We start from the raw sequence: 72,089 nt of genomic DNA, 5'->3' as shown, positions 1-72,089 counted from the left end.
TTTGTGCATAGCAATGCCTGTGTTATATTCTATGTATTTTCCCTTTTGAAACAGACATATTATAGAAATGTTATATTAAATTCAAGGGACTAATTCCTCCAAACAGCTCTTGATGTCAACTATCTGAAAAGATCTTGCAACAAGCTTTGAGAACACCCAAGCAGTGTGTTTCTCAATCTTGATACAAAGAGCACATTTATGTAGATTTGCAGTGCTGTGTGTTAAACCAGATTCAAAAAGAGTCAATCTAAAAAAAAATTAAGGAAATTCATATTTAAGGATAAAACTGTCCTAAATTCATCCTGTGACATGTAACAATTGTGGCACATACAATATAAAAAAATCAAATTATTCTGAACCTCCTGTAGACTATGCAACACATACATGTATAACTGAGAGACAATCTCTTTATTATACCAATTCAGGTGTAATTTTATGTTTGAAAAAAAGGAGAGATCTCGGAACACAATTATCAAACATATTTAGCTTCCCCCCCAACTCCATTTATAGGAATAATACGTAATTAGTTATTTTAGAGACATTTATAACAAGCGGTAAAGAAATTCAGACAGAAGTGTGAATTTGTTTCCCTTTAAGATTCCAGCTTCAAATAATTATTAGTACTACAGCCGTGTTTCATTTTACTACTCTTATCATATGGATCTTTCTGTTCTAGACAATCTTTCATATAAAAAGTATTAACGTAGAACTTTTAGGTGCACAATTTACATATTATTTGGCTATATGAACTCAATGCCCAACAGTTTTCCAGGCTGTCCAGAAGCCATATACTTGAAGAGATATTATATCTTGCAAGGTTCAAGTGCTGAACTGGTATTTCCCTGCACTTCTTACTAAAACTCAAGCATACAGATCATAGCTTACTTTTTTGTGAACAAATGTACCTTTTTCTCCCTCATGCAATCTGCTTGGGCTGTTTCCAGACGGGCTTTGAAGTGTTCACAATCCATTCTTACCTGCTCTAGTTCTTGCTCTCTTTTCTCCATGTCTGCAAAAAATAATTTTAAAAAATTAAACAATAAGAAGTTACAAGCAGCTACCTTATACTAAGCATGAAGATTCTGCCAAATGCAATTTGAAGAGTCTGCTTTAATATTTGGTTGTGTCAGGCCTCCTCCTTGTGGCCAACTGGGACTATAACCATGTGTCACATTATTAAACAACTATTACAAAAAAATCTATTAAATGAACATGAAGTTTTAGATTTAAACCAGGAAATACATGAGAATTCACGGTGAAGGATCAAATCTCTCTTACTTGACCACAACAGGGTACAGTAAGCTATGTTGAAACTGAGCTCCCTTTTGCCTAGAATATTAACTTTATATTTAATGTCGTTCATTTTCTATTTTTTATTAGTTTTCATAATCTGCAGATTATCTGGAGTCTTTGCCCTCAACTTTAGTGGCAAAGATGAGGAAAATACCAATACCAACTAGAAGTAAATGTTGATTTAATCTATGGGGATGAAGTATGTGAACAATTAAAAAATGTAGTACAAGCACTCCAAATGTATTAATGTTTGTGGAACACTAGATAAATGCTACGCATATCTTTATAGAGCTGGCTAAAACTGATCCATGATTGCTTTAAAGAAAAAAGAAAAACAGTTAAATAAGAGAAACTGATCTCCAAATTTATTAGAAATATGATTTTATTTAAAGTGCTTTGCTGTAATAAATAGAAATCAAGTGCAAATTATTATTGTGACGTTGCACCCCATAAGGCTTCATGGAAATATCCTTATGAATGTATATATGATATAACTGGAATGTTTTATGCTACATATGCTATGTAACATATCTATGTAAAGGTTATGCTCTACTGAATATATTCATCCTATTTGTATGCATGTGTCATTGTTGTGTTCGAAGTTATAAATATTGGCTGTGTACTTGCTTGATTTCTAAGTGGCCTTAGTAAAGCATTTGGTCAGCTTCTTGAGAAAGGAATGTGCAAATTAAGTGCCCAATCAAGAAACACTTAAAGGACAATGAATCTTGGAAGCCTCCAATCCACATAAGAAGTCTACCTGAGAACATTCAGGGTAACATGTACACAATGGCGGCTGCCTGTAAAAACTGAGTCATGCATGGACATGTGACTTGCCCATGTGACTCCAAAACTCCATCTTGGAGCTGGACTTTGCATAGGAGAGAGGAGGGGGTCTCCACCCACAAGAGAAAGTCTATTTAAACCCCTCCATTTGGTCTTCAGTTGGCTAAAGAGATAGCCTCTCCACCCCCAAGAATACCTGAAAGAAACTGGAACAAAGGAGAGTAACTACAGGGGGTGTGAGTGATTGCTGGACCCAGACTAGAAGGAGACTAGTCTGTAAAAGGAAGCTTACTGGAATTCCTCTGAGGGTGAGGTTTTTATCTGTATTCAGTTTTCTTACTGTATTAGACATAGACTTGCGTGTTCTATTTTATTTTGCTTGGTAATTCACTTTGTTCTGTCTGCTATTACTTGGAACCACTTAAATCCTACTTTCTATATTTAATACAATCACTTTTTACTTACTAATTAACCCTGAGTATGTATTAATACCGGGGGAGGGGGGGGGAGAGCAAACAGCTGTGCATATCTCTCTATCAGTGTTATAGAGGGGGAACAATTTATGAGATAAACCCTGTTTAAGCTTTATATGGGCATCTGAGTGTTAAAGACAAGAACACTTCTTAAATTGCTTTCAGTTAAGTCTGCAGCTTTGGGGCACGTGGTTCAGACCCTGGGTCTGTGTTGGCGCAAACTGGCGTGTCTGGCTCAACAAGACAGGGTGCTGGAGTCCCAAGCGGGCAGGGAAAGCAGGGGCAGAAGTAGTCTTGGCACATCAGCTGGCAGCCCCAAGGGGGTTTCTGTGATCCAACCCATCACAATTATAATGCTAACAAATCAAGAGATTAGCCCCATGCCACTTCAAACTAGCCTGCATCACTAGGTGGGCTGTCTTCATAGGACAGTCTCACCCACTGCAATCTGCAGAATGAGAGACCAGGACCAGGTCTCCTCTCTGAACATAGAGTACCACTTAGTTAACTGAATAATCACTTTAAATATTAATTTCTCTCATATTTGAATAACGAACTGTGAAATTCTGAAGGGAAAAATTTAATTTTAAAAACTTCCTCCAGTGCCGTCTCACAATTCCCCCCATGTGCTCAGAAGGACAGACTAGTTCTCCCACAATTCACTGGGAAAGAACGAAGTGGCTCCAGAGGTGACCCCAGCAATTACAGGCCGGCAAACTGGTTGAAACTATAGTAAAGAACTAAACTGTCAGACACAGAGATGAACATAATTGGTTGGGGAATAGTCAACATGGTTTTTGTAAAGGGAAATCATGCCTCACCAATCTACTAGAATTCTTTGAGGGGGTCAACAAGCATGTGGACAAGGGGGAATCCAATTGATATAGTGTATTTAGATTTTCAGAAAGCCTTTGACAAGGTTCCTCACCAAGGGCTCTTAAGCAAAGTAAGCAGTCATGGGATAAGAGGGAAAGTCATCTCATGGATTGGTAACTGGTTAAAAGATAGGAAACAAATGATAGGAATAAATGGTCCATTTTCAGAATGGAGAGAGGTAAATAGTGGTGTCCCCCAGGGGTCTGTTCTGGGACCAGTCCTATTTAACATATTCATAAATGATCTGGAAAAAGGGGTAAACAATGAGGTAACAAAATTTGCAGATGATATAAAACTACTCAAGATAGTGAAGTCCCACGCAGACTGCAAAGAGCCACAAAAGGATCTCTCAAAACTGGGTGACTGGGCAACAAAATGGCAGATGACATTCAATGTTGATAAATGCAAAGTAATGCACATTGGAAAACATAATCCCAACTATACATATAAAATGATGGGGTCTAAATTAGCTGTTACCACTCAAGAAAGAGATCTTGGAGTCATTATGGATAATTCTCTGGAAACATCCACTCAATGTGCAGCGGCAGTCAAAAAAGCAAACAGAATGTTGGGCATCATTAAGAAAGGAATAGATAATAAGATAGAAAATATCATACTGCCTCTATATAAATCCATGGTTTGCCCACATCTTGAATACTACGTAAGGATGTGGTTGCCTCATCTCAAAAAATATATATTGGAATTGGAAAAGATTCAGAAAAGGGCAACAAAAATGATTGTGGTATGAAACGGCTGCCGTATGAGGAGAGATTAATAAGACTGGGACTTTTCAGCTTGGAAAAGAGACGACTAAGGGGGGGGGATATAGTAGAGGCCTATAAAATCATGACTGGTGTGGAGAAAGTAAATAAGGAAGTGTTATTTACTCCTTCTCATAACACAAGAACTAGGTGCCACCAAAAGAAATTAACAGAGAGCAGGTTTAAAACAAACAAAAGGAAGTATTTTTTCACACAACACACAGTCAACCAGTGGAACTCTTTGCCAGAGGATGTTGTGAAGGCCAAGACTATAACAGGGTTCAAAAAAGAACTAGATAAATTCATGGAGGATAGGTCCATCAATGGCTATTAGCCAGGATGGGCAGAGGTGGTGTCCCTAGCCTCTGTTTGCCAGAAGCTGGGAATGGACGACAGGGAATGGATCACTTGATGATTACCTGTTCTGTTCATTCCCTCTGGGGCACCCGGCATTGGCCACTGTCGAAAGACAGGATGCTAGGCTAGATGGACCTTCGGTCTGACCAGTATGGCCGTTCTTATGTTCTTAAAGTGGCTCTATTTACTGCCACACAAAGAAAGAATTACTTACTTACCCTACGGTAACTGTGATTCTTCGAAATGTTGCAGTCAGTGTGGATCCTATTGTAAGTGCACATGCCCCACCTGCGCACAAGCTCGGAATGTTTTCTGAACAGCAGTGATTGTCAGGGCTACAGATGCACCTTGTGCCTCCTTATGCTCCTGCACGAGGGCATAAAGGGCAGACTGGGTGCAATCCTCCCTCAGTTCCCTTGCAACTCAAACCTGTGCTGCTGAGGACTCTGACAAGCAGGGAAGGAGCATCATCTCACGAAATCACAGTTACTGTAGGGTAAATATCTATTCTTTCTTCTTCAAGTATGTGCCAGCGTGGATCCTACTGTACGTGACTCGCAAACAGTATCTTCTCCAGATGGTATGAATGAGGAGTATCAGCTGTGTCAATCAAATCAAAATTGGAGTACTGCTCTCCCAAATTTGGAATAATGCTTGAGAAATATAAGGCAATTGCAGAAGATGTTGTTTGCGTTCTGATGGAGTGAGCCTTAATATTTGGTGGGGGAGGTACACCAGCCAACTGGTAACATGTCAAGACACTTTGTGTTATCCAGTTTGACAAACTTTCCGATGAAACAACCAGCTGTAGCCAAAACTGATTAAAGGACATTTTGAAAAATGTATTCCTGTCAGTATAATTTCAAAGAGCTCTGGATACATCCAGACTGTGTAGTTTCTTCTTCCTTTGTCTTGAGTGTTGTTTTGTGAGGTAAGTTAATGAATTGACTTAACTGGAACTCAGAAACCATTTTGGGTATGAATCTTCATAAGATCCCAGTACCACATTGTCTGTGTGAAACAATGTGTATGGGGGTTCAGTCATGTGCGCCTGAAGCTCACGCATTCTGCTGGCTGGTGGCCACCAAAAAATATTGTTTTGAGAGATGGAGGATGGAGCACAGTAGGAGACAGGCTCAAAAGCGGGAGGTGTGCTCCATAAGTTTTAGGAGAATAACACTGAGGTCCCATGCTGACATAAGTTCTCTGGCCAGTAAGTATACATTAGGCCAGTGGTGGGCAATCTGCAGCCCATGGGCCACATGCGGCCCATCAGGGTAATCTGCTTGCGGGCCGCGAGACATTTTGCTGACGTTGTCCGTCTGCAGGCACGGCTCCCCACAGCTCACAATGGCCGTGGTTTGCCGTTCCCAGCCAATGGGAGCTGGGGAGGCGGCGAGCCACAGGGACATTTCCCGGAAGTACAGCTGGGAAAACGGACAGAGGATTTAACTGAAACTTGTCAATGTCTCTTGTCGTGAGCTGCCTCCAATTAACTCATCATCTGGCCATGAATAGATATGGATGACCTTCTTTCTCAGGTGCACTGCTGCCATCACCACAGTTAGGCATTTTGTGAAGTCTCTTGGTGATGTGAAGAGCCGGAATAACAATACCTTGTTCTGTTAGTGAGTAGGCCCCACTGTAAATCTCAGGTACTTCCTGTGGGCCAGGCGGATGGTGGCTATGTGGAAGTCTATCTTGTGAGTTGAGAGCCACGAACCGATCTTGACCCTGAAGAGATGAAATAATCCTGAATCTGAGGTAGTGTACATATTTGTTTGGTCTCCTCGGGTGTAGGATAGGACGAAAACCCCATTTTCTTCTTCATAATAAGGAAGAATTAAAAGTACATGCCTCTACCCCCATACTCTTGCAGCACCTTCTCTGTGGCTTCCGAGAGGCCACTTCTTTCTGTAACAGGCACTCGCAAGAAGGGTCCCTGAAGAGGGACAGTAGAAGGTGGTATGTAAGGTGCAAAAAATGAAAGAGGATGGGGTAGCAGTGAGCAATGATGTTTAACACCCGTTTGTCAGCAGTGATCTCTGGCCACACCCCCAGGAAGGGAGTAAAGCATTTTCTGATGATCAACTCCAGATTGCTCTTGATGAGGCTCCCAACACTCCCATCAAACCTGCTGCCTCTGAAAGGGATTCGGGTGCACGATGGAAGATGACGGGTCTCTTCTGGAATAATAAGCTGTTTCCTGGATGGTTATTCTGCTTGGCAGTTATGGGGGTAGGATAACATTCTTTGTCGTGTAGGAGCTGGTATTAGAACAGCTTATAGTATGGTACTGGAGAATAGTTTACTACTGACCTCAGCAGAGCTCTTGAATCTTTGAAGGAATGGAGCACTTCATCCATCTGGTTACTGAAGTACTTCATCTCCTTGAAGGACAAGTCTTTTATAGAAGTTTGTACTTCTTTCGGAATACCACATGTCTGCAACCAAGAGCCATGTAGGTGTAATGGCCATGACCATGGATCTGGCAACCATGTACGATGCATCAACAGCCACTGGCAGCACCATCTTTACTACTATTTGGCCCTCTTTGATGGTCTCCCTCAGTTCTTCTCCACAGCTGTTGAGCTTGGATAGGAAAGGGGTTACCCTCTGCCATCTCAAAAAACCTGTATTTTGCTGGGGGGGGAGGAGCCTAGTAGTTTGTGATATAAAGTTGAAGGGAAGCAGATAGATATGCCTTATGTTCAAAAAGGTCGAATTTCTTTGGAGCCTCATCTGCCGTTGCACTTCTCTCATGATTTTCAGTGCAGAATGAGTTTCTTCTGTCCCAATCTCTCTTCCTTTCTGTCTTTTGATAGGAAAATGGTAGCTTGCGTGAATCAATAAAGGTTTTGTCTTCAGTTAACTAATTTTAAAAGATTTTAAAAAAATTTAATTGATTGACATATGTCTAGCTAATTCTGAAATTTTAAAAAACACCAGGGTTATCCTTTAACAAAATATTTAAGCAAAATGTGTCAACAAAAATCTATAGCCATCTGTACAAACTGGGCTGTGTTTGTTCTAAACAGTGTTGGAAGTATTTATGATTCCTGCTAATGTGGTGCAACTTACTTGTTTCAATAACATCCAATTTCTGGAAGCTCTCCAAGACATCTCCATTCAGTATTCTAGGTAGGAAGTCTCGTAACTGCATCACTTCAGTTGTCAATCTCTCCAAATCTCTCTTTCTGACTTTAACAAATTCCTCTTTGGTCTCAGCCTTCTGAAACATGGAACAGACCACAGATATCTTTGTTACTCTGCAATATTCTCTCATTTGTATTCTAGTTACACATCCTTCCTTCACTCCCACAAATGCATCTCCCTCCGTTCAATATCTGTTCAGAAATACAGAATTTTATTTTGAAAGGAAATGTTATCTAGTGGTCTTTTAAAGCATGGGACTTTGAAAATAGCAAGTGTCATACACATGCTGAACTACTGTATTTAGAATGTCCTAAGGCTTATGCTGTACCTTTCATATTTTTAAATGAACTCAGAAGTTTTCTGAACCACCCCCCAACCATGTTGCTATAATAGTTGTTCTACTGGAAATATTTCTATTCACCACAAAAGATCAATTAAATAAAAAAAAATTAAATTAACATTCATGATGAACCAAAAACACACACAAGCAAATTCTGAGTTTAGACCAGTAACAGTCATGCAATTCCTCTTCTTGTACCTAACTATTACTATAGCATCCATTTCTACTCTGCAGCCTGAGAAAATTAGCTGTTTTAAAAAAAAAACCCATGATTTAAAAAAAAAAATCTCAGTTCCAAAATAAACTGAGGACTGAACTCTAATCTCAGCGGTGAAGGTGCACATTGCACTGTCTTGAAAACTCTGCTGTACATTCAAGAGTTATCACTAAGAGATTCAGTTTTCTTTGTCTGGAATATCTGTTCTCCAACATGCTTTCAAAAGGCAGGATTGCAAAATTTCAGAGTGATATTTTGCTTATTTCAACCACCAATCCAATTATAATATTTATGTTACATCCAAGGACTAGACTGGGTGCTAAAAAAAACCCACAAATTTTTTCTCCCTAGAATGAAGCAACATATTTCTTACTCTCTTCTACTCTGATCATTTTGTATTATATGTGTCTAATTTTTTACTTACAATCCCGTCCATTTCCACAAGTCTCTCTTGTTGTCTCTCTCTCCCCTCTTGTTTCCCCTTTTTATTTAAATTCTGCTCTTTTAGGGGGGACAGGAGGGAACATCCTTCCAGGAACCTTAATTTCCCCCCTTCTCCCTCTCCAAGAACCTTGCATTATGGGGACTACCTCACCTACCAAAAAGGACACAAAACTAGAGATATGTTGAAATCCCCCAATCTTTATTTGATGTGTACTAGTCAGTGATGTTCAGATAGTAACCCTGAAAAATTTGCAAATAGATAGGCAACTGACTATCACCTCTTGCCTTGCAAATCCACCTGCCCTAACAAACAGCTGCATGCCCACACTGGTCAGTTAATGTTTAAAATAAGCCAGCAACTACCATGTTGGCAAGAAACCTCTAGTGAAAACAGTTCCCCCTCAAACCTGTCAAACTTCCTTCTGAAGAAGAGCTCTGTTTAAGCTCAAAAACGTGTCTCTATCACCAACAGAAGTTGGCGCAATAAAATATATTACCTCACCCACCTTGTCTCTAATATCCTGGGACCAGCATGACTACAACACTGCATACAAACTTCCTTCAGTCAGCCACAAGGGGTTGCTAAAGAACTATACATGTAGCCTTTTCCCTAAAGTGCTAAGCTGTCTCTGCAACATTCCCACCTCCAGCTGGATGAGGGAGTGAGGGTCATTCCAAGTATGCATTGCCACTAAACTATCAGGACAACACCTATGGCATTTGTATGTCTCCCACACCTTTTCTATTATTTCCTCTCCCTTCTTGGTTGCTTGCTTCCTCCTCTTTCTCTTCTCTCTTTTTCTATGCTTCCCTTACTTCTCATTTTGATTGTTTCTTTTGCAGTTCCCCCCAACCACCACCCCCACTTCAAAAACACACCCGTGCTGTCTTGCATTTAACAAAATCCCAGTTGTTCTGGTTCAGGCAACAGAGTGAAAATGAAAATATTAAAGTAACATTCTTTACATAGACTGTAAGCTTTTCAGGGCAGAGAGCATCTCTTTGTCATATGTTTGTACAGTGCCCATCAACAACATTGGGGTCTCTAAGTGCTACCATATTACAAATAATAAATATTAAAATGAATTAAATCTCAAGGGACTCAGAGGGAGGGGAAGATAAATGGGGCAGCAAGACTTTAGATCAGGGGTAGGCAACCTATGGCACGCGTGCAGAAGGCGGCACATGAGCTGATTTTCAGTGGCACTCACACTGCCCGGGTCCTGGCCACCAGTCCGGGGGGCTCTGCATTTTAATTTAATTTTAAATGAAGCTTCTTAAACATTTTAAAAACCTTCTTTACTTTACATACAACAATAATTTAGTTATATATTATAGACTTATAGAAAGAGACCTTCTAAAAACGTTAAAATGTATGACTGGCATGCGAAACCTTAAATCAGAGTGAATAAATGAAGACTCGGCACACCACTTCTGAAAGGTTGCCGACCCCTGCTTTAGATGAACAGTGGGACCAATCAGTGGACTGGGTAGATAAGTGATCAAACAAGGATGAAACAGCAAATCAGTAGTTTTAAGAAAAATGGAAAGCAATTTGGAATTGGCATCAAAGATGGATATATTCAGTATTGAACACTAAATTTAAAAAAGCCTGTTATTGGAACATTTGGATTGAGACGTTAAATTGAGAAAATTCTAATTTACGGTTCTCTCAGTGAATATAGTTCATCTCATGCAACATGAGAGTTACAGCAGCCAAGTTTAATTTTCTTTCCTCCACTCAGAAATGAGTATTTTCAAACCTCCCACATGTTGGAATATTTTTTAAAAAGAAAGTAACTAGATACAAACTATTTTGCAGAGGAAAGAAGGATGGTTTTGTGATTAAGGCCCCAGTCTAGACTCAGAAGACCTGTTGAGATCAATTCCTGACACTGCCACAAACTTCCCTGTGGAATAGTGGGCAGATCATTTAACTGTGTGTCTCAGTTCCCCATCTGTAAAACGTGGTTACTATTTCGCTAATGCACAAAGGTACCGTGTGGTGCTCAGCTGCTATGTGGCAATGGCTGCTTCATAAGTAACTAGGGACACAAGGTGGGTGAGGTAATCTCTTTTAATGGGCCAACTTCTTTTGGTGAGAGAGACACGTTTTCGAGCTTATAGCTCTTTTTCAGGTCTGTGTAAGATCAAAAACTCCCACGTGCAAGAACCGCCCTGCAACATTTCTCTCCACACTTTAAAGTCACCTCCATCCCCTAGGCAGTCAGGCCACCCCTCCCTGGGCAGATTGTTTCTCCAGCGTTTCTCTCAGCGCCCCTGGGCCTCCCTGCACTGCACAGCCTGGGTCAGGGCGCTGCTCCCCCGCCACCACCTGGGGACACGCCCCGCCCCCCACTTTGTGGGCGGGAGGCCTAGGCCGGGCCCCTCGCTGCCGCCTCCCCGGGGTTTGCGCGGCGGGGGAGCGGGGGCCGCGCGGGAAGGCGGGTGGCGCCGCCCGCTCTACCTGCCCGTCCCCTGCGGGGCGCGCGCTCCGCTTCATAGTGCCGGCCTCGCCCCTCTGCCGCGCGGCGCGAGGAGCTCGGCGGCGCCGCCACCAGCCACGCGTCTCCGCGCCACGTGACTCCCCTGAACGCCCCGCCCTCCCAGTCCCACATCGGCGAGGGGCGGAGTCTGGCGGGTTCCGGGCTTGGTTGGAACCGCTGCCCGCGGCCGCGTGGGCGTCGGGCCCGCTGGGGGAGGGGCAGCCTCTCCGTTGTTAAGGGGCGGGGCACCCCCTACCCTGAGCTGCGCCTAAGCGGGTGGGCCCCGCCCCCATGGGTGCCTGGGCCAGCTCGGTAGCTGCGGGGGGGCGAGCGCGTGTTTGAGGAGCAGACGGTGGGCAAGGCTGGCCAATCAAGGGGGAGCGTTTGAAGGGGTTGGTATAAGGACCTGCCCTATTGCTAGTGCCCGTTGTGCCTGGGCTGGGCGCTGGGTACAGACGCTGCCGCTGTGTGGGTAGGGATGGCTGGTGCTGGGGGCTGTTTTTTGGTTTTTAGGTGGCTACTGATACCTATGGAGGTTTCAGCTCCAAAGGAACAAACAGGCGAGCGGGAGTGTAGCTAGTAACAATAAGTAAAGTCAATAGGAAGAGGAATGAAATCAGGCAATTTGGATTTTCTACAAAGTGCAGCTGTTTGATGTGTGGTTTCAGAGGGGTAGCCTTGTTAGTCTGTATCAACAAAAACAATGAGGAGTACCTGTGGCACCTTAGATACTAACAAATTAATTTGGCCGTAAGCTTCTGTGGGCTAAAACCCACTTCATCAGATGCATGGAGGGGAAAATACAGTAGGCAGGTATATATACACAGTTCATGAAAAGATGGGAGTTGCCTTACCAAGTGAGGGGTCAGTGCTAGCGAGACCATTCAATTAAAGTGGAAGTGGGATATTCTCAACAGTTGAATACCAAGGGAGGAAAAATCACTTTTGTAGTGGTAATGAGGCCAATGTAACATAGGGAGTGCCAGTGCCATACTGAATCAGGTCTCTGGCCCTACTAGTCCAGTATCGTCTCTGACACTGGACAGCACAAGATGCTTCAGAGCAAAGTGTAAGAGCGCTTGCAGTAGGCAGATGTGGGATAACCTGCCCTGTCCCACATTAGTGCTCATCCTAGTTTCTAGTAGCTAAAAAATTGGTTTAAGCCTTGAAACATCAACTTTAATATTATTTTCAAAATGTTTACCATATTCTTGATATAATTGTCCATCAATTTTTTTTTTTTAATTTTACTAAGTTCTTGAAGCCAAAGGCTTCATTGTGCTGTTCATAGTGATGCCCAGGTCCTTGTCCTGGGTTGAGAGAGTTAATCTAGACTCTATACAATGTATAAGATAATTTTCCCCTTCAGTATATATTACTTGCATTTATCAATACTGAATTTTATTCACCATTTTGTTGCCTATTTGCCTAGCTTGTTGATGTCTCTCTGAAGTTCATCATAGTCCTCTCTGTTCCTGACTAACCTAAATAACTTTGTCATTGCAACTTTTACACCTCACTTCTCACCACTATTTCCAGACCATTGTTTAATACTACAGGGCCTACTCTGGAATTTTGAGGCACCCTGTTAACTTTTTACCCTAAGGAAAACCAACTAATCCTACTCTTTGCTTACTTTCTCCTAGCCAGTTTTTGATCCATAACAATGCTTTACCTCTTACCCCGTGACTGCTTAGCTTCTTATAGTCTTTTGTGTGGGACTTTGTTAAAGACCTGTTTGGACATCTAAATAAATTGTCATCTGGTTCTCCTTTATCCACTGCTTTACCGATGTGTTCAAAGAACTGTAAGGGATTAGTGAGACATTATTTTCCTGTGTGGAAACCATGCTGGTTAGACCCTATCATCATACCATGACCTTCCAGGTGTTTTGTTTGGTTTTTTTAATCATTGTTTCAAATAATTTGCCGGGTATAGATGTAAGTCTTACTGGTCTGTAATTCCCCAGATCACCATTACAGCCTTTTTAAAATATAATTAATTACAACACTGGGCTTAATGGAGGAATCACAGAAATTGTTAAAATGTTTTAAGCTTAAAGCTTAAGCACGAGAGAGGTTACAAAGACACTGCCAATTTGCAATATAGTCAGTTTTAATTAAACATTTAATTTTTTATACACTTACCCCTGAATACTGCCTCTACTCTTTGTGATTTTACTATCATGGTTTCCTATCCCTTAAAAATACTTTTCTCTTTCCTGTTGTTTGTGAAAAATGTACACAGACATCAGGGAAACAAGATTCTCATCCTCTTTGTATTTTACATAGCTGGCCTCTTGTGCCTGCATGGTGTTCCACTGGTCTCTATGGGAACGACATGGGCACAGGGATCTGACCCGGTGGAACAGCTTGTAGGATGGAGCCTTACGTGTTGTCAAATGCACAAAGTAAGCAAGCTGAAAAAAAATGTTTATTCCTCTGTCATTTCTAGTCATCTTAGATATTACTTGTAACTATAGTAGATATAAACAGTTTCAAACAGAAGTGTGAATTTAAAATTGATTGTGTGCCTTAAAGTAGAAAGTAGTCACAAGGTCTGGGTAAAAGTCAGAATTCAATCTTTTGTTACAAACATTTAGGGCTACAACTTTAGCTGGGCCCCAAACCTGTAGCTAGGTCCAGCCACACAGAATTTATTGCAGGATGAAGTCCCTGAATGAATAAATAAATAAACTCATTATTGGCTTTCACTTGGCAAGAGTCATTTTTGAGCAGAGTAACTTCCAAAACTGATCTATCTCCCCCACATAAATTAACTACTTAAGGTAAATATTCAAAGCATTTTGCAGACATTTTCTTTTTCATGTACTTGCATAAGGTGTATGACATGATATCTGGAAGATTAGAAAAAATACATAGTCTGAAAGAAAAAATCAGAGGTATGTGCTGTTGAAAGAATGTAGAAAAATTAGCGTGTCAAGTGTGCTGTCTCTGTTTTTGCAGGCAAAAGTCTCCATTGTAATCCTCAGAGGTATTTAGGTGCCTAACTCCCATTGAGCCTGGGCCTGTGTGTTTTGGATTCTGTGGACTGACAATTTTGGCCTGGTCTACACTATGAGTTTAATTCAAATTTAGCAGTGTTAAATCGAATTAACCCTGCACCCGTACACACAACGAAGCCATTTATTTCGAAATAAAGGGCTCTTAAAATCGATTTCTGTACTCCTCCCCGATGAGCGGAGTAGCGCCGAAATCGACATTGCCATTTCGAATTAGGGTTAGTGTGGCCGCAATTCGATGGTATTGACCTCCGGGAGCTATCCCACAGTGCACCATTGGGACCGCTCTGGACAGCAATCTGAACTCGGATGCACTGGCCAGGTAGACAGGAAAAGCCCCGCGAACATTTGAATTTTATTTCCTGTTTGCCCAGCGTGGAGAGGACAGGTGACCACAGAGAGCTCATCAGCACAGGTAACCATGCAGGCCGATAATCGAAAAAGAGCACCAGCATGGACCGTACGGGAGGTACTGGATCTGATCGCTATATGGGGAGAGGATTCAGTGCTAGCAGAACTTCGTTCGAAAAGACGAAATACCAAAACTTTTGAAAAAATCTCCAAGGGCATGATGGAGAGAGGCCACAATAGGGACTCAGATCAGTGCCGCGTGAAAGTCAAGGAGCTCAGACAAGCCTATCAAAAAACAAAGGAGGCAAACGGTCGCTCCGGGTCAGAGCTGTGGACATGCCGCTTCTACGCCGAGCTGCGTGCAATTCTAGGGGGGGCCGCCACCACTACCCCACCTCTGACCGTGGATTCCGAGGCGTGGGTGATCTCATCAGCCACACCTGAGGATTCTGTGGACGGGGAAGAGGAGGAGGACGAGCTTGCGGAGAGCACACAGCACTCCGTTCTCCCCAACAGCCGGGATCTTTATCTCAGCCTGACTGAAGTATCCTCCCAAGCCAGTATCCAAGCCCATGACCCCATGGAAGGGACCTCAGGTGAGTTTACCTTTTAAAATATAAAACTTGTTTTAAAAGCAAGCGTTTTTTAATGATTACTTTGCCCTGAGAACTTGGGATGCATTCGCGGCCAGTACAGCTACTGGAAAAGTCTGTTAACGTGTCTGGGGATGGAGCGGAAATCCTCCAGGGACATCTCCATGAAACTCTCCTGGAGGTACTCCAAAAGCCTTTCCAGAAGGTTTCTGGGCAGTGCAGCCTTATTCCATCCTCCATGGTAGGACACTTGACCACGCCATGCTAGTAGCAAGTAATTTGGTATCATTGCATGACAAAGCCTGGCAGCGTATGGTCCCGGTGTTTGCTGGCATTCAAGCAACATCCGTTCTTTATCTTGCTGTGTAATCCTCAGGAGAGTGATATCGCTCATGGTAACCTGGTTGAAATACGGGAATTTAATTAAGGGGACAGAGGTGGTCGTTCCTACTGGGCTGTTTGCCTGTGGCTGAAAAGAAATCCTTCCCTGCAGTTAGCCAAGTGTGTGTGGGGGGGGAATTGGCCCTGAGCTTTTCGCGTTTGGCTAGCAGGGATCTTCCCTGATACCAGCCACGCGGTGGGGGGAGGGATAAAGCGATCAGAGAATTGGATGGGGGGGGGTTAGTTTGTTTGCTGCTGCTGAAAGTTAACAGGAAAACTGCAGCACTCAACAGGCTTTGCTTGGTATGTGGGAAAGGAGGGCGCAGAAGCCGAAAGACAATGGCTTACCATGGCCGCATGCAAGCCGAATTCTGTTGCCCAGACCTGCGTCTGTGATCTCTAGCAGCAAAGCCACAGGCACTCAATATTAAGAGGCAAAATGCGACCTTGCACAGAAATCACATGTGCTATGTAATGTGAATAGTGTTTTTTACCGTGAAAGAGTATAAGCATTGTTCTGTAAAATGTATCTTTTTAAAAAATTCTCTCCTTTTTCCCCTCCCTCCAGCAGCTGCAAATTTTTCAAGCCTCCCTCCTCCGTCCCGAAGGCTATCTCAGATAAGGCGCCGGAAAAAGAGGATGCGAGACGAGATGTTCACGGAAATCATGGAATCCACCCGCAGTGAAAGAGCTCATCTGAATGAGTGGAAGGACACGGTTTCAAAGTATAGGAAAGATGCCAGTGAACGTGAGGACAGGAGGGACCAACGTGAGGAGAGGAGAGACGCTCGAGATGAGAGGTGGCGGCAGGAAGATCAGAGGAGGCAGGATGCAATGCTGGGGCTGCTGCGTGAGCAAACAGACATGCTCCGGCGTCTGGTGGAGCTTCAGGAACGGCAGCAGGATCACAGACTGGCACTACAGCCCCTGTATAACCCCCTCCCCCCTCCCCATGTTCCATAGCCTCCTCACCCAGATGTGTAAGAACGCGGGGGGGAGGCTCCGTGCACCCTCCCATTCCACCCCAGTGGACAGCCCAAGCAAAAGGCTGTCATTTTTTTAACCTTTTTTTAGTGGCCTTTTCCTTCCCGCCGATCCTCCTCCCAAACCCCACCCGGGTTCTCTCCCTCTTTTTATAATCAATTAATAAAGAATAAATGATTTTTAAACAATAGTGACTTTATTTCCCTTGAAAGCAAGCTGTGATCGAAGGGGGAGGGTGGGTTCCTTACAGAGAATGAGTCAATAAAGGGGGCGCGTTTTCATCAAGGAGAAACAAACAGAAATTTCACACTGTCGCCTGGCCAGTCATGAAACTGGTTTTCAAAGCTTCTCTGATGCGCAGCGCTTCCTGGTGTGCTCTTCTAATCGCCCTGGTGTCTGGCTGCGCGTAATCAGCAGCCAGGCGATTTGCCTCAGCCTCCCACCCCGCCATAAAGGTCTCCCCCTTACTTTCACAGAGATTGTGGAGCACACAGCAAGCAGCAATAACAATGGGGATATTGGTTTGGCTGAGGTCTGAGCGAGTCAGTAACGAGCGCCAGCAACCTTTTAAATGTCCAAATGCACATTCTACCACCATTCTGCACTTGCTCAGCCTGTAGTTGAACAGCTCCTGACTCCTGTCCAGGCTGCTTGTGTATGGCTTCATGAGCCATGGCATTAAGGGGTAGGCTGGGTCCCCAAGGATAACTATTGGCATTTCAACATCCCCAACGGTTATTTTCTGGTCCGGGAAGTAAGTCCCTTGCTGCAGCTGTTTAAACAGAGTAGTGTTCCTGAAGACGTGAGCATCATGAACCCTTCCCGGCCAGCCCACGTTGATGTTGGTGAAACGTCCCTTGTGATCCACCAGTGCTTGCAGCACCATTGAAAAGTACCCCTTGCGGTTTATGTACTGGGTACCCTGGTGCTCCGGTGCCAAGATACGGATATGGGTTCCATCTATCGCCCAACCACAGTTAGGGAATCCCATTGCAGTAAAGCCATCCACTATGACCTGCACATTTCCCAGAGTCACTACCTTTCGTAGCAGCAGCTCAGTGATTGCTTTGGCTACTTGCATGACAGCAGCCCCCACAGTAGATTTGCCCACTCCAAATTGATTCCCGACTGACCGGTAGCTGTCTGGCATTGCAAGCTTCCACAGGGCTATCGCCACTCGCTTCTCAACTGTGAGGGCTGCTCTCATCTTGGTATTCTCGTGCTTTAGGGCAGGGGACAGCAAGTCACAAAGTTCCATGAAAGTACCCTTACGCATGCGAAAGTTTCGCAGCCACTGGGAATCGTCCCACACCTGCAACACTATGCGGTCCCACCAGTCTGTGCTTGTTTCCCGGGCCTAGAATCGGCGTTCCACGGATAGAACCTGCCCCATTAACAACATGATCTCCAAAGCACTGGGGCCCATGGTTTGAGAGAATTCTGTGTCCGTGTCCATGTCCTCATCACTCTCGTCGCTGCGCTGCCGTTGCCGCCTCCTCCTCGCCTCGTTTTTCTGGTCCTGGTTCAGCATAAACTGCACAAGAATGCGCGAGGTGTTTACAATGTTCATGACTGCTGTCTTGAGCTGAGCGGGCTCCATGCTTGCCATGGTATGGCGTCTGCAGTGTTCACCCAGGAAAAAAGGCGCGAAACGGTTGTCTGCCGTTGCTTTCATGGAGGGAGGGGTGAGGCTGTACCCAGAACCACCTGCGACAATGTTTTTTGCCCCATCAGGCACTGGGATCTCAACCCAGAATTCCAATGGGCGGGGGAGACTGTGGGAACTATGGGATAGCTATGGGATAAGTATCCACAGTGCAACGCCCTGGAAATCGACGCTAGCTCCGATACATGGACGCACACCGCCGAATTAATGTGCTTAGTGTGGCCGCATACATTCGACTTTATACAATCTGTTTCCAAAATTCGAATTCTGTAAATTCGGATTAATCCCGTAGTGTAGACATACCCTATATTGCAGTATTTTATGAGAATAGAAGAACAGATCTAGGCAGTCTCTCCTTGATTTGGCATTATAACTGCACATACAGACTCTGTTTTCCATATAACGTTTTGAAGTTAAAAAAAACTGTGTAATTGCAAAGTAGGAAGCACGGTCTGGTGATTAAGGCACTGCACTGGCGTTTAGGGGATCTAAATTCAGCTTGAGTCCCTACAAGAGACTTCTTACTTGACTTTCCATAACTCAAGGCCCTCCTGACCATGAAAATTTCTCTGTGTGGGTGATGCCCACACCAATAGTTGGAGACAGGAAGGCATGACTCACCTGTATATATCCATTTGTAGCAATGGCCTACGTTGTTTGCTGTCTCACATCCCCATTTGTAAAATGGAAATAATAATACTTGTGTACCTTAATGGGAGTTGGCAGTGCTGGTCAGAGCAGTTGATACAAAGCAAAGAGATGACTAGTATATTTAAAATAAACATTAGAATTGTAGGGGAACGCTTTTTGTTGAAGAGGGTGTAGTGGCACAAACTGCAACCGGCACATTTTCCCAGCAGGAGGAAGGACCTTTTCAAGTGACTACTAGCCCTTTAAGAGCAGAACCCTCCCCGGAGAGACCTGGAACTTTTGCGACAGAGAGCGATTGTGACGCAATCAGCGGGCGTTCGATGGAACGCGTCAGCCGGTTCCAGCGGGTCGGCGGGAGGGACGCCTTCTACCCAGCAGAGGGAGGGGGAGCGAAGGGGGATGGTGGAGCAGGGACCATGGCTCCTGCCGCCGCCGCCGCCGTGCAGCCGCCCGAGATCCAGTTCGCGCAGAGATTGGCTGCCAACGAGAAGCGCAGCCGGGACCGGGCGGTGAAGAAGCTGCGGGGCTACATCAGCCTCAGGACCCAGAGCCCGGCGGGTAAAGACTGGGAGAGGCGCGTGGTGCTGGGCGGTGGTGGTGGGACAGGCACGTGGTGCTGGGGCAGGCAGCCCCAGGGTGGGTAGGGGAGACGAGTAGTGGGGGCAGTGGCAACTTTGCGGAGACGCGGTGGGCGTAGGAGACGCACATGACTGGGATAAGGGTCAGAGCGGCTGAGGCAAGCACATGGTACTATGGGAGGCATCGGCATTAGAGAATGAGGGTAGGTAGGGCAGGCATATGGGATTGGCAACGGCACTGGCAGCAGACTGCTGAGGGCCAGTGGGGTTAGGAAAAGGAAGTGGAGTCATAGAATGTGTGAGAGAGGCACGTGGAGTTGTTGGGAGCCTCTGAGAATGGAGATGTGGGGTTGACACGTGGTGTGTGGTACAGCAGGGCCAAATTAGGAGAGAGTAAGCGATGCTGCTGCTCAGATGGGAGTGGGATGTCTTGCACACTCCCATCTTTTCTAGGGAGGATTAGTATGCCCAATGTCCTTATTTTATATTATTTTTAATTGACTTTTACCACAGGAAGCATTTTTCCTGAAATATAGTTCTACAAGTGTGGAGGGGATGATTAGCAGCTCTTAAGAGCACAGAGACTTCAAGTACTATAACATGGACAATCACATTTCCTCAGTGGACCATATGTACAGTGGGTGCACTTAAGTTTCTTGCAGCTTTAGAAATATTACAGGTTTCAGAGAGATTCTGTGTTCAAAATGGGGAGTATCACTAGAACCAGAATGAATTTTTTAAGCTTGTTCATTGAATTTATGTTTTGAAACTGCATGTAACCCAGTTATGGTTGCCAGATGGATACAAGCATTTGAGCTCGCAAATGAAGCACCCTAGTTGGATGACTGAGGAAACGTTAAGTGACAACATGCTTTAGAGTTGACAACAGACTGAGGCCTAATCTACGCTTAAAAATTAGATCGACCTAGCTATGTCAGCTCTGTAAAACTTTGCATCCTGAATGCTATAGGTATGCTGACCTAATCCCCACTGTAAATGCGGCTAGGTGAGCAAAAGAATTCCTCTGTCTACCTGGCTACTGCCTTGCGGAGAGATGGATTAACTACATCAACAGAAAAACTCATTCCATCAATGTCAGAAGTATCTACATTATGGCACTACAGCAGCACAGGTGCAGCTCCATAGCTGAACCATTGCAGTATAGACCTACCCTGAGATGAATGGGTGTAATTCATAGCTGTTACATGTTTTCTGCCTGACAATTCAATAGGGTCTACACTTCAATTGTACATGGGAGCACCCATTTACAATATGACTGTGTACCAAACTTGTTAGAAAATGTCTTGGTATAGCTAGTATGGGCAGAATTCAGTCCCATCAATGTTAGCAATATTAGACCATATTATAACAAGATTGGTGCACAACCATATTGCATGCCTTAATATTCGGCTGCAATTATAGTGGAAAGAGGGATTGTAGGTCCTCTTTCCACCTCACTACGCATGTTGTGGCCTGTTTTGACCTCTTAGCCCTGTTCTACACTGGGGGGGGGGGAATCGATCTAAGTTACGCAACTTCAGCTACGTCAATAACGTAGCTGAAGTCGACGTACTTAGATCGACTTACCGTGGTGTCTTCACCGCAGTGAGTCAACTGCTGCCGCTCCCCTGTCAATTCTGTTTGCACCTCTCGCGGCGCTGTAGTACAGGAGTTTACGGGAGAGCGCTCGGGGGTCAATTTATCGCGTCTAGACTAGACACGATAAATTGATCCCCACTGGATCGATCGGCGGGTAGAGAAGACATACCCTTAGTGTAGACTAAGCATGTTTTTACTCTGTCCAGGACTTCGCCACAATCCAAGGAGAGGGTTATGGGCCTGCATACACGTCATTCTGTCTACACTGCAGGTGTGCAGATACCCCAGGGCAACATCCCCCCACATTGTAGAAGGGCCATTTCTGAGCTGTAGCTAACAATCTATTTGTACCCGCACTGACTGAAACACTGCCCCTTTACGACAAGATGCCTATAACTTAATGACAGGTTTCAGAGTAGCAGCCGTGTTAGTCTGTATCCGCGAAAAGAACAGGAGTACTTGTGGCACCTTAGAGACTAACAAATTTATTAGAGCATAAGCTTTCATGGGCTACAGCCCACTTCTTTGGTTGCATCCGAAGAAGTGGGCTGTAGCCCACAAAAGCTTAGGCTCTAATAAATTTGTTAGTCTCTAAGGTGCCACAAGTACTCCTGTTCTATAACTTAATGCAAGCCTCATCTTATGCACACTATGATCACTAATATAGGGGGTTCAGTTTTAACATACACATGAAGTGATGATATTTTAATAATCCACCTGTGGGAAAAGCATGAGGAATTGATAGTGTTGCATTCTAAATGTTACCCTTGTGAAATAAAAATGTTTTAAAAGTCTGTCTCCTTACCCATGGAAAAGTTCCCCTTGACCTTTTCAAAATGTAACAACTGGCATAATCTGTGACAGGCCTTATTATGGAGGCAGCAGTCATGACTCTATAATGAAGGTTGAACATACACTCAGACCTTCTTTCTGTTACATTATTGTAAATTATTGACCGTAGTGTACTTAAAATGGTGTAAAGCAGCAGACCCAGGTTCAGTATCCATATGAAAAAACATCTTTCAAGTAGCAAAGCCTGTGTTTCACAGAAGCTGCCAAAACCCCGAAACTATTATTTTGTAATCCACACATAACCTATAACAGGATATCTATGTAAAACTCCAAATAACAATTCTTAATTTATATATGGCCATTTTTTATCTTCAGAAGGTTGGTCTAGCTTGAATCCTGCTGAAGATGCATTGGCTTGATAGTCACATCTCATTTACAGTTGCTAGGGAGCTGTTTAATTTTGTCGAGATTTTGGAGGAGCAGATCCTACTGAGATATTCCCATAACTTGCTCATGTAGCTATATACCAGCTAAAAGGCAATCTTATTGTCACAAAACACCATCTTTTCTGAACATTTGCTTGGATGGCTGAAGCTGGCACAGCTTTAAAATGTTGATGTTGAGTATAAGTCTCCTTTGATTACAACTTAGATCTGAGCCTGATGGTTTTTCAAGGCTCACATGTAGCACTTTGTATGTTTCCCTCACCCACTTCTATTTCCTGTATTTGGAAATGTTGGTGGATCAGGCTGAAATGTGTGTTTGATATGGTACAGTAGTGATAGGGACACTCAACTAGCACTCAAGTCTTGTGGTGATAAATCCTATCTTAAACCTTAGTATCACTCTGCTATAATTAAAAGGCTCTGAGCACTATTTTTAGCATCACTAATAATAGAGAACCTAAAATATGTAGGTGTTCAACTGGCTCCACTGATTCTAGTTACTTTTCTTAGAAGTCCACATGCCATATCTTGGAATTGAGTGTAAGACAACTGCACAAATTCTAGTCAAAATTAGAGACTCTTGAATTTTTAGTACTATCAGAAAGACTCTGAACAATTAAAATAAAGAGGTAGTAATGTACCTCAAGTTTAATTTGTGACTAAAATATTTTCATTATATTTGTTTGTGCAGCTTGATTTAATAAAAAAGGGAATATGCCATATTTTGCTGATAACTAAAGACTCACATATAGGTGCCCTTTAAGAGGTATCTCTTGACTTGTGCTACATATAAAGTGAAACTTTTATTAAAAACATGGTCAAGGGAAATTTAGCAATATGTGTAAATAGAAGTGGTAAGATACAGTGGGAAGGAGAAAGAATGAACAGTCCATGTTGATGTAGGAGATTACGAAACAGAAAGGGAATGCTACTTCAGTGTATCAAATTAAAAGGAAAACACAGTGGAGAGTGTGTTTTTAAACCAGAAAAAAAGGAGCTGTGCAAGCTCAGGAAAAGAAACACTTTGTTCTAATATAAACATAACTTTTGCAGTGCGGTGCATGGGGTTTCTATTGGTAAGAGTTCAACTCTCACTACAATCAAAATAACTTAATTACTCTCTATGTTTAGGTTTCAGAGTGGTAGCCATGTTAGTCTATATCAGCAAAAATAATGAGGAGTCCTTGTGGCACCTTAGAGACTAACAAATTTATTTGGGCATAAGCTTTTGTGGGCTAAAACCCCTTCATCTGATGAAGTGGGTTTTAGCCCACGAACGCTTATGCCCAAATAAATTTGTTAGTCTCCAAGTGGGTTGTAGCCCACGAAAGCTTATGCCCAAATAAATTTGTTAGCCTCTAAGGTGCCACAAGGACTCCTCGTTATCTATGTTTAGGACTGAGTCATGCTCAAAAATATTAAATGTGATTCAGTGATCTGCGTTCTAACATCGTTTTATCCCATCCACGACTGCTGACCACTGAGAAATCAGTTCAATGTTTGAACCACGTTAAAATAAGATTCCAAAATACAGACCCATTTTGAATGTATAGATTGGGCGTTCATGTTTCTTAGTGCAGAGAAAGTCACTTACTCTCCCTGGTTGGTTCTTAGTCTTTCTCTTCCCCTCTCATCTTTCCATGCAATATTAAATATGATGCCCTCACTTAAAAATAACACTGGGACTTTGTTCCCTATAGTATGTTTTCTTTTAGTGCAATGCTGTGCTGGCAGGGGGATGGATCAGAATGAACTAATAGGTTTTTCCCATCTGACTTCTTCAAAACCCTTGTTAATGTACTATATACTTTATATGAGACAAATTGGAGGCTTAAAGGCACTGTATCACTGCATTAACCACATTTTTCCATATGCAAAACCGTCATATTAGCTTCAGTTCCATTCAAAATAGGAGAAAAAAATGTTTGCCCAAAAGGAATTTAAAAGGGTGGAAGAGGGTGAGGGGAAAATGAGAAATCTGCTTGTAAGCGTTTGGTGGAAGTTTCTTTTTTTTCTTATGCATATTTTTTTTTTTTTTTTTTGCACTCTAGGTTGCTTCAGCCAAGAAGAATTATTAAAAATATGGAAAGGACTATTTTACTGTATGTGGATGCAGGATAAACCTCTGCTACAGGTGTGTCATCCAGTGGGTTTTTGTGTATATAATGGATATCCTTCTGAAATGCACCATGAAGATGTAGTCCCCTTTCATTTTGGGTAGCAACACTGACCCAATTTAACACTCTTGCCACATTTCATTCATAAGGATAAGTTGGAATTAAGCGCATGTGGGAGAGTTAATTGCAACTGGCAGTCCTTCACTAAAAGGAGGCACCTGTAGATTTACTTGAATGGGAGTGTAATTGGACTTGGAATTTTCAGCAGCCTGTTCCAGGGAAATGTAAAACCTTTTCCTTCAAATAAGTTTATTTTGTATATGTACCCCCTGGAATTGTATTGGTTTGCGTATGCCCTACCACAGTTGCCTCTGTAAACAAAGTAGGAATCCTTTAACTACAGCATATCCTGGCCTCTGATTTAACCCAGTTTGAAAGTTTTGCTTGCCTTTTTTTTCATGTCAGGCTACAGAAGAGAACCCTTTTCTTTGTCACGAGGGATTCAGACAATCTTTCTTTCGCTTGCCATTTGGCTTCAACGATAATTTTCTGCAATTTCAGTCAGTATTGGTACAGTTTCTGTCCTGGGGGAGCAGGGAACTTTACAGTTTGTCATCCACATTTGGAATTTTGGAAGACTCTAGCGTAGCGCCTCGTCTTTTTTTTTTTTTTTTTTTTTTTTTTTAAATTTAAGGTGGTTGGGGATGGAGAGGAAACTAAAGGTTAATAATTCTATTGAGGTAACTAGTTTTTTAGTGCAACAACTTTGGCCAGGAAGTTTGGATAACTTTCTCCTTTACCATCAGTTCTAAGTGGGCTGTGTGGTACTCCATCCAGTGCCAGCTTTCTTCCCTTATATTGTCTGCAGATTCTTTGAAACTTGAGTGCTGCTTTGTGCTCAACACTATGCAAGCATAGAGGAAGATGTTGATTCCTGACCTTAAAATCACTCCTAATCCTAGTAACTTCATTCCTTGCAACAGTTTAAATCTCCATTTGTATAGCCAATATTCATTTTGTAAAGAATACAGTGTGTGCTGCATATAATTGAGGACTACATATTATAAGTGCCCATAAGGTTTTATACAGATGTGTAAACTCAAAGGTGTGCATTTATTCTCCTGATAATCCAGCTTTCCAGCAGCAGACAAAACTATTCTTTTGTAGACTTGTCAAGATGAGCAGATCCTTGGTATCCTTGAGTCTTCTCTTATATGTAATCCATACTAACAGAAGTGCAGCCACAGCATGACAATGTAGGTTAAAAAAACATTTTCAAGCTCGGCAATGCTTTGTCATATCCACAACTACATGAGATTCTGTGTGTGGAAACATGGACTCAGATACTTGCTAACTCAACATTTTTTTAGTATAAAGTTAATTTAAAAGTTTAGATTAACCAATGTTGTTTTGCTGCAGATCAGGAGGAGGCTAAACCCTGAAACAAGATGCTAACTTTATTTTATTTTATATTTTTAAGGAGGAACTAGCAAGTACTATCTCCCAACTTATCCATGTCGTTCAGAATATAGAGGCTCGTAAGTTTACTATTTCATTTTGTTTTCTCTAATTTTTCTCCAAAGTACCTTTATAGTTCGGGACTTTTAGTCAGTTGTCACAGAGTCCAGAACAGAGACAGGTAGGATTGTTGTTTATTTTGTTGTCATTGTTCTTTTCCAGCTGTCATCCAAGATTTGTTTGTGATTGCAATATATGAGGCAGCTCTCTGTCACATGTTCAGAATCCAATCAGTTCTTATTTGTATCTAGATTTGTCTTGATAAAGTTTGTTTGCAGTATGGTAACGTGTGCTTATTACCAGTCTGACATAAAAAGTGCTCATATTACAATGATGGGTAACAACACAAAACCCTAAGATTGCCTTTCTACTTCACTCTTATTCAGCTGCTGATTTGTTTTTATGTCTTGGTTTTTGAACTGTAGGGCCTTAATTCAGTATTAAAAATGTGTGTAACTGCTTTGCTGAATCAGGGCCTAAATGGGTATAGGTACAACTTAGTGCAAAATCAACGCTTTCTTCTCCCTTGCGTAGATGTGCATTTTGCATTTAATATTTTACAAAGATCAGTCACTGTAACTGTTTGCCACACCTATCTATGTAAAGTACTTGTTTGCTCCCTATTACTGTAGTATCTGAGCACCTTACAGTCTGTATTGTATCTATCCTCACAACAATCTTGAGTATGTATTTCTAGGCTGGTGCTGAAACTGCTGGACCAGTATGTAGAGAAGCGTGAAAAAAAAATTAAGTTGGAAAAATAGTCTCTCTAGGCTGCTTTCAGTAACATAAAATAGTATTGGTGTTGAACATGCACATTCACTATTTTTGTTCTGTTGCAGAGCACCTGTTCATTCAGACCTTTTGGCAAACCATGAACCGTGAATGGAATGGGATAGACAGATTGCGCCTTGATAAATACTACATGGTAATATTAATTTTTTTCAGGTGGTGGGATTGGGGTTTTTTTTTTCCTTTTCTTTTTGGTATATATATTTTGAACGGACAAAGCACGATGCTGCTGTACTGGAGAGTTGCCATCTCTTCTTATGTCTTTGCATATGTTATAGCGAAAGGATTTTGCTAGTTTCAGGATACACAATGCAAAGCATATTTGTTTATAGGCCTTTAATTGGTGCCCTGGCAGGTCTAGAAGTCATGACACTATTTTTATTTAAGTGTCTGATCCTGCACAGGCTTATACATTTGCTTAGCTTCACACCACATGGGTATTCCTCATTGACTTCAGTAGGACTACTCCTGCGGATAAAGTTAAGCACATGCATAAGTGTTTGCAATGATATCCAGAGGGCATGTTAATGGCTACCTCATCAAAATTAATACTTAAATAAAAGTAAGGCTACTTTGAGATTTTTCTGGAGGTGCCATTTAAAAACAAAAAAAGTTACCATCTACAGTAGTTAAACTTACCACAGTGTACTAGATTCCTACATATAGGAAATATATTAGATTGAAGTATTGAAGTGAGGTAAATTAATTTTTAAAGGCATATTCTAAGCATAAAATATTTATTAATTGAAATACACAGTAAAATCAGATTAGTATTTTGTCTTCCAATTTTTATGTTTATTTCCTTAAAAAAAGGAAGCTAAATTCAAAAACTTGCATGATTGTAGTGTTATGGTTGAGAAGTTAACTACTCCAAATTGAGAACATCAAAAATGTACGGTTCCTAGAGGTTAATTTATTATGGCTGTTACATGTGTAGTGTTCCTGTCTCTTAATTAATGTATATACAACAGGACAAACTAACGTAAGTATGAAGTTGTTAACATTTTTAATTGGTTTGAATTTATTAAATTGGAATTTCTGTAAATGGTTAAGTGGAGGAATGCACCTTAACTGCTTTGGAGGATTTTGGGGGTGGGGGAGCAGCATAGAACGGTGCGGGTGGGGGGGATGTACCATGGTCACTGTATTTTGTTTGGCTTGCAGTGTAATGACCGCAAATAGTGATGCTGTTGGAACTTCAGATCACACGCTGCCTATACCCCATCTCCCAGTAGTGGAGAGACTTCTCATGTACTCATGAAAGAACCTTTCCAGCAAACTTTGTAGGCCATCAAAAGCTCAACTAAAGAGTCTGCCTATGTGACTGTCAGAGTAGCTATTTTATTGACTCAAATAGTTAGAAAACTGTAGTGTCATATAACAAATCTTCTGCTTTGTAGCTAATCCGCATGGTTTTGAGGCAATCTTTCGAGGTACTGAAAAGAAATGGATGGGATGAAAGGTAAATAAACTGCTAGATGTAATTGTATAATAAAGAAGTTGCACGGTTTGCCCATATCAAAAATATTTTAATTTAATGTGCCTTCTTCCTCTCTAGATGGCTCTTCTTAGTCATTGGCTTTCTTTGTTCTGTTTAAGCCTTTTATGTATCACATCATTTGTGCTATCTAGTTAATACATAGATTAAAGTCTACATTTTTTATTAAGTTAAACATTTGTTGTAATTGATAACACTCAAGTTTGCCTAGGCAATTAGTCTAAACGTGCATTCCACAGTAAGGCTTTTGTGAAAAAGCTATATGGGTATTGTGACAAAGTTCCTCCTCTACCTTGGTGGGTCCTGTGCTTAGTGGCGGATTTGCTCGCTTCACAGATTCACCTGTGGGTCAGGAAACAGTCCAGAGACCTTCCCCTCTGGTAGAAGCTATAGTCCAGGTCAATTCCTCCTGTGTTTGATCAGGAGTTGGGAGGTATGGGGGGAACCCGGGCCCGCCCTCTACTCCGGGTTTCAGCCCAGGGCCCTGTGGACTGCAGCTGTTTAGAGTGTCTCCTGGTACAGTTGCACGACACCTACAACTCCCTGGGCTACTTCCCCATGGCCTCCTCCCAACACCTTCTTTGTCCTCACCACCGGACCTTCCTCCTGATGTCTGATAACGCTTGTACTTCTCCGTCCTCCAGCAGTACGCCTACTCACTCTCAGCTTCTTGCACACCTCTTGCTCCCAGTTCCTCACACACACTTCCTCTCCTCTGGCTCCCCCTTGCTTGACTGGAGTGAGGCCTTTTATAGCATCAGAGGGGCCTTAATTAGAGTCAGGTGCTTAACTGCCTCACCTGACTCTTAGCAGGTTAATTGGAGTCAGGTGGTCTATTAGCCTGGAGCAGCCCCTGCTCTGGTCACTCAGGGAACAGAAAACTACTTATCCAGTGGCCAGTATATCTCCCTTCTGCTACTCTGCTGTTCCCAACTGGTCTGGGTCTATCACAGTATATGTACACATACTGAATATAAGGGCTTTTAGCATGATGGCATAACAGGTCTTGCATTCAGTGGTCCCCGTGCATACTGGTGTTGCCAGGCTTTTTGGCGTTGCATCCAGGAGAACCAGCAGTGGAATTTTAGAAGTATGCATAATAATAATAATGAAGTCCTAGCACAGAAAATCTGGAAAAGGGAATCTTGTTATCCATGTTTTAGGAATTCCGTTTTCCTTGTCTGGGGTGACAATTTCTTGATAAAAGCAGCTTATAGCAGTCTTTCACTGTAAACTGACTTCTCTGTCCAGTCTGTCCTGTTTCGTATGCACTGTCTTGTATATTTTCAACAAGCTGTTAAACAAGATGGTGGTTCTAATGTCTAACTTCCATTCTGTGTCTAAACCTCTGACTTCAGTCTGCTGGATTGGCCTTCTCTTAGAGTGGTGATGACTTTCAAAACTAGTACTTCTCATTATTAATTAAAGAAGAGGAAAGGTTGCCTAGTGGTGCCTCATGCCCTTCCACAATGTCAAGTGCATTTTATTTATTTCTCTGAAAACCAGGAAATGGAGAGTTAAGGTAATGGAAACTTAAGCTTCTGAAAACGGGAAATACAAAAGATACACGCCATCCCTACCATGTACCCTTAACTCTGTTTTCAATATCCAGACATGCCAATAACACACACGCACACTGACACACTAATCTTACAGATGCTGCAGAGTACACAAGCGCTGTAAGATAAAATCTTACATCTTCTCTTTGCTAAAGCAAAACTTGGATTTAGGTCAGGTGTAGTAAACAGGAGCTACCTACACTGATTTTAATCTACACAAACCATCTCAGACTTGCTAAATGTTATAATATTTTCACCCTTGCTCAAGTATTGCTTCAAAGACATTGCCTTCACTTACCCCTCACTCTGCCCTGGTGACTGCCACATAGGGCACCAGATTGCTGATCATCCTGATAGCAAGATACTTCTGCTGATACAATCCTCAGAACTGAGTGCTGAATTGAGAAATGTTTGATCCTTCAAGGGACATATGCTCCTTTTCTCATATCACAATCACAGCTTTGCCAAGATGCTCCAAGTAATCCCTCCACTATTTGGTACAGCTACACGTAACACGGGCAAGACAACTGGAGTGCATGCAGATAAATGCTGGATGTGCAAATCTGTGGAACACAGCACCAACAATGCTGCGTTCTTTTAGTTCTCCTTATCTGTTTATTGTGGCACGATGCTACTGAATCCTTCACAGTAATATTGCTAGCTCCAGTGCACAGAGTTAAAGTTGCGTTGTGGGTATGTTGTGTATTGTAACTTCATATTTCCTGGTTTCCAGGGAAATAAGTATAAGTGCACTTGACATTCTTTACCCTGCACCCTCCCCAGCCCCCACGATCCCTGCACTGCTCCAGCACGCCCCTCACTGCTACGACGCCTCCGCCTCCCCCTTTAGTCCTTACCACTTCATCAACCAAAGTATAAGACTCTGAAAATGTTATGAGCAGTTCACATTAGGGGTGCTGTGTATGAGGACCTAGGGACTTGCTTTCCTTTGCTCATACTCAGTACCATTGTTCAGGATGTTTACAGTATCCCAGTTGCTTCTTAGAGTCTGTCCTCTTCCTTTTGATTAATGCCAATTTCTTTGACGGTATTGTGATACAGGAGGGCCAGGGAGCAGTGGGAGAATGGTAGAGGGGGAATATATAAGCCCTAGGCCAGGGATCGGCAACCTTTGGCACGCGGCCTGCCAGGGTAAGCATCCTGGCGGGCCGAACCGGTTTGTTTACCTGCCGCGTCCGCAGGTTCAGCCAATCGCGGCTCCCACTGGCCACGGTTCGCTGCCCCAGGCCAATGGGGGCTGCGGGAAGCGGCGGCCAACAAGTCCCTCATCCCGCACCGCTTCCCACAGCCCTCATTGGCCTGGAGCGGCAAACCGTGGCCAGTGGGAGCTGTGATCGGCCAAACCTGCGGATGCGGCAGGTAAACAAACTGTCCCGGCCCGCCAGGGGGCTTACCCTGTCGGGCCGTGGGCCAAAGGTTGCCAATCCCTGCCCTAGACTAATTAAGGCGTGGGTCCCTGTAGATTAGGGAGGGTTGCTACAGGTTAATTGAAGCACCTGTAGTCAATTAAGGCCCTGTCAGGAACCTAATAAAACCCCCTGCTTCAGGCAGTCAGGGTAGGAGGAGGAAGGAGAGAGGACTGGAGCTTGGAAGTGTGCTGTGAGAGTTGAAAGACCAGAGAACCAAAGTAAGGGAGACCCTGCTCCAGCAGGGGAAAGAGACTTCCTTCTCCAGCGTCTAAGGACTGAAGGTACCCCACCCAAGGGGGAAGAGGGTAAGAACCCACAGGGGTTGAGCGGGTCTGGGGCTCAGAGTGAGGAGCAAACCCAGACCCCTCCCCTGCTTCCCTCTTGTACCACCTTCCCGGGCCACTAGCTGGGACCTCGGCGCCCAAGAGCAGGGGCAAGGGGTAGCATCTTAGCGCCCCTCCCCCCCACCCCGCCAAGAAAAGCGCAGGACCCACCATGCTAACATCAGCCATCTTGCCACAGTACTTATATAATAAAATCCATCTGTATGTGGATTTCAAAATCTCTCTCTTAAACCAGAAATGTTGGTTTCAGAGGGGAAGAAACTTCCAAGAAAAGCCTAGGCTTAGAGCAAGGACAACATACATACTTTGATAGCTGCCAAGGAAAAGGCTCGAACACCCAGTGCCTGGGTGTTGTTGAGATTCAGTGATCGCAGCATATCTCCTGGAGCCACTCAATTATCCTGACAGCAGGCTGACTGGAAACCCTTTTGCTTTTAAGGGGCCCTAGTTTTGCAGGGCGTGTGTATTTCTCTTTGCCTCGAGCTACTGACGATCCAACCCCAAGTTCCTAAACTAATCCTAAATAACTTCAGTATAACACTCCCAAAGGGGCAATGGGAGCCAGACACTAGGTAAGATCAATTCTGAGCAGCTGAGATCAGTTTTTGGAGAGGACTAGAGCCATAGCCTGAGCTCCAGGTGTGCACACAAAATTAGAAGAGCTAGATTATTTTGTAAAATGCTGCGGGTGTTTTAGGGGGAGTTGTATGATGGGAACCCCTGGCTCAAATGACCCCAAATCTGGACCCCCTTACCACCATGAGACACAGTAAATTTCAAGGCATTGTGAGTCAGCATATGGATTCTCAAGCACTTAGAATAGTCTTTTAAACGATAAAAGAGACTAAACCTTAACTATAATAGAGTTGCCACTCCACTATAATCACTTGTGTTGAGTGGATTTCCTTACAGCCGGCAAACAATATTCTGACCTCAGGAAACTCTGACAATAACAATTTTTTTAAGCAGTAAAAATTATGACTGGACTTCTCTGAATATTTTCTTTATTTCTGACAAGTGTCAAAAAGCCACCTTTTAGTAGTTGGTAAAAAAAAAAGCAAACTAAACCCAGACTTTTAAATTTATGTATCCTGCTTGCCTTTTTTTTTTTTCCTTCCCCAGTCTGATTGAGCCATTTCTGCATCTGCTAATGAAGGAAGTCATACACCCAGAAAGTAATGCTCCCAATGGGATAAAATTCCATTTTATTGACATCTATCTGGAAGAACTGGCTAAAGCTGGAGCCAAGGAGGTAGAAAACACATAATTCTCTTTGTGATTATTATTGCTGTATTATACAACCATCTCTTATCAGTGTTTTTAAATCCTCGTTTATTTATATTTAATTGTTTTAAATATAAACTCATTAACACTGAAGACATTTCTGAAATCCTGTTTCCTTACCACTATTTATGCTGCTAAGTTTTGCATTTCTCTGAGCTTGGACAAGGAACGTAGATTGGTCACTTTCCAATTCTCACACTCTGCTACAATTGGTCCAATTTTAGATTGTAAATATAATGAGGGAATCTTTTTGATTTTGATTCCCTCCTTTTTTTTCTTTGGGAGGGGAAAAAGAAAACCCAATTGTTGTTTCTGTTGGGATTTTTAAAATTCTCATCACTCTTTTCTTTTATAAAAATTCACTTTGAGCCCATACTTGACCTGACCGTTTAACCACATGTTGTAGAGATTCAGAAATATAATTTTAAAACTGTCTTCAATGACTTGGGCACTACTGGATTCAGACATGTGCATTTTGATAGACTGCCCCATAAAGAACAAATTACACAATTTGCCAGGTACCAGCAATATCTTTAATTTAGTTTGCCTGTTATCTCTTTCAGTATAGACCTTCCTCTCTCTTACTTAAGTCTTACTGGCTATTGCAAAGCAGCAGAATTTTGCAGCAGTCTAAAGTCTGATTCTACAGCACCTGCTGTGGAATTCTGCTGCAGGAATCTGAATTCTGCTGACCATTTCATTACTACTTGAAATCCCTCCCCATAATGTCGTTCTTCTTAGCCTGCTAGGGAGGAGTCCCTGCAGCCCCAATATACTAATTCGTAGCCTTCGCTTTGCTAGTCCATATGTGGTGCTGCTGGCAGATGCCCTCCTGGTAACTATTTTCTCTTTAACAGACAAGATGAGCTTATTAGCAGTTTTGTAGCAGTGCTCGCTAAAGAAGAGACAGCAGAATGCAATGGGTGGCCCAGCAGGCAATTCTGTTGGCAGGTGTAGGAAGTGTGGGGCGGGGGGAGCTTCTGTAGCAGGGGACAGTGTCTACAATCAGGGCTCTAATTCAGCAACAGTTCCTCCAGCCCCAGAATTGCATACGGTTCATATGGCCTATGACTGAGACTTTCAAAACAGTCTAAGGGCTGGTCCACACTAACCCCCCACTTCGAACTAAGATACACAACTTCAGCTACGTTATTCACATAGCTGAAGTCGAACTATCTTAGTTCGAACTTACCGCGGGTGCACACGCGGCAGGCAGGCTCCCCCGTCGACTCCGCGTACTCCTCTCGCGGAGCAGGAGTACCGGCGTCGACGGCGAGCACTTCCGGGATCGATCCGGGATCAATTTATCGCGTCTAGACAAGACGCCATAAATCGATCCCAGAAGATCGATTGCTTACCGCCAGACCCGGAGGTAAGTATAAACATACCCTAAGGGATTTAGATTAATTGTAATGAAAGATGTGTGTAAATCCCCTAGACTGCTTTGAAAGTCTCAGCCTATATTCCTATGTTGAGCTTAGCAAAGGGATCAGATCTTATTGTTCATTACTATTTTGTTTGATGGTCTTTAGGTTAAGGTCTGCAAGTCAGAAGACACCCAGGGTTTAGTGTGCTGCAGACTTCTTTGTGACCTTCGGCTGACTCACTTAACTTTTTCCTCTGTCTCATTTCGCCATCTGTGAATTGAGGATCAAGTGCATATTGTGCAGTTTAATAAATCGATGTATACAAAGCACTCTATTTCTATAGTGCGTCTATCAAATATCTCGGTGGTGGTGCTGAAGTGTTACTCGTGTCAATTTTAGTGGGGGGAAAAACAATGAAAAGTGCTGGCGTGTAGCCTCTTAGAAAGATCTCCTACCTCACAATCTACAATGAGTTACTCGACCTGCCTGCTCTACTATACTAAGTCTTTCTGTCTCCTAATCTCATAGCTCACAGCAGACCAGAATCTCAAGTTTATTGAACCATTCTGCAAAATTGCTGCCAAATCTAAAGAGTAAGTTTGATGGATGAATATTGGATTTTCCATTTTATTTATTTATTTAGTCTAAGATCTAGGAAGTTCTTGAAATGCCATTTCAAAAGATAATAAACAAATGGACTGAAGCAAAACAAAGAACATAATAAAGTTCAGGTCATAGAGAAACAACTGCCTGGGCAGGCCTTTGTGGCTAGCTTAACTCACCTTTATGTTCCTGAAAACCATAAGTGAAGTGGGTGTGTAAATATAGGAACCACCTATACCTGTGTTTATCGAGTACCTAACACAACAGAGCCCTGACTCTGATCTGGTACTATTGGAATATAAAATATTAATTAATAAACCAAGCAAATTCTCCAAGCTATAACATTGGAAGAACCAAATACGAAACTGGAAAATCTGTTTGGAGTTAAGCAACTTGTTTAAGTAATTGGTGACTTTTTTCCCCAAAGTTAGATGCATCTCTCTCTCTCTCTCTCTCACCGTCTTCAAAGTGTTTTAAATGTAAATGGGAAGGAAAAGGGGCTTTTAACACTCTGCGTGTGTTCCCTCCCACTCTCATCCTTTTTTATATAATACAGTCGTCACCTGATGCAGGCAGTAGCCCGGGGTATCTTTGAAGCCATTGTGGATCAGTCCCCTTTTGCCATTGAAGATCTAATGAAAGAACTGAAAACAAGCTACGATGGCGATGTTGAGCTGTCTGAGGGAGATGAAGCTGAAAACAAGGAGCCACTAGTGACTAAAGGTGAGGAAGAAGTGATGAAAATTTTAGCCCAGACTTTAAAGAAATACGGTAACTATTGACAAGATCCAAATATGTATCCCACCTCTTAAAAATATCATTCCTACTCTCAGCCAACTTAGGGCACGCAGGTGATACAGGAACAGCAAATCTTGCTTCTGTTCTCTTTGGGTGATCTAGTAGACAAAGTAACCATATACTAGTCAATTACAAACATCTTAGTGCTCCCTTTATATACTAGGCCTTACAGTTCCACATTTCAGTCTACTTACAGCAACAGCCGTAGAGAACCCAGGACTGTCCAAAAACTAGTATTTTGTGGCAATGCTCTAGGAGGGAATTGCTCCAAGCTATTTCTTCTACTATGGGGATGGTCATTTCAAAGACCCAGAAACAATACTGCTGTTCTGAATTGCTTTTTCATCCTTAGAACTAAAATGCTTGGATATAAATGGGTATGTATCATTCCCAATATAAAGAGCAGGTAACTGAGGTGTAGAGCATCTGCATTAGTTTCCGAAGGTAACACAGAATGTCTGTGCTAGAGGAAGGAAAAATATCAAGGTCTCCTGACTCAGCCCTATGCTCATATGCTAAATGATACCTGCATCCCATCTCCCTGCCTGGGGGGAGAGTTTCATGGCTCAAGTACTCCTCTTATTCTACTGTACTGGACAGCGCTTTCCCCCATTCTTTCCGACTGATCTTTAAAATCTTTTTTTGTGTAATAACAGACAAACGTTTATCAAAAAAATCTGCACTGGGCACTGAAGTGCAAGAGGACCTTTCTGAAAATGCTGATGAAAACATTGGTCCTGTTCTCCAGGTTTGTGCCTTGCTTCCTTCATGTTAACATGATATCCCCATGAATAATCCTAGGCCTTTTTTATTTGTCACTTAGTGGATAGTGGAGACATCACCAGTCGAATAATAAGGTACACATCTCTTAGGGTATGTCTACACTGCAAGTAAAATCTTGTGGCTGGCCCAGACCAGCTGAGTCAGGCTGCAGGGCTGTTTAATTGCAGTGTAGACTTCTGGGCTTGGGCTGAAGCCTGGGCCGTAGGACCTGCAAGGCGGGAGGGTCCCAGAGCTCAGGGTACAGCCCAAGCTGGAACATCCCCACCACAATTAAACAGCCCCACGAGCCCCTGTGAGGTGGCACGGGCCAGCCATGGGTTTTTAATTACAGTGTAGACATACCCTAAATGTCTTCAGCTGAGTGTCACATTAATAACATATTTCTTGTGAGTAGGTTACAAAACAAATGACAAAAGAGACGTACATGTGCCAAATTCTTTTTCTTCTCTCTCCCCTGCCCCCTTTTTTCCCCCTTTCACCTCAAGAGCAGGGCCGGCTCCAGGCACCAGCCGACCAAGCACGTGCTTGGGGCAACACCTTGTAAGGGGCGGCCAATCGCAGGGGGGCGCCCGGGGTTTTTTGTTTTTGTTTTTTTTTTGGTTCGGCGGAGCGGCGCTCAAGGTTTTTTTTGTGTTTCGGCGGCGCTCGGGGGGAGTGTTTCGGCGGCGCGGCGCTCGGGGAGGGGGGTGTTTCGGCGGGGCAGTGCAGCGCTTGGGGGGCGGGGGGGAGGTGTTATGGCTTTTTTGCTTGGGGCGGCAAAAAAGTTAGAGCCGGCCCTGCTCAAGAGGTACCAAAAAAGTTGCTAAAAGCATATTGTGTTCTGTCTGTCCCAGGAGTCAGCATATCCCTTATTGATGTTGACAGCACAAGTGATAGGGTGGGAGGGTACACAGGAGATGGGGCTGGGCACTAAAACGCGTGACAGATCTTATGAACTTGTTGGAACAAACTGCTGGGATCCAGGATTATGCTACAACAGAGATGCCTCATGTTCCTGTGTTGGGCTATGGCTCTTAAGCAGGGACTAGAATGTTGCACATTTATTTGTTTGCTTTTTCCTTCTGAATGAGAGTCCAGGTTAGAAGTGTTCTGAAAAAATATTATTTGAATGCTTCATTGTAATGTAGTGTTTTTGTAGCCATGTTTATCCCAGGGTATGAGAGAGACCAGGTGGATAAGGTAGTATCTTTTATTGGACCAACTTCTCTTGGTGGAAGACACAAGTGTTCAAGCTACACAGAGCTCTTAGGTTGTCTCTTCGACCAACAGAAGTGGGTCCAATAAGATATTACCTCACCTACCTGGTTTCTCCCATTGTTATGTAGTCAGACAAAACCCATTCATAAAGCTAGCATGTGCATTCGGGGGTTGAATCTTGGCAGAGATCAAGTGTAGTGGAAGGAATTGGAAGTAGTAAAAAGCATATGCTGCTTGAAGTATTTATAACAACAGCTATACTTGGCGGTTCAGTATGATAGCCTAACAAAGATACTGTATTGTGCTTGCTTTCTTTTGGCAGTTTAACTACAAAGCTGTTGCTGACAGACTCTTTGAATTGGCCAGCAGAAAAAATACACCTGCCTTTAACAGAAAACGTCTGTACAAATTGGTCAAAAAGTGAGTTCTCTTGAAACAAAGCTCTGTATGATGATTTGTCTAAATAGACTTGACATTCTGTTTCCCCAACCCCCTCTACTGCTAGTGTCTACATCAAGAGATTGCCATCCTTTTAATGAAAGTGTTTCTGCAGTGAATTCACTGTCCAGTACATTCCTACTTGGCCCAGATATCTTAGAAAGAAGACGTTGCTTACAGTATGTGGTAATATGAGTACAAAATCTCTGTCAGACATGGATATATGTATGGGTCTGAGACCGATTTTGGTTTTGATTTTGTGTTTTTCACAGATTCCTAGACACTAGAGTTGGAAGGGACTTGAGTTGTCTTGTCTGTACTTCGTACCAGTTTAGGATTGTTCCCTGCGTTGCATTGTCAAGCGCTTTGTCTTGTATAGTTCTAAGTATTTCAAGTGATCAGGCTTCCACGCCTTCACTTCGCAGATTACTCCACCCTCGCTTAAATTATGCAGTATTTGAACAGCACTGTGCTCAAACTGCGGGGGAGGGGAGCGGCAGTGTTAAATCGCACTCTTGCCAAGACTTCTTCAGTAGTTTGGCTTTGAGTTGCTGGAGTTCTGAGGCAGATCTCTTGGCGAGCTAGCCTTTTGTAGCCCTCCGATGTATTATGCTTTCCTCAAAAGTGGGACGTGTGCATCATAAATGCAATAACGTGGTGACATTTCAGTCAAATATTGTAACAGTAAGACTTTTTTTTTTTTTTTTAACTTTTTCAGGTTCCAGGACCTAGCAGAAGGTGAGAATTGAGCATCAAAAAAGAAGCACTTTTATTCTGCTAAATGATTCATCCTGTTCTCAGTGTAGATTTGCAGTTAATGTTGTCTTCGTGTGCTGTTTTTACTTATGTTTGAAGGATATTAGTTTCAGAGGTTATTGCTGTGATGTGGTTTTCTCGTTAGGAGGTATAACTTGCTCAGATTCACAAAGGAGGTCAGGTCCCCATATCTAATGCTTCACAACTTGGGGCAGCATTGTAATTTTATAAGCTGAGGTCTTGCCTTTTTATTCAAATGCTTTGCTTCCTAAGTGAGAAACATGATCAGTTTGATTCAGAATAATGAAGAAACTGCACACTTCTGTGCACATTTCTTTGCAGTGCTTTAAACGTACTGATAGACAAGTGGAGTGGGGAATCAGTGGTTGTGCCCCTTTTGCTGTATGTGAACACAGAAACTACTTGGGGGGAGGGGGGGAAGGGGGTATTTTCAGATGTCTCATCAGACTTTTTGCTCAACAGGAATCTTCCCACAAGATGATTTCCCTGAAGATGTTTCTACAGATGAAGATGACGATACATTCAGCAGGGGCAGGCGAAAGAAAAAAGTTGTCAAATCCATGGAGAAAGCCAAGCTGGAAAAAGAGAAAGGTAGGAGGCAAAGCTAGGGAAGTGAGACCACTCTCGCCAGTCCGTAGGTACGTCTACACTGCAGCGGTGAGTGAGTCTCCTAGTCTGCGTAGATGGACTCAGGCTAGCAGGGCTCATGCTAGAAATAGATGTGTGGTTCACTGAGACTCTGGTTCTCAAGCCTAGGGGGTCCGGTGGGCTTGAGAGACTGAGCTGCAGTGCTCACACTTCTCTTTTTAGCACGCTAGCTCAAACCCTGCTAGTACAAGTTTGTCTACCCAAGCTGGGAGGCTTGCTCCCAGCTGCAGAACAGACATACCTAGTGTGGCCTGGCAACATAACAGGCTGAGATTGTTTTAAGTGAGTGATCAGTTGCTTGGGATTCACCATTTCTGAGTCTCATTGCAATGAAGGGTAAAGGTTGAAATCTTGACCTCATTGAATTTTGCCATTGACGTCAGTGGAGCTAGGATTTCACCCAATATGCGGCAGATTGGGAAGAAGCTGTGCTTTGCCTTTACCCAGTCAAGCAGTACTATTGGTATTTACTGTGAAAGCAAGAACATCTCTGTCCCCTTGAAAGAGGAATGCCATTAGAACATAAGCAAGTAGGGGGAATGTGTGGAAGAGAGGAATGGAAATAAGCTATCTAGGAGGCTTTACAGCTGTTTCTACCATCAGGGTTTGCATTTACATTGCTACAAGCTTAATGTTCTTCAAGAAAATCTACCAGAGTCAGCTGACACATGAGCTGCCTTTTAATGGGTTTACGATCAGGAAGGCCTCCAAGAGAGAGCACCTTGATGGGGTGGAGATATTACTACATTAGAACCACTCATGGGCAACTGCTGGCAACCCAGCAGTAACATGAAAAAAGGCAAGAAAAGCATTAATAGGCCTGGAAAAAATGATATGGACTCTGTGGCCATACGTGCAGTAAAGATTTAGGGATGTAAGGAAAGCAACTCCTCTATTGCAGTTGTCTTTTCATTTTATATTTGGGCTAAATGTTGCTGCTTTCTGATTTTGCCTCCTTGCAGAGAAGGATGGAAAAGAGGCATCAAGTACAGAGGAAGATGATGCATCAGGACTCCAGAAGAAGAGGAAGAGGCGGAAGAAGAGGGACTGTCAAATTGCAGACTCCAGCACAGCTGATGGGAGAAGTGAAGAGGGGGTGCCTGATGCAGTAGGACCCAAAGAACCCAACAAGGGCAGAGCACCAGAAACTAGTAAAAGAAAAAGAAAAAACAAATCTCTAGACAAAGAGGCAACTGAGACTGGAATTGGCGTAACTGGCAGCGAAGGAGATGGTGACAACTGTGCACAGGATGCTCGGACTGACGTAATGCGGACTAAAAGGAGACAACTCAAGAAAAAGAACACAAAACTGCAGAAGGTTCATGTAAAACCTGTATCTCAAAATGGACCAGCTAATGCCAATGCCCTGTGGGATGGCAGTGACTGTGCCACTGTAACTACTACCAAGATGGTGAAAAAGAAACAGAAAATGAGGACTGTCTTACTCAATGGCTTATCTGAACAGGCTGCTCTGCAGTCAGAACAGGAAAGCGTGCAGAATAGCCTTACAGGAGAAGGGGACTCTGAATCCACACTGCCCCAAAAAGTCAAATTGAAGAAAAAACCTAAGTTGGGCAGTTTAGATGGGCTCAGGGTCTCAAACCAGAAACCACCATCCCTGAAAAAGAAGAGGAAGATCAAGGAGGTGATAAACTCTGTTGAAGTGAAGGGAGTTCTTGAGGCTGCATGCAAGAAAAGCAAAAAGAGTGTAAGCAGAGGGCTCTAATTGTCTTTTGCATGTGAGGCTTGTTTGAATTCAGTATGAGCTGAGTGGTTTATGGGATGTTTTTTTACATGCATTAAATTCCCCTTGTCAAGGGATAACAATATCAATTGGGAATTAAGGGAGTGGGAGGGTCCCATGTGTATATTTCACCAACCAGGAATGTCATGGATCTGAATCTAAGATGGGGACCTTCATTGCTCGTAGTGCTTCCATGACTACTTGTGTGAATGGGCCAAATTCTTGGAAGGAGGGCATTGCATCCAATGCTGTGCTCAACTTGTTCTTGGCCAGGAGGCCATCTCTGATGCAGCAATTGTTGTTCCTTGCAATAATTTATGGTCATTTTGGTTTTTGTCCCCTACACCCTCCCTTGTGGGTAAGTGGAGGCAGCCTGAATTTAGAAAGCATTTAGGGTCCAAAAATACTTCGCAGGTTATGACTTAGACAACACTGCAGGAATCCTGGCAGTTTTTCCTTGAAATATTCAGAGTTTTTTCCTTAATGAAAATTATCGAATATTTACAAGTTATATATTTTCATTTTGTTTACTGATGTATTTCAAACATTTTAGTCCAAGTTTGCACCTCACACCATTCATTTTGTCTTTGCTATGGTTCAAAGGAAAGTATTCTGCAAACATTTATGCACGTTCTTTGTTCCTCTGCCTTAAAAACCAGGCTACTTAAGTACTGTGTATGCCTTGGTTAACACCAATTTAAACAAGTTTTAATACACATCTTTAGTTAAACCTGTGCAAATTTGTGTATAGATGAGGACTAACGGTATAGTCCTCGGAGGACTAATAACTCATACATATGATACTGTTAGAAAGTTTCCAGAGCTTTTTATACGTAATACTGTGATCATTTTTTTTAAAGGGCTATGTGTTCAGAGAGTGAGTGCTTCGTGATAGTATTGGAAATTGGCATTTCCAAATTGCAAATCTCACATTTCTGCCATTGGAGAGTTTGCAAAATATTGGATCTTTAAACCTATCTCTGGTGCAGAACTAAATGCTGCTTCACTCCTTTAAGATGTACAAAGACTGATTCCCCTTTTTTAAAATCTTGTTTTAAATTGTGTAATATCAAGTTCTCACTTCTCTGTCTTTGATGGAGGAGGTTAGAACTCAAGAATGATGTCCCGCAAAGCTGTATCCTGAATTGCAAATTGCCCTGCTTCCAGCAGAGAGGAGTTGGAGATGTTTTGAGTCTTGGTTTCCCAAGCATGAAAAATTTTGAGAATCGGAAGACGCTAACTCTATACATCATAAAAGAACAGAAAAGGGCAAAACCAGGAATGTTCAGAATTGCTTCACAGTTTGCCTGCTAAAATTGGGAAGCTAAGACTTCTGCATTGTTTAAAGTGGAGCATAATTTTATTAGTTCTAGTCCCAGTGGCCATGAGATTCAGATTGTGTTGAAAAGGGACCCCTCTGATCTCCCCCTCCTTTTATTTATTTGTATATTTTTAATATAATCTAAACTAACGTTCCTCAGTTTGTCTATGAGGAGAGGGCAGCCACTCAGTGGCCAGTGCTCTGCAAGAGACTTTGGTTTCGTTCCTGGTAGCTTTCTTGGTCCCCAGGCTAAAATGTATTGTTCGCATATTCAGTCCCTAGAGAGGAAAGCATGCTTTGTATTTCTCAGTAGCATCCTGTCCACATCTCTGTCCATCCAGCTAAAGGAGTAGAGTTAAACGGACCCAAAAGCAATCCCATGTAATCCTTGACCCTAGTGGGGCAGAGGGAAAGGGGAAAGCTTCAGAGCTCCCAGATGGACATAGAAGGGAGTAGGGGAACCTTGTGCTCCTGAAAATGATGCCATTATCTGGACCCTGACAGGAAACTTACAAGTTCCCTTCACCTTCCAGAATACCATCAATGCACCTCCTCTTCCCATTCAACAGTCTTGCTATTCCAGCGCTGACCTTTCTTGAACAGAGACTTCCAATCATGCAAACTTATGAGGCATTTTTGTAATGGCGGCAAATGTTAACCAGGGGACTAACAAGTGACCACAAACTAGCATTCATTCATGACGAGTGACCATTGTTTAACTATGGCCACCACTGGCAAATGGCTAGCACTAACCCTAGCACCCTCTATTTCTCAGTTAGCTGTTACTCAGCGTGAGAAAGAGCAAACTTTTGTTTTATTTTTCCCCTCATAGGAGGTTGGTGGCACTCTCACTCCATTAAAGAAAAAGAAGGCAAAGACAGGAAATGACTTTGTGAAATTTGAAAAAACAACTTTACCAAAGCCGGTGTTCTTCAGGAAAGCCAAAGGCAGCCTCTCTTCAACTAGAGCCTCCATGCAGGTAAAGTGACCCTGATTTGGTCTGCCAAAGTTGGGGGGTTGCCTTAAGTATGGCTCACGGAACTCCACGACGTGGCTCATGGCCACCCGCATCTGAAAACAGAGGGCATCTTGCCCAGATGTGGGTCTCAGCCTGTGATACTCCATCTGGATCACACCAGTGTCTCAATCTAGTTTTGCTGGGACCTATAGTCTCCATAGGCAGCATCTATGACTGTGGAAGGGCAGCTGTTGTCTGCTCCATCCTGTGCAAACTAGATGTGGCCCTGAGGCTCCTGACAAATTCTCAGCACGGTTCATACTTGATAAAAATTTGGGAACCCTACCCTCAATGAAAACGGGCCTGGAGTTCCTCAGCAGATACAGTTGTGATTGCCATGGGATTTTTAATTGTCCATTCAATAATTCAATCTATATACATATATTTCCTCTCCCCTCCCCCCCACACACAAAAGCAAAGCTGTCAATGTGAGCAGTTTAAACTCTTCAAAAGTAATATTATGTAACTTGTTGCTTGTATGTGGCTGGATTATCTGCCATCTGAGTTGATTAGAATGATCATCCCCACAGTTGCAACGTCGTCTATCTGGGTTGCTCTTGCTGGTGGCTGTCTTCCTCTTCAGGGGGTAAGGTGGAAAGTGAAGCCTCTGTCTACGTCTAACCAAACTCTGCCACCACTTTAGTCTCCCCTGCCTGCTTCTCCCCCAATAAACTGCACTAATCTTCTCGACACCTAATCTGCCTAAGATAGGCAGTTTTAAAATAATTTAAAAAAATAAAATAACCAAACAAACCACTTGAGTAGTGTAAGCTGATTCAGGCATATTTCCTAAGGCTGACAAATTGGGATGGTGACATCTTTCATTGTTTAAAAGAAATCCCTCTTGTCTAAAGTGTAGTTTTGAGGGTTTACATTATTTTGAGAATAATAAAAGAACAAATAATTATTGCTCTTACAGATGGGCTCTACATTTTTTGCAGTTCTTTCTTTTCATGGAAGCTTGTAACAGAAGAGGTCTTCTGAAACCGCCAACTTGTTTCCATATAAGCCTCTTAAACTTTCTCTCAATATTTCTAAGCCCTATTAAAATTATGCTTTGTAACACCCTCGTAGCTCGGTGGGCTAAGAGTGCTGTGAGGCCAGCGTACTTAACATCTGGGAGGAAAGACAATCTTCTCGATTGTTGGCGAGCGATCTAGTCAACTTTAAGAAATATCATTCCTTCTTGTCCATTACGATGGTGGCTGCTAAGCAAAGGCTGCTATGCCTAGGCCTTTAAGGTGGGGAGGGTATCTACAACAAGGGAAGAAACTGGGACTCCTCAGAGTTCCAGCAGGGAAACAGACGTAATGTTGCCTCAAATCAATCTTTATTTGCCATCTTCATTTTATTCTGTAGTTAAACAAGCTGCAATGTTCCAGCTCCAAAAAAGTCACCTTTGGATTGAATAAGAACATGACTGCAGGTGAGTTTAATGTTCTCCTAAATTAAGGAAATATATCCTACACGAACCTACTATAAGGTGGGTGGACAACTGGTTGGAAAACCATTCTTAAAAATTAGTTATCAATGGTTCACAGTCAAGCTGGACGGGCATATCAAGTAGGGTCCCGCATGGATCTGTCCTGTGTCCGGTTCTATTCAATATCCTTATAAATTATTTGGATAATAGTATAGAGAGCACACTTATAAAGTTTGCAGACGATACCAAGCTGGGAGCAGTTGCAAGTGCTTTGGAGGGCAGGGTTAGAATTCAAATTGATAAACTGGAGAAAAGGGATGAAATTCAATAAGGATCAAATGCAAAGTACTCCACTTAGGGAGGAGTAATCAATTGCACAAATACAAAATGGGAAATTGCTTAGGAGGGAGTACTGCAGAAAGGGATCTGGGGGATCACAAACTAAATATGAGTTGTCACTGTAACACTGTTGCAGAAAAATCAAAGATCATTCTGGGATATATTAGCAGGAGTGTTGTAAGCAAGATATGACAAGTAATTCTTCCACTCTACTCAGCACTGAGAAGACCTCAACTGGAGTACTGTATCCAGTTTTGGACTCCACTCTTCAGGAAAGATGTGGACAAATTGGAGAAAGTCCAGAGAAGAGCAACAAAAATGATTAAAGGTTCTAGAAAACATGAGCTATGAGGAAAGATTGAAAAAATTGTGTTTGTTTAGTTTGGAGTAGAGAAGACTGATGGGGATATGATAACAGTGTTCAAGTTCATAAAAGGCTGTTTTAAAGAGAAGGGTGATAAATTGTTCTCCTGTTCCACTGAGGTCAGGACAAGACGTAATGGGCCTACATTGCAGCAGGGGAAATTTAGGTTAAACATTAGGAACAATTTCCTAATAGTTAAGCACTGGAACAAATTACCTAGGTAGGTTGTGAAATCTCTGTCAAACCTGTTCTTAAAAACCTCCAATGACGAACACCTGTCAGGGATGGTCTAGGTAATACTTAATCCCCTGCACTGCGGAAGGATTGGACTAGATGACCTATTGAAGTTCTGTCCAGTCTGACATTTCTGTGATTCTGTGAAGCTCCTTGTCTTCAAATTCCCCATTGCTTCGTTCTGCCTCCCAATAGAAACATCTGTGAAACGCTGACGGTCCATGCTCCAAGGCAGGGGAATCGCCATTATTATGGAAAAATTCCAGTTTTACTTTGGCTGCCTCTACTGACCATGATATTAACAAATAAGTATCCCCACACACGAACTCTTACATGTTCATGCTTTTCTTGGGGACATATTGATGTGCATAAAATTGAAATTGATTTCTAATGTAATAAGGCAAGGTATCCATTTTCTTACCTTTTCATCCCTCTCTAAGATGTAGACCACATCTTATTATTTCAGCACTGGAGTAGCAGACTCTGTATATTTTACCACAGTAAGTGTGTGTGCTCATAAACCATCTTAAACCCTACTGCCAGCAATGGTCATCAACCGCTAGGACCATGGGATTTAAACAGTATGAATAGTGTTTGTTCCCTTCCTTCCTTTCAATGAGAAGATGTAAAGTTTAAGAAACCTAGATCAGGGGCTCTCAGTCTCAATTGCATCTTTACAGAGAGATTGTTTTGTGGGCACCTTGCCTCCCACTTACAATCGTGGAATAACTGGCAACTGCAGGAATAGGAGGAAAGTATTTAGCTGGCTTTTAACACAATAGAGGATCTGGTAACAAGGAGAGCTGCACCACATGGCCAGCCAGTTCTCTCTGGGTACCACCAGCCAGTCCATGGGTTACAGCTGGAGGTGGAGCACAACCTAAAGAGAGAGTGATAAGGCACCATCAGGGGCTGGAGATTCAGGCTGACCTCTTCCATACCCCATCCCCGCAAATCTTAGGTTTTTGATTTTTGCTAACAGCCTGGATCTCGTGCATTAATGGCAGATTTCCTTGGTACCCATTTGGGTGCCAGAGCAATCAGGGAACTGTGGAACTGCCTAAATCTCTGTGTCTGGATCTCTAATAACTTTGTCCTTTAATTTTTATTTGACAGAATTTAAAAAGACAGACAAAAGTATCTTAGTGAGCCCAGAAGGAGCCTCCCGGGTGGCTTTCAACCCCGAACAAAAGCCTCCCCATGGGGTGCTGAAGTCACCTGGTACACCCACAGCAGAGCCCCAGATGAAGAAATCATTTGTAACACCAGCTAAGAAGAGACCAACCGCTATGGACTTCTTTTAAGCCAACTCAGAGTGGCCTACTTTTGTACATGACATTTCAGGAAACTAGAACTTTCTCTGGAGGTATTTTGGACTTCTCTATTTTTTTAAATTGCTCTGAACTGTATATAAAAGGTTCTGATTGTGACCTGTGACGCTGCTGCTTTTACCACCTTTTCAGCTGTACGTTGTGAAGTACCTTGTTCCACCTGTTACAGAAAAGGGATTAAAATGAGAGTCTGCCCAGGTTTCTAAAAGTTGTGGTCTCTCCCCATGACATTCTCAAGAGACTTGCTAGTTAAAGAACTGTTAGGGTCAATACTTCGAGACTGATTAAGAAAACTTGCTCTTCAAGCTGCTTGACTGTCTTCAGCAGGTCAGGATGTTAAAGAGAAAATGTAGATGTTTAAACCTACTAGGCAGATGTCTGTATTTACAGATTTGCTCCTGATTCTTGCCTCGTGTGTCATCTGATCACTGGCATTCTGGTTTAGCCTGTTTCTGCTAATGAGCTGTTTAATCGACTTCTGACAATGAAAACCTAGTGTCTGTTTTAATGGACCACTTCACTTTCAGTAGCCTTACTCATGGCAGCAAAACGTTTCCATGGATTAGAAATAAAGTAGCTGTTCAGATGATCATTTCATCCATAAACCCCTGACATTGATTGGCCAATCAGCTGCTTATATGCAAACCACATGAATATCTGTAAAACAAGTGCCAAATCTGACTTGTACTTCACTATCACTTGTGGTGGCGGAGTTGGCTCCTCCACATTCTTCCTTTTACCTACTACAACTGAAATAATGCTATCATATTTGAGAAGTCTCTTGTATTCTAATGTTCAGTTCTGTCTTCTTTCCCAAAGAGATTGCAAAAGTTTCAAAACAATCTTTGTTTCCTCCTCTATCAATTGGTGTCACTACATTTGAGCAGAGGTCAGACTTTCATTCACTGAATGAAGTTTATACCATATTAAAGCAAGCTAGATCAGAGTAGTGCATCTTTGTTTAGGATACGCATCTCTCTGAAAACCTTGGTGCCTTTAAATACAAGGTAGAGCTTTATAGCCCAAGCAGCTCATAGCTTTTTCTTTAAGGTAGAATCAGAAGAATTATTTCTACAGGATTTATTTCTGGTCTTTTTTATTCTGCATGGAATACTCAGGTATTCTATGATTATCCCTATGATTTGACTTTGTTTTAATTTCGTTTCTTACTCTTATAACTTCAGTCAAGAATGAGAGAAACTTCTGTAACAGACCATTAATTTATTCTGACAAATTATGATGCAGAAACTATTCTGTAATCTGGTGCAGTAGGTCTTTGCTGAAAGACCTACCTATACAAAAAAGGATTTGTACCAGACCTCTGCATTGGACTTCAGTCTTAAAGCACAGTGGAGTGTCAGGACACAGCTATTCATTTAATTTCCCTCCGTTTCCTCTGGGAATCCATAGGCACAGAAAGCCTATACCATTATCTTGTCATATCAAAATGCAGATGTTTACTTTAACCAGCGGAGTAAATATGTAAAATCTATCTAGAAAGATAGATAGATCCATATCTTTTGACCAGTATTTGGTGCCTGCTGTCCTCTGCCAAATAGTTCCAAAAGCTACTAGAATGAAACTCTACCTTCTGAGAGACCAGTTCATTTACAATTTCTCCAAAATGTTTATATAATTGTAAATTAATGATGGTGCTCAGTGTTAAATGGCTCTTGCTATTACACCAAATTAATGCCAGTCCACGGCTTGTGGTACTGACATAAGAGCTTTAGAAAATCGTTTAGTCCTGCTGTTTGAATGTTACTACTCAGTCAAAATGAAGGACTGAATTTCAGTGGGCTGTATTTTTTGTTATTGATCTGGCTGCTCAATAAAGAACTAAGGAGCATACATCTGACAACAATATTAATATTTGCTGTTTGGTACATTATTAATTTATAAATATGAGAAATTCTCATTATCGAAGAAAATGACTTATTCTGAGAAGACAGTGGTGAGTAGGAGTTAACAAGGACTAATCAATAATATGTTGTGCTGTTTATCTTGTACTGTGGGTAAGAAGTCTCTTGTGGAATATGCATAATAGCATTTGTAGGTGCATGGACTTTAATGCATTATGTTTGAGATTCAGTATTCCTCCAAGGATGTAGATGCAACACAATCAGGGGGTTGAACTTGGTGTGTATAGAGATACTGGGGATCAGAAGTTTGAACAAAATGTCTATTTTTTTTTCCATCTTTCTGCAAGCATCTTTAAATTATCTCGTCCCTCTTTACTGGTTCTGGATCCTGTGACCGAGTGCTTGTCCAAATGTCCTATCTCCCACAGATGCTAAATGGTGTGGGTAAAAATGGCAGTCACTGTTTAATGAATATTGTAGTGATATGATTGCTCATTGGGGCTCATGGATTTATGCATTCTGTGTCTGTACCATTATATTGGTGGAATGTCTTGTAAATATGCATGTGTAATATGTATTTCATTTGCTTCAGTGGTGCCTGGAATTTCATTAAGGACAAGTTTTTAAGAAAACCCAAAAAATTGTCAATGCAATTGCTAGATTAAATTGATTAAATTACCCAGAACATTTCAGTAATGGAAATTCCAGTAAACATTGAAGATAAATAAAAGGAGAAATCAATGCAACATCTGGGATACCCACTGTGCAAACACAATTGTAGTACAAAGAGATGGATTTTTAAAAGAAGTGGGTTCCAATCAGGTTGATATCACTTAATAATTTTATTCCAAATCTGTAGCTGCCAACCATATTGAGAGTTGAAATAAACAGAAGGATGGAATTAATGTGGTTAAGATTAAAAGGACAATATTTTGTAATGGGGATCGATCTCTCTCTCTCTCTCCGTTTTTTTATAAATCTGGACAACTTTGTACTTGTGAAACTTTTCTGATGGTTTGTAATTCTTTATAATTTTAGATGAACTCAAAAGCACAGAACGACTCCTCTAGGAAGACCTGTTTAAAATTGTATTTAAAATATCTGGCTGTAAAAGCTTTTATTTTTTATCAAAGCTTAAAGCTTTGTGCACTCTTGTTCCTTTTATTCTCTTGTTTCCTGAACATAACTTTTACTGCAGGCAGGAAATTGTTTCTTGCATTACTTTGTGTACATCTTCAACTGCACTGTTAATATAAATATGGATGGTTAAACATTGGATCTTTTAGTCAAGTCCAATAAAACTCATTTCTGTGGAGTTTGTATCTTGGAGTGAATTTTTAATTTTTTTTGGTAGCAACCTGGGGTCTGTTTCCTTTTTTTTGTAATACCCAGAACTGAGGAGGTATCATGTGCGTATTGGAAGTAAAGAAGTTAGTGGCTGAACATGCCTGTCCACATTGGCCGTTGTAATAGGAACCATTGAGTAGATGTCAACAGAAGAATAAAGACTCCTTAAAAGAAACAAAGTAAGATGCCATAACTACTTGGCAATTAAAACTCCAAGCTGAGGAAGTATTGTGGGAGGAGGTATACCTCAAAGCTATAATCCCTATGCCTCACTCAAATGCCCAAATATGGGTAGAGTTGGGCAATGTGATGGTTCTCTGCATATTCTCCAGCAGTAAAACATAATGTATTCAATTACAACGATCACATAAGTACTAAGAATTCCAAGAACTATGCTATATGCATGCATCTAAGACGGGTCGGCAATGTTCGGCATGCGGCTCGCCAGGGTAAGCACCCTGGCGGGCCGGGCCAGTTTTATTTACCTGCTGATGCGGCAGGTTCGGCCGATCGTGGCCCCCACTGGCCGCGGTTCGCCGTCCTGGGCCAATGGGGGCGGCGGGAAGCCACGGCCAGCACATCGCTCACCCGCGCCGCTTCTCGCCGCCCCCGTTGGCCCGGGACGGCGAACCACGGCCAGTGGGGGCCACGATCGGCCGAACCTGCCGCGTCAGCAGGTAAATAAAACTGGCCCGGCCCGCCAGGGTGCTTACCCTGGCGAGCCGCGTGCCAAACGTTGCTGACCCCTGATCTAAGACACTGTCAGGTCACATTTTCCTGACTGAACTAAATCTTCAGTATCTGAGAGATACTGGAAATCTAATTCTTCAGTCACGAAAATGTGATCTGTCCACCCACAGCAACAGGCTGTGGGAGTAATGTAAAATGAATATCCTAAAGACCCCAGAAAGAGTGACTTCTTTCCAAATAAAATCTGTTACAGGCAATGGATCTCTTGCAATGTGAAAGATAAAAAAATACATTTCTTCAGACTTTAATAAATGTCTTGGGTGGGGTCACAGACGCATGTGACGAAATGGGTATTCACCCACGAAAGCTTATGCTCCAATACATCTGTTAGTCTTAAAGGTGCCACAGGACTATCTGTATATTTTTCAAGTGACAGCATAACTATTTTAAATATTTTTGCAGTTAAGATTGGAATCTTATTACAGCTGTCCTGGATTTCATTACTTAATAATAAGGCTGCGAGTTTGTCACAGAGGTCCCGGATTCTGTGACTTTCCGTGATCTCAGTGACTTCTGCAGTGGCCCATGCGCCTGGCTCAGGGGCAGCTCAGGCAGCCTCGGCCCCAGTCGCACCAGCCACTGCTGGGACTGTCTCAGGCCACCGGGGTGCCCCCGGGCAGTCCGTCCCCACAAAGTTTTAATCGGGGTATGTAGTAAAAGTCATGGACAGGTCACAGGCCGTGAATTTTTGTTTACTGCCCGTGACCTGTCCATGACTTTTACTAAAAATACCTGTGACTAAAATGTAGCCTTACTTAAAAATAATGCTAAAATAATTCTGATGTCTGCTATTTTGAAGAGGATGCAAATATGGTAACTGAGGGTTCTGTTCCCAGAATTGCGGTGCCCCTGTTATCTGTCCCTAGAACATATTTATTTGACAATAGTGTACTGGTATCAGGCCTACAGAGCCACTGCACTGACTGAAGACTTGGATTTCATGGTTCATGGAATTCAGGTAACAGAACTTGAAAGATATCTGGACCTTCCTGTAACCAGCAGGGATATTTCAGAGGAGCCTGTTCTCCTTTATAGGAATTAACATAAAACATTTGACATATGAAAGTTAAAAGGATGTCAACTCTAAAAATAACTAGTTGAAAACTTTTAAACTTACTGTTGTTGCAAGTAACCCCTAAGATTAGTAAAACTGAAGGAAGTTAGTGGTGGAGTAACAGGGGAAGAAGTTTGTTTACTTTGTGCATTTGACAGCACTTTGTGCATAGTAATTTTCATTGTTTCCCCATATAGTGAGTTAACTTGCAGAACAGACCCTACTTCTTATAAGTAGAAGAGTGGAAAACTTCTTAAAGATTCTTTAAGACTTTTTTTTTTTTAATTTCAGGACATACTAGTTACAGGGTTTTTATATCAGGAAAACGGAAAATTAGTTTTCAAAAAATTGAGGTTGACTATGTCCCTTTTAAAGAACAGATATGGATCTCTAGTGGTACTAAACAGCTGCATACATCCTTGCAGTCTTCTTCCCTAAATGTCTTTTTTTTTTTTTTTAGGCACCTGGAAAAAGCAGTTACCTTTCCGTAACTGGTGTTCTTCGACATGTGTTGCTCATGTCTATTCCACAGTAGGTGTGCGTGCTCACCACATGCACCGGTGCCGGAAGTTTTTCCCCTAGCAGTACTCGTAGGGGGGGAGCGCTCCCCGCAACCTCTGGAGTGGCGCCTGCCTGGCGCAGTATAAGGGGAGCTGCGCGCTCCTCCCACCCTCAGGTCCTTCTTGCCAGACAACTCCGACAGAGGGGAAGGAGGGTGGGATGTGGAATAGACATGACCTACACATCTCGAAGAACACCAGTTACGGAAAGGTAACTGCTTTTTCTTCTTCAAGTGATTGCTTGTGTGTATTCCACAGTATGTGATTCCAAGCTATATCTGTTGGAGGTGGGTAGGAGTTCACAAGTTCCCAGGAGGGAGGACGGCCCTGCTGAACCCAGCGTCATTCCTGGTTTGGGATACGATTGCATAATGCGAGGTGAACATGTGAACTGAGGACCACGTGGCAGCCCTACAAATGTTCTGGATGGGGATGTGGGCCACGAAGGCAGCCGATGAGGCCTGCGCCCGGGTCAAGTGTGCCCTCACAATGGGTGGCGGGGGAATGCCCACCAGCTCATAACAGGACCAGATGCACGAAGTGATCCAGTTGGAAAGCCTCTGGGTGGAGATTGGCTGGCCCCTCACACGCTCAGCTGAGGCGATGAAAGTTGCGAGGACTTTCTGAATGGCTTAGTCCGCTTGAGGTAGAAATCCAAAGCTCGCCGTATGTCGAGCGTGTGGAGGCGGCGTTCCTCAATGGATGCGTGAGACTTGGGTTAGAGGACCGGTAGAAAAATGTCCTGACTCATGTGGTATGCGGAGACCACCTTAGGGAGGAACGCGGGGTGTGGGCGGAGCTGGACCTTGTCCTTGTGAAAAACCGTGTACAGGGGTTCAGAGGTCAGGGCCCTGAGCTCCGAGACTCTTCTAGCCGACGTGATAGCAACCAGAAATGCCACCTTCCACGAAAGGTGAGACCAGGAGCATGTGGTCAACGACTTAAACAGGGGCCCCGTGAGACAAGCTAAGACTAGGTTTAAGTCCCACTGTGGAACCAGGGATCTAGAGTATGGAAAGAGGCATTCCAGACCTTTAAGGAACCAGCCAGTCATAGCGTGGGAGAACACCGTGTGCCTTTGCACTGGCGGATGGAAGGCCGATATGGCCGCCAGGTGCACCTTGACCGACGAGGGCGCCAGGCCCTGGGCCCTTAGGTGGAGGAACTAATCAAGGACAAGCTGGATGGGGCGGACACTGGGGGGACACCCTGGTCCGTCGCCCACTTAGAGAATCGTGACCACTTAGCCAAGTAAGCACGGCAAGTGGAGGGCTGTCTACTTTCAAGGAGGACGCGCTGAATCTGTTCCGAGCACGCCCTCTCCTCTCCCCCTAGCCATTGAGCAGCCACGCCATGAGATGGAGAGCCACCAGGTTGGGGTGGAGGAGGCAGCCTTGATCCTATGAGAGCAGGTCTGGGCGGAGCGGTAACCGCCACGGCGGAGCTACTGCCAGGCTCATGAGGGTCCCGTACCAATACTGCTTGGGCCACGCGGGGGCAATCAGGAGGACCTGGGCCTTGTCCAACTTTATCTTTTCCAGGACCCTGCTGATTAGAGGGAACGGGGGAAAAGCATAGAGGAGCCTGCCTGACCAGGACAGGAGAAAGACATCAGAGATAGAGCTCCTTCCCAGGCCTCCCCGGAGCAGAACAGGGGCCTCGCCGGTTCTGTCGAGACGCGAACAGGTCCATCTGGGGAGTTCCCCACCTTCAGAAGAGCCAGTGGGCCACTTCCGGGTGGAGGGACCACTCGTGTTGCAAGGAGAAGTCCCTGCTTAGGCGATCCACCCTCTCGTTCCGGGCGCCCGGTAAGTGGAAGGCCTTCAGGTGGATACCGTGGGTTATACAGTAGTCCCACAGCCTGAGGGCTTCATGGCAGAGGACCGGGCCCCACCTTGCCTGTTGATCTAGAACATGGAGGCCATGTTGTCCGTGAGGATCTTGACTACCTTGCCGTCCAGGCGCGAGCGGAAGGCCATACATGCCAGCCGCATCGCCCTTCTGTTCTTTGACATTTATATGTAGGGTCAGGTCTTGAGCTGACCACAGGCCTTGGGTCTGAACGCTCCCCAACCCAGGTCCGATGCACTGGACACCAGCTCCAACGACGGGGCCTTGTCCTTGAACGGGACCCCTTGGAGCATGTTGCTTGGGGTGGACCACCACCTCAGGGAGGTGATCACCGAGTCTGGCACTGTGAGGACCTTGTCCATCCTGTCCATGGCCTGGGAGAAATTCGAGGCCAGCCAGAGCTGGAGGGGCCTCATCCCAACGTGCACGCTGACATATGGCCCAAGAGCTGCAGGCAAACCCTGGCTGTTTTAACCAGGAACCTTGTGACTGAGTCGATGAGACCCTTCAGGGTCTCGAACCTGTCTGGCAGGAGAGAGGCCCTGGCTGACACTGCATCCAGGAGTGCCCCGATAAACTCGATGCGTTGGACCAGGACTAACGTGGACTTGGTATTGTTTACCAGCAGGCCCAAGGCGGTGCATGTGGACAGGAGGAGCGCCACGTGATCCCTCACCTGCGACCGGGAGGTGCCCTTGACAAACCAATCGTCCAGATAAGGAAATATCTGTACCCCCTGCCGTCTCAGGTAGGCCGCTACCACCGACATGCATTTTGTAAACACCCTGGGGGCAGTGGACAGTCCAAACGGGAGGACCGTAAATTGGTAATGATTGTGTCCCACCACAAACCAGAGGAAGCGCCCATGCCCCTCGAATATGTGGATGTGGAAGTACGTGTCCTATAGATCAAGGGCAGTGTACCAGTCCCCGGGATCCAGGGAGGGGATGATGGAGGCCAGGGAGACCATGCGGAATTTGAGCTTCACCATGTGCTGGTTTAGGCCCTGTAGGTCCAGTATGGGTCTGAGCCCCCCTTTGGCCTTCGGGATAAGGAAGTAACGGGAGTAGTACCCGTTGCCCATGAACTCCTCGGGCACCGCCTCTATCGCTCCTAGTTCCAGGAGCCGCCCCACCTCCTGCTTGAGCAGAGCTTTGTGAGAGGGGTCCCTCAGGAGGGACGGAGGGTGGTTGGGTGGGGAGGAGGTAAACTGGAGGGTGTAACCCCGGGAGATGGTGTTGAGGACCCATCGGTCCAAGGTGATCCACGACCATTCCGGAAGGAAAGCACACAACCGGTTGGACAAAGGAAGCTTTATTGGGGTTGGATCCCTGATGAGGACTGGCGGGTTGTCCCTGAGCGTCCCGTCAAAACCGCCTTTTCCCCGCCTGCTTACCCTTAGAGGGTCCAGGCTGGGGGGCAGGTCGAGACTGCCTGTGAGGGCGTCTCTTATAGTCCTGCTGCTTCTTATGGGCGGCCTCATACTTCGGGAGGGCGGCTGGGGTAGAAGTCTGCTGCGGCTTAAATTTAGGTTTAGCCGGAGCCGGGACATATAGCCCCAGTGTCTGGAGGGTCGTGCGGGAGTCCTTCTTGCCATGCAGCCTTTTATCTGTTTCCTCTGCAAACAGGGCTTTCCCATCAAATGGGAGGTCCTGCATGGAAGACTGCGCCTCGCTGGACAGCCCAGAGAGTAAGAGCCACAATGCCCGTCTCATGGACACCGCTGAGGCCATCGACCGCATGGCCATGTCTGCAGCATCCGAAGCAGCCTGTAGGGAAGCTCGAGCTACCGTTGCCCCTTCCTCCACAAGCGCCCTGAACTCCTTCTTATCACACTCCTGGAGGGAGTCCTCAAACTTGGGCAGGGAGCCCCACAGATTGAATTCGTACTGGTCCAGGAGAGCCTGGTGGTTCGCCACCCATAACTGGAAGCTCAAAGATGAATAAATTTTTCTTCCGAAAGAGTCCAGTCTCCGAGAGTCTTTGTTCTTTGGGGTCGGGGCTGGCTGACCTTGTCGTTCCCTGTGGTTGACTGACTCGATCATGGGTATATAGGTACTCATGCCCCTTAGCGGGTACGAAGTACTTTCACTCAGACTTTTTTGATGTAGGGGCCAATGAGGCCAGTGTTTGCCACAGGGCATTTGAAATCTTAGCCACCCCTTCATGGAGCAGCAAGGCCACCCTACTCGGTGCTGATAGGGACAACACATTAAACAGGGAGTCCGCAGGCTCTTCCATCTCCTCTGCCTGGAGGTGGAGGCTTGCTGCCACCCTCTTTAAGAGGTCTTGGTGGGCCCTAAAGCCCTCCTGCGGGATGGAGGGGGGCGGGGCCGCAATCGCCTCCTCCAGGCGGGGTGAAGAGGCCGGTGCGGTGCCCTGGGTGTCAGCCGGCACCGGAGGATCCACCACCTGGTCGGGCTCTGGCCACAGTGCCAAGGACGTGTGTCCCACCGACTCCTTCGTTGGGGGTCTAGAGAGGGAGGCCGACAGAGCCTCTGAAGCTCCGGCCACCAAGCAAGCTCCCACCGGGGGCTGCGTCGGAGGCCACGGTGCCCACTGGTACCACTGGGCCGGCCACGACGCTCAATGCCACTGCACTTGCTGTGGCACCGACGGGGCCAGCTGTCCGGGGTGGCCGGTCTGGCTTGTTGAAGGGCGGCTACGAGTGGAGACCTGGCTGGCATAGGATCCGCTGCTGTCTCTTGACCAAGAGGAGCGGCGGTGCCAGGATCTGCGACAGTCATGGGACCGCGATCTCGACGTGGAGGACCGGTACCGATGGTAATAGCTGCTCCGTGAACAGCCTCGACGGGCAGACCCACGACAGCAAGACACCGGCGATCGACGCCCGGGGCTGAGATGTCTTGGTGGAGACTCGGAGCGGGAGTTCGAGTGGGAATGGCGTCGACGACCGTGCCATGACCGACTGCGATATCTTTTCCGGGACAATGACCAATGACGACATCCGCTGTGGTCCTGTCGATATCCGCTCTCTGAGGAGGACCTTGAGTCCCGGCCGGACAGAACCCAGCGCAACAGTCTAGCCGGCGTCGGGGGCGATCCACATGGACTCTGCCCCGAGCAGACGCTGGGCGGTGATCGGCGTCGGGAACGTTCCCTCAACCGCGACCGGTACCAAGCCGGGGACGACTGCAGAGATCCCAGCGGCGGCTTGCCTCTGGAGCACTGGGCCGACATCGGCGGGGCTCTGGACACCGGCATGGACATGACGTCCTGGGCCGCCTGGAGGACTTTGGGTGTGGAAGGTATCCGGACATCTGGAGAGGCCTGTTCCGAAGAGGCTGGGCTACTCCGCTCTACGTGAGTCGGAGGCTTGGGGCCCGATGGGGATCGAGGACTGCCCGACATGGGCCTAGCATCTTTCCCAGACTTCCCTCGGTGATGTTACAAGGAGAGAATCTTGGTCCACTTAGTGTGTCCCGTGAACAGAGAGCGGTGCCCACTGGTCGAAGGCACCGGCTGATCGCCGCATACTGACACCGCGGTGCCCGGTACCGTCTCGGAGCAGCGTGCCGGGGTTGGGGTCAGCGCCAACTCCATCAGAATGGCCCGGAGCCTAATGTCTCTTTCCCTTTTGGTCCAGGGCTTAAACGATTTGCAAATTTTGCACCTTTCGCTGATGTGGATCTCTCCCAAACAGCACAAACAATCTGTGTGCGGGTCGCTCCTTGGCATAGAATGCCGACAAGAACCGCAAGACTTAAATCCTGGGGCTCTGGGCAAGCCCCGCCCTGGGCTCACTGACTAACTAAACAGCTAACTAACTACACATACTAAACAAACGAACAGTTCTGGGGACGAGCTACAGCGAAGCTGGAGCAGAGCAGTTCCAACGCACCTTCACTGGTGGCAAGAAGGAACTTCTGAGGGTGGGGGGAGCATGCAGCTCCCCTTATACCGCGCAAGGCAGGCGCCACTCCATGGATACTGCTAGGGGGAAAACGTCCGGCACCGGTGCACGTGGTGAGCACGCACAATTATTGTGGAATACATATGAGCAATCACTCGAAGAAGAATACATTTTACAGTATTTGGCAAAAACAAAAGAACACGGGTTTTCAATCTGTACTTCCTGCAGCCACCACCTAGTGTCAGACTTCTTCACTGGCACACACTGAGCTGTACTTGTATCTTATGACCAAGAAAAAATAAGAATATGCAACTAAAGTATACAGGCTCACTTCTAATGTACATTGCTGCAAATTGTCCAATACACTATTAAGAATTTATCTTTATTTTGTATTCATTTCTTTATATCCTGACTGTGGGCTTTTTCTCTCTTTGTTGTCTCATCTCCAGAAGAAGAATGCAGCAAACACCATAGCTAGCAATGGGAGGATGCCATCTGACTAAGATCTTCCCATAGAATAGTTCTTTTACAAAGCAATTAATTCACTCAAGGAAACGTTACTAAGCTAGAAACACCTTAAAAATCATGCTGCTTCCATCCAAGTGCTCACCAAGTGTGAAGCTGGTTATCTTCCAAGACAGATGAGATAGGGTACATTGTAAGGTTAGTTTGGCCACAGGCTAACATTTAGAGTTTACTACGTGCTGAACTAAACTTAATAGCTATGTTTGCATGGAGATCTGGCAAAGAGATCTCTATGCTTCTAACACTCATAAGCTTAGCATTTGGTTTTCAGTATGTGCAAAAAGTCTTTTTCTGAATTATAGGATTACTTAATATCAAATTCTTTTTCTCTTACCTCACTCTAAACACATGATATAGGGCAGGCTTTTCCATCCATGACTTCGATGGGAGAGATTGTGAACAATTGAGTTCCTGAATCATATATGGTTGAATTCTCAAAAAAAAAAAAAAAAAAAAAGAGAGAGAGGGGTTTGTTTGTTTTTCCGGAGAAACATTGCAGCTTAATTTTAAATGAGACTCTTTGTATTTAGCTTTGTTAGGTGTTAACAAGTACTCCTCCATCTTTGCCAAGGTGGGTGTTAGTTGCTAGGATTGCCATTGCTATGACCTGGGGGGAGGAGGGGGATTTTAATGCACCAAATGCAGGTGATTTGTGAAAATCTGGTGGGGTTGAGGCATAGAAAAAGTCACTAGCTTTAAAAGCAAATTCATGTGACCGATTTTGGAATGCAAAGCTACCTTAATCACGTGTGATAAAGCTTAAACTGGATTAAGAAATTAGCATTCTGTAAGGTCACACTCTTCCTAATCAAGAATACACAAACTTCCACTTGTTTTTATGCTGTATATACACTGTACGTTCTGTTTACCATGTGTGACCTTTTTTATTCTTTGATATTTTCTTTTGGATTAAAAAACCCAGCACGGCTGTCTGAATTTTTTTATTTAAAGATGACTAAAACTGAAAGATTAGAGAAGAAATGTGTGTCTTCAGTTGTATATTTGACAGCACTTGGTGTATAGTCATGGGCGGCCCAGATTTTTAAAAGTAATTTTTAGGTGCCCAACTTGTGACACCTTAAAGGAGTCTGATTTTGAGAGTGCTGAGTTCACATCCTCTGAAAATCAGCTCCCTTTATAAGGGGCCTGAATTTGGGCACCCAAAAATGGAAGCACCCAAAATCTCTAGTGACTTTAGAAAATTTAGGGTGTGGTTTCCCACATACAATTAGTTTATTTTGTTTTGCGTGGGTCTTTCACGTAGTAGCAAGGGAGAAAAGTACTTTAAATGTGATTGTAAAAATACATAAGTTGGCAGGGGAACTTTGAGGGGTATATTACCTGAAACTACTTTTACCTGGATTTCAAGATGACGTTGTCTCTTTATAGTAAATACCATCTGCCCTCCAAAAATCCAGCAAATGTAACACTAAATTGGAAGGATGCAATTTTCAAGTGCCCAATGTTGGCCTAACTCTGCTTCCACTGAAATCTGGCAAAATGGATCCTTCCTTCAAAGGTGGCTAGTACCAGCTGTTTCAGAGGAAAATGTAAAAATCCCACAGAAGGCAGATGTTGAATAATCTGTCCCCCATATTAGATCTCACCCATTAGTTAGAGAGTGTCTTAAGACTTGAAACATGAGGTTTATATCTCTTCCAAATGTTTTGATATTACTCTGGATATTCTTGTCCATAGAAGTTCCATGACTTTTTGAATCTTGCTATGTTCTTGGTCTTAACTACTTCCTGTGGCAGTGAGTTCCAGAGTCTAGTTCAGAGTTGTGTGAAAAAGTGCTCCCACTTACTCCAATGGGAGCAGAGTTAAGCCAAAGCTCAGCACTTTGAAAATGCCACCCAAAACACAGCCTGATATAATTATCCAGTTCATGAGCTGAATGGACAGTTTAGTAAGATGTTTTTTCAGATGTGCATATCAAATAATAAAAATAAGATTTGCCTGAAGTTACTATTTTGTAAACTGTGTGAAAGAATTTCCTGCGTAGCTTCCTTTGAGCTTTTTTTGCAGAGCTGGACAAAAATTTTCTGAGGAGAACAGTTCTTCATCAGACAATGCTGATTCAGCCAAATTGAAACTTCCCATGGAAATGACGCAGCCAGCCGCCGCCGCCACCTCAAATCTTTTCTTCCCCTCTGGCAGAGAGGGGGAAATTGAACCTGGGTCTCCCAAATTCCAGGCAAGTGCTCTAACCACTGGGCTTAAAGTCATAAGGTAGGCACCTCCTCCTCCAGCTGCCAGATTTTGAATCAGACCCAATATAGTAAGTGGCCTCTGAGCACACCTATCTGATAGTGCCCTGCACGTGACTTAAGCAGCCGAATGCCTGTTTTCCCCAGTTCATGGATCACCCTGGGGCTTAGGTGAGAGCTAGGCATCTGGACACACACAGTCAGGCTGCAGTGCACATGCACAGAGGCAGGAAAGTAGGTGCCCAGGGAACCTTTACAGCAAAAAGCAGGCACCTATAGGGTCAGCAGAAGTTTTGTGGATCATAGTTGAGCCAAAATGGAATTAGATGCCTGAAACAGGGACTTAGGCATCTAAGTCTAGGGTTTAGGTGCCTAAGTACTTTTGTAGATCCCACCCCAAATGTTTATTCTTTTTTTAAGGCACACACATCATTCTGTGATTTCCTATGAAATCCCTCCCTTTGCTGAGCCTTGCATTAGAAAAACCAGTAGATTGCTCCACTTCCTCTGTAAAAAGAGCAAGACACGTGGTCCATGGCAAAAAGATTAGACAACTCTGAGATTTCACAAGGGCAACCAATTGTTATCTCAATGCTCAATGTTTATCATTAAACAAGCTAAATGAATACAAAAGCTACATGGAGAAGGATATACTGTATGTATGATTCCAGACAACCTCCTCCTTCACTGAGAAGGTATTGTCAATACTAGATAAAGGCTCCTTCACGTATATATCACTGCCATCAACCATGCTTCTTGGCAGACCAATAGCATTGCCTGAGGCTATGTCGACATTGAAAACACTATAGTGTTACAGCTGCAGCACTTCAGTGTAGACACTCACTACAGCAATGGGAGAGGTTCTCCTGTGTCTGTAGTTAATCCACCTCTCTGAGAGGCAGTAGCCAGGTCAACAGAAGAATTTTCTGTCGACCTAGCACTGTCTACACCAGGGGTTAGGTCGGCCCAGCTACTTCTCACAGCGGGGTGGATTTTTCACACCCCTGAGAGAGTGAGCTGTGCCAAGGTAAGTTTCCAGTGTAGACCAGCCCGCAGACTTTTTAGGGTGTGAATATGATGCAGGTGTCATTCCTAACCATGCCTTAGGACAGTTGCAGAACTCATTAACAAAAACTGCACCTAGTATTCACAGTACTGTCCCTAGAATCCTACTTTCTCTGCTTAGTTAGAATAAAATCCAACCTTTCTTCACACACAATCCCATTACTTGGCCTTTGTATGTGCGTTTGTGGGAGGGGGGTGGAATTTACTCCTCCCAAATCACAGGCCAGCTACAGGGCTGGAAGACCGTGCCTCCACAGCCACTATTCACAAGCATTAGCACCTGCTGCCCCTCTGTGCCTCTTGCATAAGGGTTCTTGGTGACTGGATCTGTAAGCAAAATCGTAGGGCATTTTCCCTCATGGCCTCTCTGTGTCACCTAATTTGGATCTAACACTGAGACCTCCTCTGTGGATCCTGCCCCTCCTGTCATGAGGTTTCAGGGATGTGGAAGGGCTTGTTATGGGCTCATTCACATGGGTGAAATTTGCTCATAGTGAAAAGTAATCAAAAATTACTATAAGCACTTGCATCTCAAGTCTGCATTCTACAATGAACATTTCCCAATGGCTGTGCTATGGAACCATGAATAAGGCAGAAAATGGCTACAGAGCTGAATTAGCCAGACCCCATTAATAGACTTGGACAATGAAGTAGAGAGTATGCAGATGACACCAAGCTGAGGGGGTTGCAAGCATGTTAGAAGAGAAGATTAAAATTCAAAATGACCTTGATAAATTGGAGAATTGGTCTGAAATCAAGCAAGATGAAATTCAGTAATAATAAGTGCAAAGTACTTCAGTTGGGAAGGAAAAAATCAAACATACAACTACAAAATGGGGAATAACTGGAAAGCTGGAAGAACTGCTGAACAGGCTCTGGAGGTTATAGTGGATCACAAATTGAATGAGAGTTGTCAACATGATGCAATTGCAAAAAAGGCTACTGTCATTCTGGGTTGTATTAACAGGAGTACCATATGTAAGACACAGTTTGGAATTGTCCCATTTTACTTGACACTGGTGAGGCCTCAGCTAGAGTTCTGTGTCCAGTCCTGGATGCCACACATTAGGAAAGATAGTGACAAATTGCAGAGAGTCCAAAGGAGAGCAACAAAAATGACAATGTTAGAAAACCTGACCTATGAGGAAAGGTTAAAAAAACTAGGCATGTTTAGTCTTGAGAAAAGGCTGAAGGGAGACTGGATAACAGTCTTCAAATACATTAAGGGCTGTTACAAAGGGGACTGTGATCAGTTGTTCTCCATATTCACCGATGGTAGGACAAGAAGTAGTGGGCTTAATCTACAGCAAGGGAGATTTAGGTTAGATATTAGGAAAACCTTTCTAACTATAGGGATTGTTAAACTCTAGAATAGGCTTCTAAGGGAGGCTCTGGAATCCCCATCACTGGAGGTTTTTAAGAACAGTTTGGACAAATCCCTGTCAGGGATGGTCTAAGAGGTTTACTTGGTCCTTCCTCAGGGCAGGGGGCTGTACTTGATGACCTTTCAAGGTCCCTTCTAGCCCCACTTTTCTATGATTCATACACATCACTGTTTTAAACATCTTGCTGTCTCCCTGTCCTGCCCTCCCAGTTGCAGATGTTGAGATCCTTCCCCTGTGGAATCATACTGGTACCTCCTCATTTTTTTAATACGTTGTCAAAGAAGTTGTGCCCAATCTAGGATTGTTCAGAATACTAATGGCTGAGGGTGCAGTTCGACCAATTTCTATTGGGTCAGACAATAATGGAAAAAATGTCTGAGCCTGCCCAAGCCCTGAATACACTCCAGTCTCCACTAGTGGAGATACACCCCTTGGAAAATTTTGTGCCCCAAAATCCTATTGTAGCTGCAGCTTTGGATGAGCTTTCACTGATTATGCATTAACTGGATCTTGAACTCCAGCCATCATGGAATTTTTTAGCTTTAATCCCTTAGTCTTCTGACTGCGTGTGTGCACATTTGGGCTGGATATCGCTTTCCTCAGCTGGATAGAATTATAGTTGCTGCCTAAGATCAGCCAAGGGAGATGTTATGTGTTGGCTCTAACTCCTCAGCACAGCTGTGATGTACAAGGAATGTAAACAAGAGGAAGTTTTCAAGATTATGGAGATCTTACGCTTTCCAGCAGCGCATGATGAGCAAAACTCCACCTCCCAGGGCCTAATTTTAACGTCTTTTTGTCATTAACATATAGCAGGTAATGGGGGCTATATAAGCTATGTAAGAAACTAGTTAGAGCTTTGGTGGCTGTACTGCTCCTTCAGCCATATTGGGTGGAGCAAGGCAGGTGCCGAACTCCCTCCCTCCAGAAACACCTTCAGCACCTAAGCTGCCTGACTCCATGTAGCAGGTTCCCCTTTGTGGATCGCTAAGCAAAGATGCACATGTCCCTGCAGCCTGGCCTTAGGCTCCGAGGAGATACAGGGCTTAGCACTCAGCCCCCAGGACAGAAGCTCACATTATCTGGCTTAGGGAGCTCCCTGCCTGGAGTGCTGGCTTTTGTGGATCCCATTCTTAGGCACCTATCTCTCCCTATTCATTGTATAGGGATCTTAGACACCTAACGCAGCTTGGTGGATCTCAGTGGTGTTCCTGTGATTGTCTAAAAATGAGGCACCACGACACTCAGTGTTGCAGCCTGAGTCCCTTCGTGGATCCCACCTTTGACGCTAAAATGCGTCAAAATCATGATTTCTCTTTAGATTATCCAAATCCAGATTCTGTGGCTCTCAAACAAGTTATAATTCTATTCTATTTTATTTGAATGTCCACATTTCTCTGGTTTTTCATTCCATCCCTTTCACTGCTCCTAGAACTTCTTGGGGCTGCCTTTGAATTTTTCAGGTTGTTTACTGATATCAGAGAGCAAACACTTTTTCAGGGAAAAAGAAAATAGAACCGCAATTTTTGCATCTCTGACTTTCGAGGGTATGACCATGAGATGTCATTACCTGTTCCTCTAAAACCCCAGAACAGAATCGTTTTAAGTCACTTGATTGCCTCTATTGCCTTTTAGAGAGACAACGTGGGTGAGGCAATATCTTTTATTGGACCATCTTTTGTTGGTGAGCGAGCCAAGCTTTTGAGCTACACAGAGCTGTTCTTCAGGTCACAAAGAGCTCTGTGTTGCTTGAATGCGTGTCTCTCTCACCAACAGAAGTTGGTGCAATAAAAGATATGACCTCACCGACCTTGTCTCTCTCATATCCTGGGACCAACACGACTACAACAACACTGCATACATTGATTGCCTTTTGACAGTTTGGGGTTTAAGAGCTAATTAAACTAGGGGCAGTACTAACAGGCCTTCCTTCCATTTTCTTACAATTTGTCACCTTGCACAAGTATAGGAATAATAATGGAAACATGGTATAGATTATTTGGGGGATTTATATACAGATTATGGCACCTACTGAACATTCTGGGCTCTCCCAAATGCTTGCAGTTAGCTCCCCAGAGTGGGATTTGGTACAGCATGACTTCAGAATGGAAAGACATATACTTATGATGATCTGGGCCTGGATTTGACAGTTCATGTGAATTTGCAATTTACTTGAGCGGGCGGTGGGACGGGTTGTCTGAGGATGCTAGCAGGTATCAAAGCCATAGTTTACTTTTCCACTAACCTTATCTTCCCAAATAAATCTGTTAGTTTATTCAAACCTAGGATCCTTCTGAAACCATTCACAGCTCTGCCTGTTACATTTAGGAGCGAAACCAGATAGTAGGGGTAAAATCGTGGCCTCATTTAAATCAACTGATTTCACTCTAGAAATATATTTTTGAAGTAGATAGGGAAGGGCAGGAATCCTTCAAAGCTAAACAAGCATACAGCCACGGCTAGTCAGTAAAAGCAGAGCTGTGATATCATAAAGGTTGCATTATTACACAGGCAAACCAAATGCAAGTTAGCGGTAGGAATGTAAAGTATTAAACAGTTAACTGGTAAGTATTGGTCTGATCGTTAACCCACCCTAACCGTTACCCCCTCTGTGTGCAGGTCTCGAACCGGTTCTCCAGTCCCAGGCCACACCGGCCAGCCCTGGCGCGCCCTAGGCCGTGCTAGGGGCTTCGTGGGGGATGGCCAATCAAGAAGGGGGAGTGCATTGAGGCCGGGGAGTGTGGGTAGGGGCTATGGGTCCTGTGGGGGATAAAGTAGTCCCTGGCCTCCCCCTGTGCCAGTGAAAGGAAACTGCTGCTGCTGGGGTGGCACAGAGCATCTGCAGAGGCTGAATCAAGACAAACTAGGTACCTGGGGCCCCTCTCCCTTTAATCAGTTTAACAATATAATTTTAATAGTTTATATGGTTATCTTTTTAAAAGATATTTACATCCTTCATTAGAGGAAGTGCAATGTGACACAAAACAGTCATCCTTATAACTCCAAGATTTTGTCTTATATTGGATATTTGGCATTTAGCTGATCAGTTATATTGTACACAGTGATGTTAAAATTTTGGGGAAGCTACTGAATTTTTAAAAATCTAAATTCCATTCACTTCAAGTAGAGGGGATATTTTTTCGAGCACTGTAGGAAAAGAGCAACAAAACAATTACTATCACCCAGGTAACAAGACTGAAAATAGATGCAATATTACTCAGCTTACCATCCACCCCCTGGAGTTCTAACTCAAATGCAAATCTGTTCCGTTTAAATCACAGCAGTGACCTGAGTTTCTACTGCTTTGTGTGCACATTTCTACAGGGCATAAAATATGTAGAGACATGGCTTCACTAAGCTTATATCCCAGAGCAATGGGAACTGAAGTAAGTGACTCATGACTGCAAGACGACAGCATGTGACGCAAGACACACACACAGGGCAAACTGCTGAGAGAGACAGTTTACAACTAGGAGTTTTATTCTTACTGCCAGCAAAGGGCTTGCTCTTTTCCAGCTCATAGCATGCATTAGAATACAAGTGTATTTAGTACAGTATCTCTCATACAAACTCTCTTCCAACTCTTTTCAGGGTTGGGTAATACAAGTTATGTAGCAAGATGTATATGGATCTAAATTACAGAAAACAACAGGATTTAAAAAAAAAAACAGCTAAGTGCCTAAAAAAAACCCAGCCCACTGAAAACACAGCTTTCTCATGAAACTATAATTACCACATGCCACACTGTATTGCACTGTATTACATTGCACTGTAGCTGCTTGTGGCTCTGAACAGCAGGGATTTTGCTCACTGTTAGGTTATGTCTACACTACGCAGCTTTTAGCAACATGGCTGTGCCATTACAGCTGTGCCGCTAAAAGACGTGCAGTGTAGCTGCTGTTTGTCGGCAGGAGAGAGCTCTCCTGCCGACAAAAAACTTCCATCCCCAACGAGCAGTGTTAGCGTTGTTGGCAGGAGACGAAGCGCTGTTCACACCACTGCTTGTCCTCTGCAAAACTTTTGTCTTTCGGGGGGGAAGGGTTGTTGTTGGTGGTTTTTTAACACCTCTGAACTACAAAAGTTTTGTCTTTCACTTGCCAGTGTAGACAAAGCCTTAGAAAAATGTACCTGTCAGTTAAGGGCCATGTACAGTTACCATTTTACATAAATAACAATGGCAAGACATTGTACAGTGAATAAACTAAAAGCAATTAGTTAAAAAAATAATAGGGAAAAGTTATTTTCCCACAGTTTTGATAGTAGATCTAAGCATAATAGGATTCAGTCCTTAATTCAGCTAATATAAAAAACTTGGAGCCAGATCCTCAGCAGACATAAAACCTTGTAGGTCTTTTGGTTTCCATGTAGTCATGCAGATTTACACTGGTAGAATACCTGGGTCTAGATTTCTGCTTTCTGTTCACTTTAACTTTTTACTTCAATATCGACTGGGGACAAAAACATGTAGAAGGCAGGAGCAATTGGAATACTATGGCTTATGGTAACAGGGAAAGTGATATTACATGAGTAAGGAATGTACATCTTAGAATACACAGAGTGAAACATTCTGGGGTTTTCTTTGACTGAAAGGATATTTCTAGCCTCATTTCTGGAGGAGGTCAGTGTCAGGCTAAGGGTCAGGGATTGGTAGAACATCAAAACTCTGGACTGTCTTCAGTTTGCATTTCAGGTATTTTAACCTAAAGTCATAATTGCCCTGGCTCTCTTCATGGCACTCAGCCTTCTGGGCCCAAAATTCTTACATATATTACTCATGGGAGTCATCCCATTTACTTCAATTGGATGACTCACATAAAGGTTGCAAGATCAGGTCCTACATTTGAAGATTAGGATACGTTGCCACTGTAAAGGCTGCTCTGCAAAATGATAAAGTGGGCTGCCAAAGAGGAATAAAATTGTTCACTATATAACTAATGAGTATTAATCCTGCATCGTGGCTAATCTCCTAAAGTAGCAGTTGCCCAGGGATTGCAGGGATTCACTTTTTGGGGGGCATGCAGCTGAATACCAAACATTAACCTTTGATTTTCATTGAATACTGAACACACATGACCAATGATCTTGTGATCAGTATATTTTTCCAACTGGAGAGACTGCTGCTTCTACCAGTAAATAGATTAATGTGGCACAAACGGGCTGATTTTCACTTACAAAACTTAATTTTTATGTGTACAAAACCTATGCCACCTACAATCGCCTCCTTAAAACATCAACACTCTTGAGGCCCTTCCACACTAAAAACAGTCAGGTTTTTGGAACTGGTTACAATTCCCTGATGACAATTAAAACCCTGTTCACATTTGTAATGCAAGTGTGTTTTAATGATCTCCCTAAGCTGTACTATGTACCACAGTCCTGTTTGACTAGTTGTACAGATCTGTTGTGGGTTAGTGACATCACACACCCTGGACAGTAGCAATGTGTGGCAGGGTTCTTCCCATTGCCTCATGCGTGTGCCCCAACTCGGACCTGGGTAAAAGGGGAATTGGCCTGTCTCCTGAGAATTCCAACTAGAACACTAGTTGGTAGCATTAGGGGCTGGGGCACCCAGAGGAACATCAAATGGTAACTTTTGATCACTAATGGACTTAGGCTCAATTTGAACTGGAGGCATAAAAGCATTGAGAAGTTCTGTAGCCCATTACTAACCCCCTGAGCCATACACTCTCTTAAAAAGATTAAAAATAACTTATCAGTGTTCTTTTAAAGTGGACTTCAAAACTGAGGCTAGTGTTTAAAAAAACATGCTGAGGATCTGACCCTGCGGAGTACTGAAGTCAATAGGAGGTGTGGACACTCAGCACTTTGCAGGATCGGGCCCTGAGGGCAGTAATGATAGGCTTTTTATTTTTCCATCATTTGCCCATCTGTTCCAGGAACCCGTTCTCTGATCTAAAGAAAGTTAAGACATCTATAAATGCTATTCAGTGCACTATAATCACTATTGCAGTCAATATGGATTTAAGTCCGGCAGTCATTCTTCAGACTAGTTCTGTTGCATCAATGCAGAAAACATGCCAGTCCTGCTAGTTTGCCGTTCCATTTTATTTAAAACTTTCTGAGAAATAGCATTGATTGCTGCCTCTTTTGCACAAAAGCCATCAGTCCAAGCCTCCCTGTCAAATCATTTAGAATGTCCATAATAACTCTCCAGCACAGAGTGAGCTCTGTGACAATATCCATTTTCAATAATCTACTTCCTGTTAGCCAGAGAAGAGCATTTTTTCCATCTTCATTGACAGTTCCTGACAACATTATTTATTTTAATACTGGTCCAATGGGATTTCTGTTTGAACAGAAGACTTAAGGCCTAATAAATAAAACACTGCTAGGACTCTTACATAGTAAATCTTCATTTTGTACAGTACAATCAATCTTAAGCAACCACTCAAATGACCAACAAAATTAATGTCTTAGCAGAAATGGACTTCTGATTAAGGGGGTGCAGAACTGTACTGACTTAGGTCCCAATTTTGCCACCTTAAGAGGTTGTCTAGACTAGCAAGAGTGATTAGGCATTTTAGTGCACCCGGCTGGGTGTAGAGGTGCAGAGCTTGGGTAGCAGTTACTAGAGGTATTTTGCCTTTGGACCTCTAGGTGCACGGAGAAGTGAGGCAAGGGGAGGGTGCTTAGGACTGCTTTCTACATGTCCTTTTTGGAGGTGCAGCATGTGGTCCCCCCAGCAAATAACCTTAGCCTGCTAGCTAGTGCACAGAGATGGGCAGAGCCCTGCACACACGTGCTCATTCCCTTAGCAGGGGCTTGGGCACATCTAATGATGCTGTAACTCCCCTCGCTCACCAGGAATGCAAGCAGTGCTTTGTTAGCTGCCTGCACCTGAACAGGTGTGTGAGGGCTCCCTGAGCCTGGTCCCTGTCTGGAGCACCTGTGCTAGAGGCCGCCAGAATTGGGCACAAAACCCAAAGGACAGGCGCTACAAGTGTGATAGGTGCTTTGCTCTTCTGGGGAGAGGAACTGATTCTATGAGAACACAAGACTCACATTGGCAGTTGTTGAAAGGGCAATCAGAAATGCCAGAACCACTTACTGACGTCTCCTTTGGATTGCCCATGAAGAGGAAATAATTACTAGGAGGAAGGAGAGGCATCATGCAGCAGGCGCTTGAGGCATGTAGAGAGAACGTGTTAATGTCAATGCACAACTATGTTAATAGACACTCAGGGTCTCCTACATGTATTGCTTCCCCACAGGAGCTATTTTCTTGAGTTCCTCCAAAAAAGGGGTATATGCCCCCACACCTTCCCACACCCTATGTGGCTAGAACAATGCACGCAGCCCCCTCACATTCGGGGAGTGAGGAAGTGCAATAGAATCTTATCACAATCCAGGCAGTAGGATGGCAGAAGAAATGTTATTTTCCAGATTCTAAGGGGCTTTGAAAACAATGGCCAGTAATCAAATCTCAACATTACACAAATGCAAAAGAAACTATCAGTATGTCTTTAAATAATTACCCATGAGACTTGCTTCTAAATTGACACGAGCCGGAGAAAAGCAGCCAAGAATCAGATGACATGAAGTGATATTTAATTAACCCAGTATTTCAGAGCAGTCATATATCCTGGTGGTAAACTCTTTAATGTTTGTTTTATCCCATATCAAAATGTACTATCTCAATGAGATATATTCCAGCACTGATCTATGTGTATATTCTCTCCCTGAGTGCAGGTCATTTTCATTTCAGTTTATGGAGTTTTACATATGCATGTAGCGGAGAATATGCCCTTTATGGCAGAGCTTTGGACTCTTAGAAATATTCCACATTATGTTGCAGTTATCTGAAAACCCTAATGCTAGCATTTACTTGCTAGCTCTTCCTTCTCCTTCATATACTTTTAAGGTTGGTTGAGGTTTGGCTGTAAAGCTGTCTGAGAGATGTTTGAGGCAGACTTCAGAATAGCAAAGACTACAAAGCTGCTCTGCACTGTTCCCTTCTGTTCTAAAGAACATTGCTGTAAACCCAAAACCTCAACCACTGCCTGCTGAAGTTCAGGAAACACATGTACAACTGGAGACCTCTGATTGTTAAATGTGAAATGAAAAGCAACAGTCAAACTTCCTTCACACAGTGTGTTTGGTGTCCAAATTGTGTGTGGCTTTCATGCTGTTGTTTTTATACATATACGCATATTTACAGAGTGTGCTATGTGTTATTTGGGTGAGCATATAACGCATGGGGTACATATGGTGCAATGTGGTATTACACAATTGCATATTTGTTTCTATTCATGGTTACCGTGTGTGCATGAGCAGGTAGCATATTGTGTTTGCGTGTGTGTAAATATATATATATATAGTGTGAGTGTATGTTTTGTGTAGATGTGCATGTTCTATGAAACTGTTACTTTTTATGGATACATTTAGGTGGGGCTAGTAACATTGTCT

At 43.7% G+C, this 72,089-nt stretch overlaps 2 protein-coding genes across 3 annotated transcripts in view; one reads left to right on the top strand and one right to left on the bottom strand.

Annotated features, from left to right (window-relative positions):
- LOC112119852 (heat shock factor 2-binding protein) overlaps positions 1–11,253 on the bottom strand; it is a 45,921-nt gene extending 34,668 nt beyond the window's left edge. For both annotated transcript variants that reach the window (XM_026651739.1, XM_026651746.1), the window contains exons 1-3: positions 11,171–11,253; positions 7,628–7,778; positions 906–1,009 (exon numbers count right to left, since the gene is read on the bottom strand). In XM_026651739.1, the coding sequence (XP_026507524.1) occupies positions 906–1,009; positions 7,628–7,778; positions 11,171–11,206 (291 nt within the window). In that variant the 5' untranslated portion in view covers positions 11,207–11,253. The remainder of the gene's footprint in view (positions 1–905; positions 1,010–7,627; positions 7,779–11,170) is intronic.
- Positions 11,254–19,142: 7,889 nt separating this feature from the next.
- LOC113406499 (ribosomal RNA processing protein 1 homolog A-like) lies at positions 19,143–47,377 on the top strand. Its single transcript, XM_026651733.1, has 16 exons — positions 19,143–19,395; positions 24,304–24,386; positions 25,850–25,907; positions 26,730–26,815; positions 28,080–28,141; positions 32,633–32,762; positions 34,690–34,754; positions 35,321–35,487; positions 36,219–36,310; positions 37,865–37,962; positions 38,699–38,718; positions 39,220–39,348; positions 40,368–41,113; positions 43,303–43,449; positions 44,848–44,914; positions 46,965–47,377. Exons 1-16 carry the CDS (start codon positions 19,158–19,160, stop codon positions 47,150–47,152), a joined length of 2,376 nt encoding a protein of 791 aa, XP_026507518.1. The 5' UTR covers positions 19,143–19,157; the 3' UTR covers positions 47,153–47,377.
- The last annotated feature ends 24,712 nt before the right edge of the window (positions 47,378–72,089 follow it).

Source organism: Terrapene carolina, unplaced genomic scaffold (assembly GCF_002925995.2).
Source record: "Terrapene carolina triunguis isolate 2854851 unplaced genomic scaffold, T_m_triunguis-2.0 Scaffold31, whole genome shotgun sequence".
Classification (NCBI taxonomy): Eukaryota; Metazoa; Chordata; order Testudines; family Emydidae; genus Terrapene; species Terrapene triunguis.
Note: the sequence above shows the minus strand (reverse complement) of the source record. Positions and strands in the feature narration are given on the sequence as shown.

What these genes read in the sequence shown, in the direction of transcription:
- LOC113406499 (XM_026651733.1), top strand. Translation starts at nt 19,158, where the DNA reads ATGGAACGCGTCAGCCGGTTCCAGCGGGTCGGCGGGAGGGACGCCTTC. An exon ending in CAGGACCCAGAGCCCGGCGG is followed by an intron (nt 19,396 to 24,303) that starts GTAAAGACTGGG and finishes TTTGCACTCTAG; the next exon opens with GTTGCTTCAGCCAAGAAGAA. An exon ending in GGAGCCACTAGTGACTAAAG is followed by an intron (nt 35,488 to 36,218) that starts GTGAGGAAGAAG and finishes GTGTAATAACAG; the next exon opens with ACAAACGTTTATCAAAAAAA.